Here is a 60,948-nt window from a genome sequence, read left to right on the forward strand (position 1 = left end):
AAACTCCCTGTGCTTTCTCCTCTCCTGCGCTGCTGGAGTCTCCTGCCTGTTCAGCGCAGCCAGAGCCTTCCTCCTCTACTGCGCTGCTGGAGTCTCCTGCCTGTTCAGCGCAGCCAGAGCTGCCAGTCTGCATGGAGCAGCCAGAGCTGCCAGTCTGCATGGAGCAGCCAGAGCTGCCAGTCTGCATGGAGCAGCCAGAGCTGCCAGTTTGCATGGAGCAGCCAGAGCTGCCAGTCTGCATGGAGCAAGCCAGAGCTGCCAGTCTGCATGGAGCAGCCAGAGCTGCCAGTCTGCATGAAGCAGCCAGAGCTGTCAGTCTGCATGAAGCAGCCAGAGCTGCCAGTCTGCATGGAGCAGCCATAGCTGTCAGTCTACATGGAGCAGCCAGAGCTGTCAGTCTACATGGAGCAGCCAGAGCTGCCAGTCTGCATGAAGCAGCCAGAGGTGTCAGTCTGCATGAAGCAGCCAGAGTGGTCAGTCTGCATGGAGCAGCCAGAGCTGTCAGTCTGCAAGGAGCTGTCAGTCTGCAAGGAGCTGTCAGTCTACATGGAGCAGCCAGAGCTGCCAGTCTGCACGGAGCTGCCAGTCTGCACGGAGCTGCCAGTCTGCACGGAGCTGCCAGTCTGCACGGAGCTGCCAGTCTGCAAGGAGTTGTCAGTCTGCAAGGAGCTGTCAGTCTGCATGGAGCAGCCAGAGCTGTCAGTCTGCATGAAGCAGCCAGAGCTGCCAGTCTGCAAGGAGCTGCCAGTCTGCAAGGAGCTGCCAGTCTGCAAGGAGCTGCCAGTCTGCAAGGAGCTGTCAGTCTGCAAGGAGCTGTCAGTCTGCAAGGAGCTGCCAGTCTGCACGGAGCCGCCAGAGCTGCCAGTCTGTAAGAAGCCGCCAGAGCTGTCAGCCTACATGGAGCAGCCAGAGCCGCCAGTCAGCGTGGAGCAGCCAGAGCAGCCAGTCAGCATGGAGCAGCCAGATCTTTCAGTCTGCCAGGATCCGCCAGTCAGCCAGACTCTTCCAGATCTGCCAGTCAGCCAGGATCCGCCAGTCAGCCAGACTCTTCTAGATCCGCCAGTCAACCAGACTCTTCCAGATCCGCCAGTCAACCAGACTCTTCCAGATCCGCCAGTCAACCAGACTCTTCCAGATCTGCCAGTCAACCAGACTCTTCCAGATCTGCCAGTCAACCAGACTCTTCCAGATCTGCCAGTCAACCAGACTCTTCCAGATCTGCCAGTCAACCGGACTCTTCCAGATCTGCCAGTCAACCGGACTCTTCCAGATCTGCCAGTCAACCGGACTCTTCCAGATCCGCCAGTCAACCGGACTCTTCCAGATCCGCCAGTCAACCGGACTCTTCCAGATCCGCCAGTCAACCGGACTCTTCCAGATCCGCCAGTCAACCGGACTCTTCCAGATCCGCCAGTCAACCGGACTCTTCCAGATCCGCCAGTCAACCGGACTCTTCCAGATCTGCCAGTCAGCCGGGATCTGCCAAATCTGCCAGTCGGCCAGGATCCGCCAGTCGGCCAGGATCCGCCAGTCGGCCAGGATCCGCCAGTCGGCCAGGATCCCCCAGTCAGCCAGGATCTACCAGATCTGCCAGTCAGCCGGGATCTGCCAGTCAGCCGGGATCTGCCAGTCAGCCAGGATCTGCCGAAACCACCAGCCAGCCAGGATCTGGTAGATCCATCAACCTGCCTGAGCTTCCTCTCACTCCTGAGCTTCCTCTCACTCCTGAGCTTCCCCTCACTCCCGAGCTTCCCCTCACTCCCGAGCTTCCCCTCACTCCCGAGCTTCCCCTCACTCCCGAGCTTCCCCTCACTCCCGAGCTTCCCCTCACTCCCGAGCTTCCCCTCAGTCCCGAGCTTCCCCTCAGTCCCGATCTGCTCCTCAGTCCAGTGGGGTTTTGGGTGAGGACTACTAGGCCATGGTTGGCGGCGAGGGTGGAATATCCAAGGACGCGAGGAGAGAGGACTAAGACATTGAGTGAGTGGGGTCCACGTCCCGCGTCGGAGCCGCCACCATGGACAGACGCCCACCCGGACCCTCCCTAGTGTTTTGAGGTGCGTTCGGGAGTCCGCACCTTAGGGGGGTTCTGTCACGCCCTAGTCAAAATATTTTGTGTTTATCTTAATTTATTTGGTCAGGCCAGGGTGTGGCATGGGTTTTTGTATGTGGTGTGTATGTATTGGGATTGTAGCTTAGTGGGGTGTTCTAGTTAGGTCTATGGCTGTCTGAAGTGGTTCTCAATCAGAGGCAGGTGTTTATCGTTGTCTCTGATTGGGAACCATATTTAGGCAGCCATATTCTTTGGTTGTTTCGTGGGTGATTGTCCTTAGTGTCCTTGTTCCTGTCTATGTGTTAGTGTACACAAGTATAGGCTGTTTCGGTTTTCGTTACTTTTATTGTTTTTTTGTAGTGTTTGTATTTAGATTCATGTTACGTTTGTTTATTAAAACATGGATCACACGCTGCATTTTGGTCCGACTCTCCTTCACACCTAGAAAACCGTTACATTCAGTAGCAAACAACGTCAATCATATGAATGTTTGAAGCCCTGGCAATTCCTTTCAGGTGCAAACATGGGAAACAGATGAATGAAAAACACTTCATCTGATTCTGATGTTCCATTGGGGCTTCAGTCAATTCTTATTCTCATCTGTCTAACACTGCATCTGAATCTCCTGTCTTCATAGGATATAAAGGCAATCCCTAGACACACTGAGAATGTATCTACACTAACGATACCGTCATAAAGACAACAACATCATAAGAAGGAATCCAGTCTGCTAGTCCCACATCTATCCCTTGTGTTTTACTAACTGAAACCATATCAACCACCTAAGCTTTCATAGATTAGCTTTCATATTTATCCACACAGGAAATCAAGTCAGCGACCAGATTCATACTGTACTGTAAAGCTTTGCATAGGAATCCATTTCCCGTCCGGTTTAAATGACATTTGAAATGAAACTATTAACTGTAAGGATGTATGAGTGTGGTATTTCAACTAAACGGAAACAACTGTTCTCTATAAACTCTTATGGGACTTGGCATAGTTCAGCACCTGTCACAGACAGCTCTCGTTAGGCTATATCCAAGCTCTTGGAATCAATGTTTACATTCCTGTGGGAACTCATATGAACTTTGTAACCGTATAGCTTCTGTCCCTCTCCTCGCCCCTACCTGGACTCGAACCAGGGACCCTCTGAACACATAGACAACAGCCACCCTCGAAGCATCGTTAACCATCACGCCACAAAAGCCCTTGCAGAGCAAGAGGAAAAACTACTTCAAGGTCTCAGAGCTAGTGAAGTCACCGATTAAAACGCTATTAGCGTGCACCACTGCTAACTAGCTACCCATTTCACATCGGTTACATTCACTCCCTATAGCTCTCTCTCTCTCTATTTCTCCTCACTCCCTATAGCTCTCTCTCTCTCTATTTCTCTTCCTCACTCCTTATAGCTTTCTCTCTCTCTCTCTCTCTCTCTCTCTCTCTCTCTCTCTCTCTCTCTCTCTCTCTCTTCCTCACTCCCTATAGCTCTCTCTCTCTCTCTATTTCTCTTCCTCACTCCCTATAGCTCTCTCTCTCTCTCTCTCTTTGTCTCTCTCTCTCTCTTTGTCTCTCTCTCTCTCTTTGTCACTCTCTCTCTCTCTGTCTCTCTCTCTCTTCCTCACTCCCTATAGCTCTCTCTCCCCCTCTTTTTCTCTTCCTCACTCCCTATCTCTCTCTCTTTTTCTCTTCCTCACTCCGTGCGCCCTCTCTCTCTCTCTCTCTCTCTCTATTTCTCTTCCTCACTCCCTACAGCGCTCTCGCTCTCTATTTCTCTTCCTCACTCCCTATAGCTCTCTCTCTCTCTCTCTCTCCCTCTCTCTCTCTCTATTTCTCTTCCTCACTCCCTATAGCGCTCTCTCTCTCTCTCTCTCTATTTCTCTCTCTATTTCTCTTCCTCACTCCCTATAGCTCTCTCTCTCTCTCTCTCTCTCTCTCTATTTCTCTTCCTCACTCCCTATAGCGCTCTCTCTCTCGCTCTCTATTTCTCTTCCTCACTCCCTATAGCGCTCTCTCTCTCGCTCTCTATTTCTCTTCCTCACTCCCTATAGCTCTCTCTCCTTTTATCTTCTTCACTCCGTATAGAGAGAGAGAGAGTGAGCTATAGGGAGTGAGGAAGAGAAGTAGAGAGAGAGAGAGAGAGAGCTATTTCTCTTCCTCACTCCCTACAGCGCTCTCTCTCTCTCTATTTCTCTTCCTCGCTCCCTATAGCGCTCTCTCTCTCTATTTCTCTTCCTCACTCCCTATAGCTCTCTCTCTCTCTATTTCTCTTCCTCACTCCCTATAGCTCTCTCTCTCTCTCTCCCCCTCTTTTTCTCTTCCTCATTCCTTATAGCTCTCTCTCTCTTTCCCTCGCTCTCTATTTCTCTTCCTCACTCCCTATAGCTCTCTCTCGCTCTCTCTCTCTCTCTCGCTTTCCTTTTCTCTTCTTCACTCCCTATAGCTCTCTCTCTCTCTCTCTCTCTCTCTCTTTCCCTCTCGCTCTCTATTTCTCTTCCTCACTCCCTATAGCTCTCTCTCTCTCTTTCCCTCTCGCTCTCTATTTCTCTTCCTCACTCCCTATAGCTCTCTCTCTCCCTCTCGCTCTCTCTCTCTTTTTCTCTTCCTCACTCCCTATAGCGCTCTCTCTCTCTCTTTTTCTCTTCCTCACTCCCTATAGCTCTCTCTCTCTATTTCTCTTCCTCACTCCCTATAGCGCTCTCTCTCTCTCTTTCTCTTCCTCACTCCCTATAGCTCTCTCTCTCTATTTCTCTTCCTCACTCCCTATAGCGCTCTCTTTCTCTATTTCTCTTCCTCACTCCCTATAGCTCTCTCTCTCTATTTCTCTTCCTCACTCCCTATAGCGCTCTCTCTCTCTCTCTCTCTCTCTCTTTCTCTTCCTCACTCCCTATAGCTCTCTCTCTCTATTTCTCTTCCTCACTCCCTATAGCGCTCTCTCTCTCCCTCTGTCTATTTATGCCTTTCTCTATCATGTTTCCATTTTCCACCAGGTCTTTCACACTGTGACACAGGGTGTTGTGGCCCCCTTAAACAAAGGTGGCCCAGGGCCGTTTATAGGGATGAGGGAGAGAAGGAACAAAGGGGCATTACACCCCACTCCAGCGGCCACAAGAAATGCCACCAACAGCCTGTCCCCAATGCTACACGCAGCCTCATTGCCTACAGGTTAGAGCATGACTTAGAAACCCTTTATCCAGGGCAAAATCCCTTTCCAACCCAAACTTGAAAACTGTGTAGCTCATGCAATGTCCAATACACCATTTCATTTCTATGTTTCTATGCCCATACATGCTGCTTCTGAAACAACAGATAGTGGCTTTCTCTTTTGTTTCCCTGTGATACATTATCAATGGCATTTTAAATAATAACGACTTCTTAGTCAGATTTTAGCCACAATGACATCATATGACAAAGTGCACCCTATAGAATTCAAAACAATCCACCAAGGCTGCCGTCTAGTTCTACTCCTGAAATGTGTTTTATCGTCACCCAAATTGACCCATCTTTTCCTTGTCATAGCGATCCCCATGGATCATAGACTCTCTGTCAAAATGCTGGCACTCAGTGTGTCTTTAAAGCCTGCTGTGCACTGGTAGCATTTCTTTCTTGGCTAAAGCTGTCTTTTAAGCTGTCAATCTGACATTTCACTCAGCTCTCTCTATGGCAGTAACCTTTTAACTGAGCCCTTGGCACTAAGACAGAAGGTACTTCTCTGTAGTCCTTTTGGATACCGAGAGAAATTCTATTATCGCTCCACTCTGTACTGTAGGCCCACCTTCAATATACCCAACTCTGTGTGCCCCATTGTTGAGGGAAAAGGGGCACATAGTCCTTCTGTATCACAATATCAAGATCTGACAAGAGTACTGTATTCAGGGTTTCCCCTTTATGCATTTATCCGCAGCACACAAATTGTGGCTGCCACTGCAAAAAAACAAAAATATATATTAATAATAATAATATTTTGTTTCGGAATGGTAAAATGTGTTCAGTGTAAACTTACATAAAAAGAATGTGAGCTGGCGCACACCCAGAGTAATAGTTTGTGTGGAGGTGCTGACTAACGGCCAATAAACTATAAAATATCAAAATAAAGAAAGTCGCACACTCCATGTGTAATCTCCCAGCAATTTAATGGGTATTTACCAACGTTTTGGCACCACTGTGCCTTCCTCAGGGTCACTGTGCCTTCCTCAGGGTCACTGTGCCTTCCTCAGGGTCACTGTGCCTTCCTCAGGGTCACTGTGCCTTCCCCAGGGTCACTGTGCCTTCCTCAGGGTCACTGTGCCTTCCTCAGGGTCACTGTGCCTTCCTCAGGGTCACTGTGCCTTCCTCAGGGTCACTGTGCCTTCCTCAGGGTCACTGTGCCTTCCTCAGGGTCACTGTGCCTTCCTCAGGGTAATGTCATGATTTTGATAGTTTTCAGTGTAAACTTAAACAACTAAAACCAGATATAAAGTACGTAGAAAGAAAATGGCATGGTATGGGGCCTCGATGGATTTTGTTATAATGTTTGAATCACTCAGATAGCATAAGAACACAGCGTAAGTGTCACGGATCGCTCCGTAACAGTCATTACGCACACCTGGTGCCACGATCATTTAATGATGGATCGGACCAAGGCGCAGCGTGCATAGAGTTCCACATGTTTAATAAAGAAACTCACCAACAAAAACAATAAACAGCAAACGAGACGTAACGACTGGAGCGCTCACAGGCACTACACGAAAACAAGATCCCACAAACTAAGGTGGGGAAAAAGGCTGCCTAAGTATGATCCCCAATCAGAGACAATGATAGACACCTGCCTCTGATTGGGAACCATACCCGGCCAACAAAAAAAATGAAAAACTAGAATGCCCACCCAAATCACACCCCGACCATTACCAAATAGAGAAATAAAAAGTCTCTCTAAGGTCAGGGCGTGACACCTGGTCCCTATTCCCATTGATTAGTTACTGTATACGTATGCCCTTTGTTCACCATTGTCCTGTTGATTATTGTTGCTATGTCCATTGGTCGTGTGAGAACCTGTGCTATGTTGTTTTGGCTTTCGTGTCACGTATATCATGCAGATGATTAGGGGTCTCGTCCCATGTGATAATCATTGTGTGATTGTGTATTTATTCGAGGTACTCCTCGCTTTTTTGTTTGGGTTTCAACTAGAGGTCGACCGAATATGATTTTTCAACACCGATACCGATTATTGGAGGACCAAAAAAAAGTTGATACCGATTAACCGTAAGATTTTTATATATATTTGTAATAATGACAATTACAACAGTACTGAATGAACACTTATTTTAACTTAATATAATACATCAATAAAATCAATTTAGTCTCAAATAAATAATGAAACATGTTCAATTTGTTTAAATAATGCAAAAACAAAGTGTTGGAGAAGAAAGTAAAAGTGCAATATGTGCCATGTAATAAAGCTAACATTTTAAGTTCCTTGCTCAGAACATATGAAAGCTGGTGGTTCCTTTTAACACTAGTCTTCAATATTCCCAGGTAAGAAGTTTTAGGTTGTAGTTATTATAGGACTATTTCTCTGTATACCATTTGTATGTCATATACCTTTGACTATTGGATGTTCTAATAGGTATTTTAGTATTGCCAGCCTAATCTCGGGAGTTGATAAGCTTGAAGTCATAAACAGCGCAATGCGAAGAGCTGCTGGCAAATGCAGGAAAGTGCTGTTTGAATGAATGCTTACGAGCCTGCTGCTGCCTACCACCGCTCAGTCAGACTGCTCTATCAAATCATAGACTTAATTATAATATAATAACACACAGAAATACGAGCCATAGGTCATTAATATGGTCATATCCGGAAACAATCATTTAGAAAACAAAATGTTTATTCTTTCAGTGAAATATGGAACCATTCGTATTTTATCTAACGGATGGCATCTGTAAGTCTAAATATTGCTGTTACATTGCACAACCTTTAATGTTATGTCATAATTATGTACAATTCTGGCAAATTAATTACGGTCTTTGTTAGGAAGAAATGGTCACAGTTCACAGTTCGCAACGAGCCAGGCGGCCCAAACTGCTGCATATACCTTGACTCTGCTTGCACAGAATGCAAGAGAAGGGACACAATTTCCCTAGTTAAAATAAATTAATGTAAGCAGGCAATATTAACTAAATATGCAGGTTTAAAAAAATATATACTTGTGTATTGATTTTAAGAAAGGCATTGATGTTTATGGTTAGGTACACATTGGTGCAACGACAGTGCTTTTTTCGCGAATGTGCTTATTAAATCACCCGTTTGGAGTAGGCTGTGATTCAATGATAAATTTACAGGCACCGCATTGATTATGTGCAACGCAGGACAAGCTAGATAAACTAGTAATATCATCACCCATGTGTAGTTAACTAGTGATTATGGTAAGATTGATTGTTTTTTACAAGATATGTTTAATTCTAGCTACCAACTTACCTTGGCTACTTGCTGCACTCGCATAACAGGTAGTCAGCCTGCCACGCAGTCTCCTCGTGGAGTACAATGTAATCGGCCATATTCAGTGTCCAAAAATGCCGAGTACTGTCATGGATCCCTCCGGAACTGTCATTACGCACACCTGGTCCCTATTCCCATTGATTAGTAATTGTATGAGTGTGGCCTTTGTTCACCATTGTCCTGTTGATTATTGTTGCTATGTCCATTGGTCGTGTGAGAACCTGTGCTATGTTGTTTATGGTGCAGATGATTATGGGTCTCGTCCCATGTGATAATCAATGTACGATTGTGTATTTATTGGAGGTACTCTTCGCTATTTTGTTTGGGTTTCAACCCTGTGTTTTGTTACGTGTTTGTTTGGTCTTCGTCCCTGTGCCTTTACAAGGCACGCTGTCATTTGGAATAGAAAACCCCTATTACACATTGCATTACATTGCATTGCAGGAAACTAGCTTTAAAACTGTAAAATGTTCTCTCCGCTGCATAGCAAAACAGGTAGAATTAGCAGGGAATTAGCTTTAAAACCGTGCAATTGGCCGCGCTCACTACCCCCCCATGCTAACTTTACCACCTCTGCTGAAAAAAATCCTAGGGGAAACACTGGTATTAGACCATGCTCAACCAACAGCAGACATGATAATTACCGAAAATAAACTCATATAATCACAAAGATTTAACAACAATAGTGACCATTTAGTCCTTAAGACTAAAGGCTCATTGTGCAATCCTTCAACAGATTAAAACAACTGGACAACACCCACTATCATACAGTATAAGGAATTCTGAACAGAACGGCACAGAGTTCCCTACAGTGTCAGCGTCGGGAGTCTTGTTTCCTTGCCCTGGTTTTCCTACCTTGATAAAGTGGGATGGTCTGTGCTGAGCAGCTAGGGTTTGGGTGGGTTACCGGGGCTTTTGGAACAAGTCCAGGATGCAGGGGAAAGAGGGGGGTGGGGCTATGGAAGGACAGATGGGATCCTGCTGTGCCTCCCAAAACTACTCCAAAGCTCCCTGAAATTATGCCTAGAGGAGAGCAATTACTTGCTCAGGAATACCCTCCAAAATTGCCCAAAGTGTACTCTAAACTATCCCTCAGTTCCCCAATGTGCTTCATGCGCCCAAAATGTTCCCACTGTGCCCCCTCGGTGTGCCCCATGCACCTTGACGGAACTCTGTGAATTCCAGAACTTCAACACAGCTAGGTTCTCTGCTGAGGTTCTCTGTCCCAAAAGAGGCTGTCTCCCAATGTTCCATTTTCCCTGATCTGTCTGGTATCAACTGCAATTTCTGCATCTCTAACTAGCCAGCACTTATTATAAGAGCTGTGGGGCCAAAACGTGATAACTATCTTACATCTTATCTTACATCCATCATAACATTTTGGTGTCCCATATGTCTCGAATACACAAAGTAGAAAACATGTGTCTCCAGCAAGGATTATTTACTATCCATAGGAGAGAAAAACATGCAGTCACACATACAAAGTTGCTTTGGAAAATCCATCTCTTTTCAACAGGAGATGAGGGGAAGTAAACCCCATGCTTAATCTGAGGATAGAATTACTTTCAGTAGACCAACTTAAATCAGCAAAGTAGAAACTATAACAAAGTGTACTCCCCGCCTCTGTTTCGGTAAAAAGCTGAGGGATAGGGCTAGAGAAATGTAGGCCTCACCACTCTTCGTAGTAGAAGCTATGGATGGCTACCATCCATGATATCACATGCATTGTTTTCACTATGTCTTTAGTGGTTGTTGACATTTACTTTGTTTACCAACATTGGAGTAAAACAAGCTTATATTTTGAGTTCTGATGGGATATGACAGTTTAACTAAGTTCATGACTCATTTATAGCCTATGTTATAATCTTCCAGAATCAATGGGTAGGCTATATTTCATCAATGAATGAATCCAAAAATGGATGTAGCAACTGCTGATTGCCCCTTTAAAATATAGATCATTCCTTTTACGTTTTACCCTTCTTTGTTTTACCTCATAGGTGTTCAACTTCAAGTCTTCAACACGAATGAGAGCTCAGGATTCAACTTTATCTTCCAGTCACAATGCACAGAAATGAATGAGAATCCTCACTTACCCTGCATAGCGGTTGTTGTAGAGGTACGCACCAACGGGACATAGCACGTTACTGAGGATAATCACACAGCCCAGTAAAACTAAGGCTTGAACTGCGCATCTAAAGTTAACTGCCATCCCGAGCAAATATTAATAATGACAGAGGTTAGCCCCACTTTTCGCCCTCCAATTTGATTTATCTGCAGACTGTAGATCAACTTCGTATAAGAATATAAACGGGGACAAAAATTAGGACGGGGCCCCAGTCAACAGGTTTGATTATGAAGTCTCATGTGTCGTTGGTGCGTTCAGCGCGTTGTTCCGTTGACGCTCCTCTGACAATTGCACAAAAGGGCTGCGAAGGTGCGAAAGTCGGTCAACTGGCACCGGGGAGTCATTTAGCCACCTCGGTGAAGCCCTGGTGTGAATTGAAGGATTTCCCGTTCTTTTTAAAATGTGCAGGATCTGTCACGTGACCCGGTGTGTGTGTCAAGGAGGTCGGTAAATGGATCCCTATCCCGTTTGGATACGAATAGTGCTATGTTGTATCCTTGGGACGTCTATACACTGAACCCCCCTAACCTTAACCTTAACACCTAGCTTAACCCTAACCCTAACCTTGACCCTTACTACCTAACCCTAACATTAACCGATACCTTAACCATTTGAAATGTCAACTTCAATGGGGTAGGGACTTCCCGATTATCCCAAATAGCGTGTTACCGAAGCGAGTTATTTAAATCAATAGCATCGTTTAGTTACACTGTGAACAGGACCAAATGCTTCTTGCAAAATAGGCTTTGCCTGACGGTGCTCTATCGGAGAAGAAACGTCAGTTTGGCCAGAGCAGTGTGGATGGGCATGCCTGACAATGAACTAACTCGAACAAAAAAATAACTATTGGGGTCTTTAAATACATTTTGGAGAATAGATATTATTCCATTTATAAAAAAAATATTATTATTAAATTACCTGGTATGATGGTGCATTGATATAATAATAGCCATTATTTTTTGCATTTATGCACAAAGTCGACCTTTAAATTAACGTTCCACTGTTTCCATATGTCTATGAAATATGATCTATAATTCTGGTGCCTTCAGAATGTATTCATGCCCCTTGACTTATTCCACATTTTCTTGTGTTATAGGCTGAACTCAAAATGGATTCAATGTTTTTTTTTCTGACCCATCTACACACAATAAAACATAATGAAGTGAAAACAGATGCTTCTACAAGGTATTGACTCCGAGGTGGGAATACTTATGTAAATGAGATATTTCTGTATTTTATTTTCAATACATTTGTTAAAATGTCTAAAAACATATTTTCACTTTGTCATTATGGCGTATTGTGTGTAGATGGGTGAGAAATGGTATTTATTTAATCAGGTTGCAACACAACAACATGTGGACTAAATCAAGGGGTATGAATACATTCTGAAGGCACTGTGGTTACAATATGAGTGAAATAGTTTCCTTCCAAAAAATGTTTATCAAGTATTTTAAAAAGCAGCTTTTCTGTGTTGGTATGGTGTGGGCGTATACTGGTCATAAAACATATTCATGCAATGACATCATCCTCTACGAGGAAATAGCAAGCATTTTTGAAATGGTCTGTTTGAGATAGAAGCTTGAGGTGGTTATGCATTGGCCACAGATAAGAGTATAGGATAAGTCATCAACATTATTTGGGTATCAGTTAACAGAATATTAACTGTTAAAAGTGAGATGTTTCCAGGGCAGTTACTTTAAAACAAATAATGTTTCTCTCTGCCCCATGGCAAAATTTGTAAAATTGCAGGAAATTAGCTTTAAAACTGCAACATTTTATCTCAGACTCATGACAAAATGTATAGAATAGCATTATAAAACCACACATTTTCTCTCTGCACCATGGCAAAATGTGTTGAAATGCAGGAAGTTTGTTTATTCCTAAAATAAATATTTCCACTTATCCTTTCACTTATACTGTGTTTTCAAAATCCCCCTCTATATACCCCTCAAAATAAACCTCAAGAGAGGGATAATAAGTCATGTCAAACTGTGTAGAACTGCAGGAAATGATTTTAAAACTATATATATATATAGTATATCTACAGTACTAGTCAAAAGTTTGGGCACACCTACTCATTCAAGGGTTGCTCTTTATTTGTACTATTTTCTACATTGTAGAACAATAGTTACGACATCAACACTATGAAATAACACATATGGAATCGTGCAGTAACCAAAAAAGTGTTAAACAAACCAAAATATATTTTAGATTCTTCAAAATAGCCACCGTTTGCCTTGACGACAGCTTTTTTGCACGGTCTTGGCATTCTCTCAACCAGTTTCACCTGGAATGCTTTTCCAACAGTCTTGAAGGAGATCCCACATATTCTAAGCACTTGTTGGCTGCTTTTCCTTCACTCTGCGGTCCAAGTTATCCCAAACCATCTCAGTTGGGTTAAGGTCGGGTGATTGTGGAGGCCAGGTCATCTGATGCAGTGCTCCATCACTATCCTTATTTGTCAAATAGCCCTTACACAGCCTGGAGTTGTGTTGGGTCATTGTCCTATTGAAAAACAAACAATAGTCCCACTAAGCACGAACCAGATGTCTGCAGTATCACTGCAGAATGCTGTGGTAGCCATGCTGACTAAGTGTGCCTTGAATTTTAAATAAATCCCTGACATCGTCACCAGCAAAGCACCCCCACATCATTACACCTCCTCCTCCATGCTTCACGGTGGGAACCACACATGTGGAGATCATCCGTTCACCTACTCTGCGTCTCACAAAGACACGGCGGTTGGAACGAAAATCTTAAATTTGGACTCATCAGTCCAAAGGACAGATTTTCACCAGTCTAATGTCCATTGCTGGTGTTTCTTGGCCCAAGCAAGTCTCTTCTTATTATTGGTGTCATTTAGTAGTGGTTTATTTGCAGCAATTCAACCATGAAGTCCTGATTCACGCATTCTCTACTGAACAGATGATGTTGAGATGTATCTGTTACTTGAACTCTTTGAATCATTTATTTGGGCTGCAATCGGAGGTGCACTTAACTCTAACAGACTTATCCTTTGCAGTAGAGGTAACTCTGGGTCTTCCTTTCCTGTGGCAGTCCTCATGAGAGCCAGTTTCATCTTAGCGCTTGATGGTTTTTGTGACTGCAAGTTCTTGAAACGTTCCAGATTGACTGACCTTCATGCCTTAAAGTAATGATGGACTATTGTTTCTCTTTGCTTATTTGAGCTGTTCTTGCCATAATATGGACTTGGTCTTTTACCAAATAGGGCAATCTTCTGTATACCACCCATACCTTGTCACAACACAAGTGATTGACTCAAACACATTAAGAAGGAAAGAAATTCCACAAATTAACTTTTATCAAGGCACACCTGTTTATTGAAATGCATTCCAGGTGACTACCTCATGAAGCTGGTTGAGAGAATGCCAAGCGTGTGCAAAGCTGTCATCAAAGCAAACAGTGGCTACGTTGAAGAAACTGAAATATAAAATATATTTTGATTTGGTTAACACTTTATTGGTTACTACATGATTCCATATGTGCTATTTCATAAGTTTGATGTTTTCACTATTATTCTACAATGTGGAAAATAGTAAAAATAAAGAAAAACCCTTGAATGAGTAGGTGTGTCCAAATTTTTGAATGGCACTGTATATAGATCAGGGGGAGGACCCCCGTCTACTGTTCTTCCCCCTCCCAATATTGACACCCCAATTTCACCCTTAGAATGTTTATCCATACAGTAGCCAATTAAAAAAATATATAAGTTGTTTATCAGTTTTAGTAAGCAACTATTTTGACAGCATAGCCTTACGCATATTTATAAAGCACAGCTAAAGTGATAACCTTCATATGTCCTTTCTGTAGGCCTACTCTGTAAAACACTTTTTTAAATTAAAAAATGAATCCACTCAGTGTTTGCTGAGCTCCTGCACACTGAAATATTTATATTTTTTAACCTTTATTTAACTAGGCAAGTCAGTTAAGAACAAATTATTATTTACAATGACGGCCTACCCCAGCCAAAACCTATCAATGCTGGGCCAGTTGTGCGCCACCCTATGGGACTCCCAATCACGGCAAGTTGTGATACAGCCTGGAATCGAGCCAGGGTCTGTGATGGCGCCTCTAGCACTGAGATGCAGTGCCTTAGACCGCTACGCCCCTTAGGAGCCCTAATTAAGACTGTTAAGTCTATATATTAATATACCCTAATTAAGACCGGAAATCATTGACCCTACAAGGGTGTTCAAATACTATTTGAGAAGGTTTCATACACAAATTTCCTAGGTGGCAAAGGACGGGCTGGATAATGTAATTTATAGTAACAAACACCAACCTCACAACCCATGTAACCAGAAACTGTTCACACCCCTCTTGTTGCCAGAGAGAAAAAATTGCAGCTTTAAAGCTAATTTTCTGCAGTTCTACACGCTATAAACATGTCTCAATGGAAACAGAGCTCTGTGGGGTTTCAATCCTTGACTGGACTGGAATAATGTAATTGTCCCCAGCCCTGAGTTCAATAGAGGTCTGTGCCATTTAATCAGTCCATCAGTCAGTCAATGTGTGCCCCAGACTATGGGGGAATGAGTGAAGCCAGACCCTATGTTAGAACTGGGACGAGAACAGAATATCTCCCCAAATGTTCAGATAGAGATAGAAATACTAGATTGTTGTGAAATAACTTACAGTGAAAGTATTCTGACCATTTGACTTTTTCCACATTTTGTTACGTTACAGCCTTGTTCTAAAATTGATTAAATCGTTTTTTTGCTCATCACACTATACACAATACCCCATAACGACAAAACGAAAACATATTTATTTTAGAAAATTTTGCAAATGTATTACAAATAAAAAAATGGAAATATCACATTTACATAAAATGTGGAAAAAGTCAAGGAGTGTGAATACTTTACGAATGCATAGTAGCTACCCAGCTATCCATCAAATCGCCAGACCCATTGAAGATGATACAGTTCTGTCTGGCCTGATGATTGGGGCATCCATCCCAGCCTACTGCTACTGCGTTGGCATGTTTCCACCAGGAATCCCTATGTAGGCTTTAGGTGGCTCTCCCAGTTATTCCAGGCATCGCGTGCCTTCGTTTGATCCTATACTTATCATCCAGCACTGTGATTAAAGGTCTAAATCAACCGCCTGGCTTTTCCCTTTGTGATTTGCATGGCAGCAGCACATTTCTCACATGCTTCCCTCTTATGTAAACACTGCTCCACCTGTTTTACACCTGATTACTGTACAACACTTTATTCCCCCCAAACAGATACAGACAGGAATGCTCTGGTTCCTGCCCAGACAGTGAGCTGAAGGAAAGAAGCTTTGTACATGTAATAGAAAACGGTATGGGTTCTCTACATTGGTAGAAGGCATCGTTCTACTACCTTAATATTGATAATATTGTTCCTAGGCCGTCATTGAAAATAAGAATTTGTTCTTAACTGACTTGCCTAGTTAAATAAAGGTAAAATTAAAATTTAAAATAATTATCGTGGCAAAAGTTGGTATCTATATATTCATTTTAGTGTAAAGTAACTTCCCCTTTGGAGAACTTCTTCCCATGCAGCAATTACAATTGGATATAACTGAAATATATCTCCAGAAAAAGTGATTCCACAAGACACCGTTTGGAGATGATGCCTGGTGTGCTTGTTGTGAAATGTAATGGTTTTTCAATCAATCATTCTGTGAGTACCACTGCTCACCGAGTTGACTACAAATCATACCACAAAAAAAGAATGAGGTCAGAATCTGATAGTTGAGTGTGAACATCCATTATCTCTCAGGTGCTGAATAATAAAATACTATTAGAGTGACTGACAGCTATGCTCACTGTAAAATAAAACATTGATTTTTAGGGTGCATGAATGAGTGTGGGTGCTGGGCGTTCTTCCTCCTGAAGATATAATGTGATCATGGAATCATAATTGGAACTCAGCCCGTCTGACACCAATGTGTAGCATGCTCTGCATTTGGTCTGCTTTGGCACATTCCACCGGCCTATTTGAACAAAATCTGTCTGCCACATTCAAAGAGGAAAACACGTTCATGAGAAACAGAAGAGTCATTTTTGCTTGTCAGAAGCATTGAATCAAAATGTGAACTGGTCAGTTTGGACAGGTATAAAAGGCAGAGTGGTATGTGTTTTAGCCGACGTCCATTGAAAACACATCATTGAAATCCTCCTACATTTGTGATCTTCACAGGTACATTTAGTAGAGCAATATGGTCAATGCAAAGGGCCGTTAACATACCCCATAGTCAGTTTACAAAATAACATAATACCCCAGCGGAAGTGTTTTTGAGAACCTTGACAGCCACACATACAGTAGCATATTCATAAGACTATTAGTGTGTATATATCATGTTCTGGGTTGTGGGACGACACAAATATGTTGCATATATGAAGACTGTGTTGCTTGCTTGGCGGACTGGCAGTAAAACGGAGCCGTGACTTGTTGGTCAGTCAAAGACTCTTGAGATGTAGAGGGAGGACACTGCTACCTCTCTGGGAGTCGCTGTGGTTTCCATGTTGTTTTTCAAGCACAGGAACGCATTGCTCCGGTGTACAGTTGAGCTCTTCCTGTGGTTTGTGGGATATGTGGAGGATCCACTCACTCTGGCTCTCACAGAGCCAGGTTCTATACAACCTGGTACGGATAAAATGTCACTGCTGGCACTGGGGGCCAGTAAATTAGAGTGTTTTCTCTCTCAGGCGGACAGTGTGTTGTGAGTGGAAACTAGGGTGTGAATGAGTTCTTTAATATGTCTCTTTTGGCCTGGGGCTGTGGGCATGCGCTGAGGGGGCCTCTGGTCAGACTGACTCTGCTATGCTCTGGGGGTGACTGCAGTTCTTTATGTCCAAACCCCCTGTTGCTCTGCTGGGTCAGAGATTAAGTCTGAGCTGGACTGTGAGTACACATCTACAACCTTTGACCTTTTGGGGGGAGGGTTTGGTGAGTGAGTGAGTGAGTGAGTGAGTGAGTGAGTGAGTGAGTGAGTGAGTGAGTGTAAGGATTGATTGTGCGAAAGATCCGCCATGGTCATTGTTGAAGGAGGAAGGGTAGAAGCAATTCATCCCTAAATGTGATGAAATTCAGCAATGACGTTACTCAGGGTTTCATGGGGATTGACAGGGCTTGCTTTAGTTGCGCTAGCTAGGGGCCTGAATTCTGAAGCCCTTTTGAGGTCCTGAAATATTCTCTCAACATTAGGGACATCAGAGTTGATTGGAAACACACTAGACTAGATCCAGAGATTCACTCAGTGGTTAGAGAAGTTGTTTCACCCTGATCCTGGATATAGAGATGTAGGGGGTACATAACACAACAGCTTGGGGAAAGGAGAGAGGGAGAGAGAGAGAGGGGTTTGACAGGAAAAGAGGTGTTAGCATAAAGACATCTGCCATCCCCTGCCTTCCATCTCCACACACAATGAAGCTCTCTGGTAATAGAAACCAGTGAGTCTGTCACTGGTATTAAAAATATGAAAGGGCAGCATAAAAGACCATAGTTTATTTTTTTCAAGTGTCAGATGAACTCAAAAGGACTCAAACCTTCATGGTTGCCCTTCATGGCTGTTACCCACAGTCACTTATTGTGTGGGATTCTGAAACGTAGTATGAGTTTAGCGAGTGGGATGAGAGAGGGAGGAGAGTAACAGCTGAGGTCTGTCTACTCAGACATTGTGATGATGAACACAAAGATAGATGGTTGAGGTTAGCTCACCCAGGGTTGGTGTGATGTTGTCAAGAGCAACATGTTTGGACATTCACCCACCATTCTGAGAATGATTCATCCTGCAATGGTAGCTACATCACACAACACTAAACACAGATATAGGAACTTAGCACAGATATTGTATTACACTGAAGGTGGAGGTGGGACACAAAGCCATCTCTGTATTTCCATAAGAGGGCTGTACTTCCATCATTGAGTGAAAAAAATGTGGTGTTGCTATCCTTTCAAAGCTACTTTGATGCATCTCAAGGATAACATATCCTCAACCTTTCAAAGGTGTCACAGTGGGTAATATTCCTTTAACATCCCATATGTGGGTCCTGATCTGAAGCTGTGACTAGTCTGATAAATGGGTATCGGATTATGAATTTGAGACCCATCTAAATGATGCGAGATGGAGGTCTGTTGTGCTTGGCACAAACCTAATTTATATGTGTGAATGGTATAAGGGGGATAGGCTGCTCACACTTACTGGTCTGAGGCCAAACCACACAACCAACAACATTGGACACTTTATGGAACACAATGCCTTCACTATCTCATCCTGGAATATCCAAGAACTGAGGTCATCTTCCTTTGGCATAAAGATCAGGAACCTGGACTCCATCAAAGAAATCAGAAATACAGACATTGTCATCCTACAAGAAACCTGGTATAGAGGAGACGGACCCACTGGTTGCCCTCTAGGTTACAGAGAGTTGGTAGTCCCATCCACCAAACTACCAGATGTGAAACAGGGAAGGGACTCAGGGGGTATGCTAATTTGGTATAGAGCAGACCGAACTCACTCCATTAAATTCCTCAAAACAGGAACATTTTACATTTGGCTAGAAATTCAAAAGGAAATGATCTTAACAGAGAAAATTGTCCTCCTGTGTGCTACCTATATCCCCCCACTAGAACCTCCATACTTTCATGAAGACAGCTTCTCCATCCTGGATGGGGAAATCAATCATTTCCAGGCCCAGGGATATGTGCTAGTCTGTGGCGACCTAAATGCCAGAACTGGACAAGAACCTGACACCCTCAGCACACAGGTGGACAAACGTCTGCCTGGAGGTGACAGCATTCCCTCCCCCATATGCCCCCCTAGGCACAACTATGACAACATAACCAACAGAAACGGGTCACAACTCCTGCAGCTCTGTCACATGCTGGGTATGTACATAGTCAATGGTAGGCTTCGAAGGGACTCCTATGGTAGGTACACCTATAGCTCATCTCTTGCTATACTGAAACTCTTTAACATCATCCTTAGCTCTGGCATCTTCCCCAATATTTGGAACCAAGAACTGATCACCCCAACCCACAAAAGTGGAGACAAATTTGACCCCAATAACTACTGTGGGATATGCGTCAACAGCAACCTTGGGAAGATCCTCTGCATTATCATTCTTAGCAGACTTGTACATTTCCTCAGTGAAAACAATGTATTGAGCAAATGTCAAATTGTCTTTTTACCAAATTATCATACGACAGACCATGTATTCACTCTTCACACCCTAATTGACAAACAAACAGACCAAAACAAAGGCAAAGTCTTCTCATGCTTTGTTGATTTCAAAAAAGCCTTCAACTCAATTTGGAATGAGGGTCTGCTATACAAATTGAGGGAAAGTGGTGTTGGAGGAACAACATACGACATTATAAAATCCATGTACACAAACAACAAGTGTGCAGTTAAAATAGGCAAAAAACACACATGTTTCTTCCCAAGTGCCATGGGGAGAGACAGAGATGCAGCTTAAGCCCCACCCTCTTCAACATATATATCAACGAATTGCCGAGGGCACTAGAACAGTCTGCAGCACCCAGCCTCACCCTACTAGAATCTGAAGTCAAATGTCTACTGTTTTCTGATGATCTGGTGCTTCTGTCACCAACCAAGGAGGGCGGCCTACAGCAGCACCTAGATCATCTGCACAGATTCTGCCAGATCTGGGCCCTGACAGTAAATCTCAGTAAGACCAAAATTATGGTGTTCCAAAAAAGGTCCAGTCGCCAGGACCACAAATACAAATTCCATCTAGACACCGTTGCCCTAGAGCACACAAAAAAACATAAACATCAGCACCACGGGTAACTTCCACAAAGCTGTGAACGATCTGAGAGACAAGGCAAGAAGGGCATTCTATGCCATCAACAGGAACATAAAATTTGACATACCAATTAGGATCTGGCTAAAAATACTTCAATCAGTTATAGAACCCATTGCCCTTTAAGGTTGTGAGGTCTGGGGTCCGCTCACCAACCAAGAATTCACAAAATGGGACAAACACCAAATTGAGACTCTGCATGCAGAATTCTGCAGAGATATCCTCCGTGTACAACGTAGAACACCAAATAATGCATGCAGGGTAGAATTACGCTGATACCCGCTAATTATCAAAATCCAGAAAAGAGCCGTTAAATTATACAGCCACCTAAAAGGAAGCGATTTCCAAACCTTCCATAACAAAGCCATCATCTACAGAGAGATGAACCTGGAGGAGAGTCCCCTAAGCAAGCTGGTCCTTGGGCTCTGTTCACAAACACAAACAGACACCACAGAGCCCCAGAACAGCAACACAATTAGACCCAACCAAATCATTAGAAAACAAAAAGATAATTACTTGACACATTGAAAAGAATTAACAAAAAAACAGAGCAAACTAGAATGCTATTTGGCCCTAAACAGAGAGTACACAGTGGCAGAATACCTGACCACTGTGACTGACCCAAACTTAAGGAAAGCTTTGACTATGTACAGACTCAGTGAGCATAGCCTTGCTATTGAGGAAGGCCTCCGTAGGCAGACATGGCTCTCAAGGGAAGACAGGCTATGTGCGCACTGCCCACAAAATGAGGTGGAAACGGAGCTATATTAGAGAGACATATTTCCCTCAGATTACACAGATCCACAAAGAATTCGAAAACAAATCCGATTTTGATAAACTCCCATATCTACTGGGTGAAATTCCACAGTGTTCCATCACAGCAGCAAGATTTATGACCTGTTGCCACAAGAAAAGGGCAACCAGTGAAGAACAAACACCATTGTAAATACAACCCATATTTATGCTTATTTATTTTCCCATTTGTACTTCAACCATGTGTACATCATTACAACACTGTATATATACATAATATGACATTTGTAATGTCTTTATTATTTTGGAACTTCTGTGAGTGCAATGTTAACTGTTAATTTTGATTGTTTATTTAACTTTTGTATATTATCTACCTCACTTGCTTTGGCAATGTTAACATATGTTTCCCATGCCAATAAAGCCCCTTGAATTGAAGTGAATTGAATTGATAGGCATCTTATCTTCAATGGCACTACTGGCACTTTTGGGAAGTCGCCAGCAGCATCAACACACGATTAATACTTTATGATAACTAGAGTAAAAAGTCATAGGAGAGGAACTGCCTGGATTCTGAAATTGACCTGCATTCGCATTAGTTCTACTCTCTCTCCCTCTCCCTCTCCCTCCCTCCCTCCCTCTCTCTCCCTCCCTCTCCCTCCCCCTCTCCCTCTCCAATGTTGTCTCCATAGACAACATTGGCAGTAGAATGCCCTTACTGAACAGCTCAGTGACTTTCAACGTGGCACCATCATAGGATGCCACCTTCCCAACAAGTCAGTTCGTCAAATTTCTGCGCAGCTAGAGCTGCCCTGGTCAACTGTAAGTGCTGCTATTGTGAAGTGGAAATGTCTAGAAGAAATAATAGCTCAGCCGCGAAGTGATTAGGCCACACAAGCTCACAGAACGGGACCGCCGATTGTTGAAGCGACTAGCACGTAAAAACCGTCTGCCCGCAGTTGCAACTCTCACTAACCGAGTTCCAAACTGCCTCTGGAAGCAACGTCAGCACAATAACTGTTTGTCAGGAGCTTCATGAAATGCGTTTCCATGGCCGAGCAGCCACACACAAGCCTAAGATCACCATGTGCAATGCCAAGCGATGGCTGGACTGGTGTAAAGCTCGCTGCCATTGGACTCTGGTGCAGTGGAAACGTGTTCTCTGGAGTGATGAATAACTCTTCACCATCTGGCAGTCCGGCGGAAGAATCTGGGTTTGGAGGATGCCAGGAGAACGCTACCTGCTCGAATGCAGAGTGCCAACTATAAAGTTTGTTGGAGGAGGAATAATGGTCTGGGGCTGTTTTTCATGGTTCAGGTCCCTTCGTTCCGGTGAAGGGAAATCTTAATGCTACAGTGTACAATAACATTCTAGACGATTCTGTGTTTCCAACTTTGTGGCAACAGTTTCAGCGTGACAATGCCCCCATGCACAAATCAAACACCTTCGGGATGAATTGGACCGTTGGACTGCGAGCCAGGCCTAATCGCCCAACATCAGAGCCCGACCTCACTCATGTTCTTGAATGGATGCAAGTCCCCGCAGCAATGTTCCAACATCTGGTGGAAAGCCTTCCCAGAAGAGTGGAGGCTGTTATAGCAGCAATGTTCCAACATCTGGTGGAAAGCCTTCCCAGAAGAGTGGAGGCTGTTATAGCAGCAATGTTCCCAGAAAGCCTTCCCAGAGTGGAGGCTGTTATAGCAGCAATGTTCCAACATCTGGTGGAAAGCCTTCCCAGAAGAGTGGAGGCTGTTATAGCAGCAATGTTCCAACATCTAGTGGAAAGCCTTCCCAGAAGAGTGGAGGCTGTTATAGCAGCAATGTTCCAACATCTAGTGGAAAGCCTTCCCAGAAGAGTGGAGGCTGTTATAGCAGCAATGTTCCAACATCTAGTGGAAAGCCTTCCCAGAAGAGTGGAGGCTGTTATAGCAGCAATGTTCCAACATCTAGTGGAAAGCCTTCCCAGAAGAGTGGAGGCTGTTATAGCAGCAATGTTCCAACATCTGGTGGAAAGCCTTCCCAGAAGAGTGGAGGCTGTTATAGCAGCAATGTTCCAACATCTGGTGGAAAGCCTTCCCAGAAGAGTGGAGGCTGTTATAGCAGCAATGTTCCAACATCTAGTGGAAAGCCTTCCCAGAAGAGTGGAGGCTGTTATAGCAGCAATGTTCCAATCATCTGGCTGGAAAGCATCTTCCCAGAAGAGTGGAGGCTGTTATAGCAGCAATGTTCCAACATCTAGTGGAAAGCCTTCCCAGAAGAGTGGAGGCTGTTATAGCAGCAATGTTCCAACATCTAGTGGAAAGCCTTCCCAGAAGAGTGGAGGCTGTTATAGCAGCAATGTTCCAACATGGAAAGTTCCAGAAGAGTGGAGGCTGTTATCAATGTTCCAACATCTAGTGGAAAGCCTTCCCAGAAGAGTGGAGGCTGTTATAGCAGCAATGTTCCAACATCTGGTGGAAAGCCTTCCCAGAAGAGTGGAGGCTGTTATAGCAGCAATGTTCCAACATCTGGTGGAAAGCCTTCCCAGAAGAGTGGAGGCTGTTATAGCAGCAATGTTCCAACATCTAGTGGAAAGCCTTCCCAGAAGAGTGGAGGCTGTTATAGCAGCAATGTTCCAACAATGTTCCCAGAAGAGTGGAGGCATCAATGTTCCAACATCTGGTGGAAAGCCTTCCCAGAAGAGTGGAGGCTGTTATAGCAGCAATGTTCCACATCTGGTGGAAAGCCTTCCCAGAAGAGTGGAGGCTGTTATAGCAGCAATGTTCCAACATCTATGGAAAGCCTTCCCAGAAGAGTGGAGGCTGTTATAGCAGCAATGTTCCAACATCTGGTGGAAAGCCTTCCCAGAAGAGTGGAGGCTGTTATAGCAGCAATGTTCCAACATCTGGTGGAAAGCCTTCCCAGAAGAGTGGAGGCTGTTATAGCAGCAATGTTCCAACATCTGGTGGAAAGCCTTCCCAGAAGAGTGGAGGCTGTTATAGCAGCAATGTTCCAACATCTGGTGGAAAGCCTTCCCAGAAGAGTGGAGGCTGTTATAGCAGCAATGTTCCAACATCTGGTGGAAAGCCTTCCCAGAAGAGTGGAGGCTGTTATAGCAGCAATGTTCCAACATCTGGTGGAAAGCCTTCCCAGAAGAGTGGAGGCTGTTATAGCAGCAATGTTCCAACATCTGGTGGAAAGCCTTCCCAGAAGAGTGGAGGCTGTTATAGCAGCAATGTTCCAACATCTGGTGGAAAGCCTTCCCAGAAGAGTGGAGGCTGTTATAGCAGCAATGTTCCAACATCTGGTGGAAAGCCTTCCTAGAAGAGTGGAGGCTGTTATATCAGCAATGTTCCAACATCTAGTGGAAAGCCTTCCCAGAAGAGTGGAGGCTGTTATAGCAGCAATGTTCCAACATCTGGTGGAAAGCCTTCCCAGAAGAGTGGAGGCTGTTATAGCAGCAATGTTCCAACATCTGGTGGAAAGCCTTCCCAGAAGAGTGGAGGCTGTTATAGCAGCAATGTTCCAACATCTAGTGGAAAGCCTTCCCAGAAGAGTGGAGGCTGTTATAGCAGCAATGTTCCAACATCTAGTGGAAAGCCTTCCCAGAAGAGTGGAGGCTGTTATAGCAGCAATGTTCCAACATCTGGTGGAAAGCCTTCCCAGAAGAGTGGAGGCTGTTATAGCAGCAATGTTCCAACATCTGGTGGAAAGCCTTCCCAGAAGAGTGGAGGCTGTTATAGCAGAAAAGGGGGGACCAAATATTGGAATGAGATGTTCGACAAGCAGTTGTCCACATACTTTTGGTCATGTCGTGTATGTCAGTACAAGCCTGAGTTAGATATTAGATATCACATAAAGGCCCTTCCCTGAAGAAAGGTCATTTTGTTGTTATGGCTCAAGCCCTGATACTGACCACTGCCGTATGGGTCACCTAGTCAGTGACCATATCATTGTCATTGCAAAAACTTAAATCACACTCTTGTGTCTTGTGAGTTATTTTTGCCAGATCACGATGAAAAGGCACTATTACAGTTTTTTCCAACTGCTTACACACAACATCTTTTCATGTCACACGATTTTTGAAACCTCTCACTCAACGTGCAAAACTACACACCAAATATCCAAAACCATAAGCTATTTCTCAGCCTTTGACTCAGTTGTCAATTGCATAAAACACTTTTTTCAAAACACTACACACAATTATCTACCTAAAACACAAAAATTGAACAGGAAGTGACTTGCTTTCCTTTTCCAAACACAACCAATCAAAATGCTACACTTATTCACCAGGTCACACACACACTCCTCACATGTGCAAACACTAATAGCTTAACTGATCACTAACCAATCACTGCTTTACTGTAGTATAGGCCTATACATAGGTCAAAGGTCAGATTACCTGTTTTGAACAATGGATGCCAACAATGGACAGAGAGCAAGAGGAGTAGGAGGGAGAGGAAGAGGATGAGGGCAAAGAAGAGAAGGAAGGAGAGCCATCTCTGATGAGATTAGGGCAAAACTTGTTGATCATGTGATCAACCCCGGTTTGACCATGAGAGAGGCTGGACTGAGAGTCCAGCCCAACTTGAGTCGATTTACAGTGGCGTCCATAATTCGAACCTTCAGAAATGAGAACAGGTATGCAACTATCTAATGACTATTTTAGCATTACAGCAATGTACTGTAAAATACGTACGACTGCATAGTATTGCATAAACATTTGTAACTCTAAGCCATCAATTTACTGCACTGCATTGAATGAATGAGGTTTTTTTTTTGTACATTGTTTACAGTTCCTATGCTGAACACATACTGTGTTCTTTACTGTATTCTAAAGAATATACTTTTGGTTTACATATGTTTATGGTTTTGTTGTATGCTACTGTATACAACAGTAATGTTTGGCCTAATAAATATTTTCTGTTTCTACATTGCATTGGTGTTTACAGTGTACTTGTTACCCCTCTCAGCAGATTACTTTCACTGTAGAACATTGTATTGAAATGTAGATATAAGCCTATGAAAGACCAAAGAGCTTTAGATTTACAACAACAGTGTTAACAAAGCAGTGTTTGCCATTTGATGCAAATGCTTCATTCTGACATGTGTTTATGGCATTTTGAATGCAATGTTACATTGTGAAGGAGATGTGAGGCATTTTGCATTTTGTGTGTGCAGTTTTGGGAAATGTGTGTAGAGTTTTGAAAAAAAGGAGACCGTTTTGAAAACTTGTGTAAGCAGTTGGAAAAAACTGTAATGATTAAAATAGCAGTTGCCTCCTCTAGTGGTAAAACAGAGAAAGTACAATCTTTGAACGTTGTACATTGGGCAAATGTTGTGCTTAGATGATTAAAAAAGCTTACACACAGAAGAGTTGAACTGGTATTTACATTATTTCTAATACTATGAATAATGAATGAAAGCAATCCAACCATGAAAAGTAATGTTTCCAACACAGTGTTCTGTGGTCAGTTCCAAGAAGACACGTGAACTGCAGTTTGTGGCTTTCATGATTGAGTGAGTGATTGATTTATAACAATGTAATAATAACAATGTAACTACAGTAACTGTTATTATTTATAATACCGCTAGAGGGTAGTAGTGTACATCAAGGTTTATTCTACATCGCCCCTCTCGATAACAACTTCCGCGTCAACTACATTTTCACTGTTGTTGTGACTAGCTGTGCTTTTGAAGACATGCTTCAGAAGACCGACGTGATACTAGAAATGTAGCTAGATTTTGCCTTGATATAACAGTCAGTTGGATTCATAAAGGACTTGGATCACGAAATACATCTGGAAACGCAGAAGATAAAGGTAAAGTGGCACTGATCTGGCTCTCATCATAAACTTTCGATTTCGCCTTGCTAGCCAGTCATACATTAGCTAGAGCATAATTACAAATAGACTTGCCAGCCAGCTCAATGTGCCACTTCAATTTCAGAACATGCACTACTACAGCTAGCTAACTGTAAAGTTTACAGCTATCTAGTGTCACGTGTCATTTTGAGATAAAAGTTGAAACTTCAATGTACTTACATTTAACATTTGAGCCATTTAGCAGAAGTTGTTATCCAGACAGAACTACTTATATTAGAAACGTTACCTTGGCGAGCGCTCTACCATTTGAGCTACCTTGGAGATATCCATGTTCACAGTAGACAGAGTAGCGAGACGGTACACCCAGATACATAAGAAATGACGGTAGGCCTACCTACTGCACATCAGTCAACAGTCCCATCCCTGAGTTGACCTACTGTCATTTTATATCTCTATCCCCCCAGTGTGTGCATGATGAGTACCCAGCCTGTCCCTTTCGAGGAGGTGCGGAGGAGAGCTGAGTCCCTCCTGTCCTATTCAGGCTCTGCCCAGGCATTGAAGACTGATGTCCAGTTCATGGCCAATGTTCCCCTGTCCCTGTCTGATAAGTTTCACCACATCACAGCACAGACCATGGTGACACAGAACATAGCAGGGCAGAGCAGGGAGGAGGTGAGGTTTTATATTCAGTCCAATCCAGTTGCCCCCTAAATGTATTTTTGTCTGTACGCCTTGCACCTTCAGATATTCTTGTTAACCCCTCTGCCCTCCTGATCCCCTCTCCCCCACCTCTCCTCCCTCCCCCACCTCTCCTCCCTCCATCAGGTCCTAGAGTCTGTTGGACGGTTGTTTAAAGCCTTGAGCATCCTGGAAAAGTATGGCTGTAACCTGACCAGCCCCAGCAGGCCCAGGTACTGGCGCAGCGTCAAGCACAACAACCCAGTCTTCAGGGCTACCGTGGACGCCATCAAGGTAAAGGAGGGAGACAGGCCTCTTTAAACCCAATTATTTTCTTTTTTTTCTCACCTGTATTTAACCAGGTAGGCCAGTTGAGAACAGGTTCTCATTTACAACGGCGACCCGGCCAAGATAAAGCGAAGCAGTGTGACAAAAACAACACAAAGTTACACATGGAACAAACAAACGTACAGTCAATAACACAATAGAAAAGTCTATATACAGTGTGTGCAAATTAAGTAAGATTAGGGAGGTAAGGCAATAAATAGGCTGTAGTGGCGAAATAATTACAATTTCGCTAATAAACACTGGAGTGATAGATGTGCAGAAAATTAATGTGCAAGTAGAGAAATTGTGGTGCAAAGGAGCAAAATAAAACAAAATAAATAACAATATGGGGATGAGGTAGTTGGGTGGGCTATTTACAGATGGGCTATGTACAGGTGCAATGATCTGTAAGCTGCTCTGATAGCTGATGCTTAAAGTTAGTGAGGGAGATATGAGTCTCCAGCTTCAGTAATTTTTGAAATTGGTTCCAGTCATTGGCAACAGAGAACTGTAAGGAAAGGCAGCCAAAGGAGGAATTGGCTTTGGGGGTGACCAGTGAAATATACCTGCTGGAGCACGTGCTACGGATGGGTGCTGCTATGGTGACCAGTGAGCTGAGATAAGGCGGGGCTTTACCTAGCAAAGACTTATAGATGACCTGGAGCCAGTGGGTTTGGCGACGAATATGAAGCGAGGGCCAGCCAACGAGAGCTTACAGGTCGCAGTGGTGGGTAGTATATGGGGCTTTGGTGATGAAACGGATGGCACTGTGATAGACTGCATCCAATTTGCTGAGTAGTGTTGGAGGCTATTTTATAAATGCCATCACCAAAGTCAAGGATCGGTAGGATGGTCAGTTTTACAAGGGTATGTTTGGCAGCATGAGTGAAGGATGCTTTGTTGCGAAATAGGAAGCCGATTCTAGATTTAATTTTGGATAGGAGATGCTTAAAATGAGTCTGGAAGGAGAGTTTACAGTCTAACCAGACACCTAGGTATTTGTAGTTGTCCACATATTGTAAGTCAGAACCGTCCAGTGTAGTGATTCTGGACGGGCGAAAAGGTGCGGGCAGTGATCGGTTGAAGAGCATGCATTTAGTTTTACTTGTATTTAAGAGCAGTTGGAGGCAACGGAAGGAGAGTTGTATGGCATTGAAGCTCGTCTGGAGGTTAGTTAACACAGTTCCTAAGTTCCTATCAGGAACTTACTGCCCTTTTCTTATTATTACAGGATCATTATTGACTTCCTTGTGCATAGGACAGATTAGGGTCTATTGTTTTCACTACAAATAGTCAGATTGTTCAAATAGGGAGTGGATCAATGAGCAATGTTTAAAGTGCCTTATGGGTCATAGACAAAGACATAGACCTAGAGCAGTGGGTTGTAATGGTTTTCTTGAGCTGAAGGAGGCGGACCCAAACGCAGCGTGGTTTCTATTCATTGGTCTTTAATAAAGACAACTATACATGAACAGACTAACAAAACAAGAAATGTGAACACCTAAAACAGCCCTATCTGGTGCAAACACAGAGACAGGAACAATCACCCACAAACACAGTGAAACCCAGGCTACCTAAGTATGATTCTCAATCAGAGACAACTAATGACACCTGCCTCTGATTGAGAACCATACTAGGCCGAAACATAGAAATACCCAAATCATAGAAAAACAAACATATACTGCCCACCTCAACTCACACCCTGACCATACTAAATAATGACAAAACAAAGGAAATAAAGGTCAGAACGTGACAGCACCCCCCCAAAGGTGCGGACTCCGGCCGGAAAACCTTAACCTATAGGGGAGGGTCTGGGTGGGCGTCTGTCCGCGGTGGCAGCTCTGGCGCAGGACGCGGACCCAGCTTCACCATCGTCTTAGTCCGCCTTCTTGTCCGCTTCCGTGGCCTCCTAACCACGGTGTCCCTACTAAATGACCCCACTGGACTGAGGGGCAGCTCGGGACAGAGGGGCGGAAGCTCTGGACAGAGGGGCGGAAGCTCTGGGCTGAGGGGCGGAAGCTCTGGGCTGAGGGGCGGAAGCTCTGGGCTGAGGGGCTCTGGCGCCTCTGGGCTGAGGGGCTCTGGCGCCTCTGGGTTGAGGGGCTCTTGCGCCTTTGGGCTGAGGTGCTCTGGCGCCTCTGGGCTGAGGGTTTCTGGCGCCTCTGGGCTGAGGGGCTCCGGCGCCTCTGGGCTGAGGGGCTCTTGCGGCCCCTGGCTGACTGGCGGCCCCTGGCTGACTTTGGCTGACTGGCGGCCCCTGGCTGACTGGCGGCACTGGCGGCCCCTTGCTGACTGGCGGCACTGGTGGCCCCTGGCTGACTGGCGGCACTGGTGGCCCCTGGCTGACTGGCGGCACCGGTGGCCCCTGGCTGACTGGCGGCACCGGTGGCCCCTGGCTGACTGGCGGCGCTGGCGGCCCCTGGCTGACTAGCGGCTCCTTGCAGACTGGCGGCTCCTTGCAGACTGGCGGCACTGGCGGCTCCTTGCAGACTGGCGGCGCTGGGCAGACTGGCGGCACTGGGCAGACTGGCGGCACTGGTGGCCCCTGGCTGACTGGCGGCACTGGTGGCCCCTGGCTGACTGGCGGCACTGGTGGCCCCTGGCTGACTGGCGGCGCTGGCGGCCCCTGGCTGACTGGCGGCTCCTTGCAGACTGGCGGCTCCTTGCAGACTGGCGGCTCCTTGCAGACTGGCGGCACTGGCGGCTCCTTGCAGACTGGCGGCGCTGGGCAGACTGGCGGCACTGGGCAGACTGGCGGCACTGGCGGTGCTGAGCAGACGGGAAGCTCAGATGGCGCTGGGCAGACTGGCGACTCTGATGGCGCTGGGCAGACGGGAAGCTCCGGCAACGCTGGAGAGGAAAGCTCTGGCAGCGTTGGACTGAGGAGCTCTGGCGCCTTTGGAATGAGGGGCTCTGGCGCCTCTGGAATGAGGGGCGGGATCTCTGGCAGCGCCGAACAGGTGGGAGACTCCGGCTGCGCTGGAGAGGAGGAAGGCTCTAGCAGCGCCGGAGAGGCGGGAGATTCCGGCAGCGCTGGACAGGCGAGGCGCACTGTAGGCCTGATGCGTGGTGCTGGCACTGGTGGTACTGGGCCGAGGACACGCCCAGGAAGCCTGGTGCGGGGAGCTGCCACCGGAGGGCTGGTGCGTGGACGTGGTACCGGATTAGACCGGACCGTGCAGGCGCACTGGAGCTCTTGAGCACCGAGCCTGCCCAACCTTACCCGGTTGAATGGTCCCGATCGCCCTGCCAGTGCGGCGAGGTGGAGTAGCCCGCACTGGGCTATGCAGGCAAACTGGGGACACCGTGCGCAAGGCTGGTGCCTGTAAGCCGGCCCAAGGAGACGCACTGGAGACCAGATGCATAGAGCCGGCTTCATGGCACTTGGCTCGATGCCCACTCTAGTCCGGCCGATACGCGGAGCTGGAATGTACCGCACCGGGCTATGCACCCGCACTGGGGACACCGTGTGCTCCACCGCATAACACGGTGCCTGCCCGGTCTCTCTCGCCCTCCGCTAAGCACAGGAAGTTAGCTCAGGTCTCCTACCTGGCTTCGCCACACCTCCTGTGTGCCCCCCTCCAATACATTTTTGGGGTTGCCTCTCGTGCTTCCTGGCCAGCCGTGTTCCCTCATATCGCCGGCTCCTCTCTCCGGCTGCCTCTTCTCTCCTAGCTGCCTCCACCTGTTCCCATGGAAGGCGATCCCTTCCCGCCAGGATCTCCTCCCAGGTGTAGCAACCCTTGCCGTCCAATACATCGTCCCAAGTCCATTCCTCTTTGTGCCGCTGTTGCCCGTTACCACGCCGCTTGGTCCTGTTGTGGTGGGTGATTCTGTAACGGTTTTCTTGAGTTGAAGGAGAGGCGGACCAAAACGCGGCGTGGTTTCTATTCATGGTTCTTTAATAAAGACAACTATACATGAACAGACTGACAAAACAAGAAACATGAAAACCTAAAACAGCCCTATCTGGTGCAAACACAGAGACAGGAACAATCACCCACAAACACATTGAAACCCAGGCTACCTAAGTATGATTCTCAATCAGAGACAACTAATGACACCTGCCTCTGATTGAGAACCATACTAGGCCGAAAGAAATAGAAATACCCAAATCATATAAAAACAAACATAGACTGCCTACCCCAACTCACGCCCTGACTATACTAAATAATGACAAAACAAAGGAAATAAAGGTCAGAACGTGACAGTTGACTTTTTTACTCATTTGAGTCAACGGTGGTTTATTCTACTGTCTGCTATCTTTTCTACAGGGTGGCAGGTCAGTCCTGTTTCTCTACGGTTACACCAATCAACAGCCAGACGGCCTCAGCTTCCCCGACGATGTCACAGATCCAGACGTTGGGAAGGTTGCTGCAGTGACCATTGAGGTCATGACCCTGCGCATGGAACTGGACATGCTTATCAAGGTGAACGTTCATATGAGAGTCTAAGAGTGTTATTATCTAATTAAAATGTTTAAATTGTTCTAATTCTCAATTTGAGGATAACCACAAAGATGAGTCTCCATGTTTGATCTCTTGCTAACTCTTATGTGTTACTGTGTTGTTGTTGTCTGTCAGGGTACACATGCTCACCCAGAAATCTACAGCAATATAATCCCATCCCTTAGTCTCCCGAAGACAAATCAGGTCTGTGTAACAACGTACAGTCTAGTGGTTAATCGGTTTGTCTGTTTCTACTTCTACCTGTTTCTATGATTACTGTTGTAATTAGGTCTATTCTGCTCTCTTCAGGAGAAACCAGAGCTGATGTCTGATGCAGTGGTCATCCCACCAGGAGAGGAGCATGGGGACAGGGGGAAAGACCTTCAGCCGCTATCTCCTCCACCCAAACCGGCTGCTAGTCCTGGACTAAGACACGCCCCGACCACTCCCACAGGTGAGACAGACACCCACTCTCTGTACGAGTTTACCTGTCTGTTACCTGGCAACCTGCCCACTTCCAACCCCACTGGCATATGTCATCTGCCTGTCTGTTGTACTGTCATTGGATGACAAAGTTATTGCGTATTGCTTATTGCGCTTCTCTCCCTCTCTCCCTCTCTCTCTCTCTCTCTCTCTCTCTCTCTCTCTCTCTCTCTCTCTCTCTCTCTCTCTCTCTCTCTCTCTCTCTCTCTCTCTCTCTCTCTCTCTCTCTCTCTCTCTCTCTCTCTCTCTCTCTCTCTCTCTCTCTCTCTCTCTCTCTCTCTCTCTCTCTCTCTCTCTCTCTCTCTCTCTCTCACTCTCTCTCAGAAGGGGGGTGTAATCTGTGCGGTGCCACTCCCTCTCTCCTCTGCCCACCCTGTGGTTCTCTTCCTTTCTGTCAGTCATGTGACCTCATCTACCACCGCCACCCGTCCAGAGCCAATCACAGGAGAGATAGAATACAGGGTAAGATATGGGTCATAGCTTTGACCATTTCAGCTCAAATCTCACTTTTAATCCAATATTTATTTAAATATTCTTACCCATGAATATGTAAACTAACACTTATCATCTTTAAACCCCCCCTTAGAGACCTGTACCATCTGTGGTATGTCCCAAGTCTACGCCCCTTGCTCCACCTGTTCTCAGAGGCTGTGTCTGGAATGTGACAGACTGTACCATTCTCACCCTGACCGCGGGGGTCACAACAGGACACTGGTTACTCCCGCCAAACTAACAAGAGCTTTTAGGTTAGAAATTAGGATGTGTTATAATCAACTCTACACACACATGCACACATACACACACAAACCTGATCACTCACTTCTTCCACCATATGTCCACCAAACGCGTTTTGCCCTATGTTGTTTTTGCCAGATGTCTAGACCATATTTTCCATACTCGATGCACATCTGCTTCGCAAGGCTGCAGTACAGTTTGCAGCATGGAGAAGATCATTATTGACCTGTTCAACCAAAGCTAATAATTAAAACAGATGAAAGTTATTCTCATATGGACCTAACTGGTTTCATCGGCTGCACACAAGGCCGCATTACAGGAATTCATCTAGTTTGTTTCTAACCTTCTGGCACATTCATCTCGAGCGACATCAATAAATTGAACTGGTTGTTCCCATATAGAGTAGGCTACTGATTTCAAATCACTAGTCCTGCATGATGGCACGCTAAATTACGCACAGAACAGTTCTGTGGATATTCATTTTGCACGTCATTCTGTTGGCTGGTTTCCTGAAAACTATCAGGGCGCACTGCCTTTTATGAACCTCCGTTTGTACCAGTGCACCGTTTTGCAATGCACAAGTTGAAAATATTGAACTCATGTGGTACACAGGACACACCTAGTATCCCAACCTAGCGCAGCACTTGTGTTTCTTCTCTTTTCTAGCCTCTCTCTTTCCTCATGGGAGTGTGCTCAGTGCACTACAGTCAACGAGGTGAAAGCCGCGCTGTGTGTGACCTGTGAACGACCCCGTCTGGCCATCGCTTCCCTTATAGATCTGGAGGACCCGGGGCAGCCGCCACCCAACCCAGGTCACATTCATATACACGTCTCAACTGTTGAGTAGTTTTCATGTGACGTTCATTTGAACAACACATCAGTCACCTGTCCTGTCCTGTTTGAGGTGTTCACGTCACCTGTGCCTCTATATCAGGAATAATAATCACACATTACTAGAAGCTAAGATCAATATAAGGCTGTCTGTTTATCTACCCTCTCTGACCTCTTTCATAGAGTGGCAGTGTAAGAGCTGTACGGTGGTGAACCAAGGCAGCAGTATACTGTGTGAGGTGTGTGAGCGCCCCCGTCTGGCCACCCGTCCCTCTATCACGCCAGTACTCCCCAGTACTCCAGTACTCCCCACGCCAGGACCCACGGCAGACAAGGAAACAAAGGTTACACCCCCCTCCCCAGTGGTTTAAATACTCTCTAGAGTTGGAATGTTCTGTGAGATGTAATCATTCAAGCGTATCTTTTTGGTTTGAATCTTTCACAATCTCTCCCCGTCCCTGCCTCTCTCCCATACTATTTCTCTCTCTCTCTGTAGTGGATGTGTCAGTTCTGCACCTATGTGAACTCTCCTCCTGCAGTGGTTTGTGAGATGTGCAACCTGCCGTGCAAAGATCCTCCAGTCACCAGTCCCAAGTCCCTCCTCCTGCAGTCTCCAGTCAAAGACTTTGTCCCGCCTCCTGTGATGCCCCAGGTCCCTCCGGAGATCTCTTCCAGGGGAAACATCGACATTAAGAGGCAGAACCTGATGAGGGACGAAGGACTGAAGCTTGTCCATCAAATACGAGTAGGTGGCTTTTGAACTGACTCTAAATGTGAATTAAAACCACATTAACTGGTATTATTCTAACTTCTAAATTGATGTTCTTCCTCAGAAGGGAGAGAAGAAGGGAGTGGGCCCTGAGGAGGTTTACGCCGCCCTCTGCGTTTCCAGGGGCAGCAACGTCAACCCCTGTGATTGGCTGAAATCAGAGCTGCCTCACCTACTGGATGAGATCTGTGCCATGGCAGCTTCGGCAGCTTTGCAGAACTTCAAAGCAAGGGTTTCTGGGCCGCAGGATAACACAGATAAGGGGTCGACAGAGCAACAGAGTCCCAGTGTGCTGCTGGGTGAGGGAGTGCAGCTGTCCAGGGTTGAGGCCAAGCAGGCATGGCTGGCAGCAGGAGGCGACACTGAGAGAGCAGTCCGTCAGCTGCTCCGAGACAGACAGGCCAAGGTGAGAACCAGACAGTTCACCTGACCCTAATGGTCACTCAAAACTGATATTGCTAATCACTTTAGATATCCACTCAAATAACCAAGCGTTCACTAGACCCATCTGTGGCCTTGTGGTTAGATTGTCAGCCCTGAGGTTGGAAGGTTGGGAGTTTGATTCCAGGCCGAGTCATACCAAAGACTGTAAAAATGGGACCAGAGGTGACTCTGCTTGACACAGATTGTCTCGTGCTCCTATGAGCCATTCCAACTCGTGCGAGGCTACTTACTGAGCTGGTCTGTGTCACAATTAAGCCTATATGCAAAGTATACTGAAGTTACATTTTTTTGTCAGGTAGCAGAGGCTCTTATCCAAAGAGACTTAGAGGAGCAATTAGGTTTAAATGCCTTGCTCATGGGCACATCAACAAATGTTGAATCTAGTCGCCTCAGGGATTCAAACCAGCGACCATTTAGTTAATGGCCCAGCGATCTTAACCGCTAGGCTACCTGCACCAAACCAACGTTTATTTGTTACGTGCACAGGATACAGCAGGTGTAAACGTCCAGTGAAATGCGTACTTGCAAGCCCCTCAACAATGCAGTAATACTAAGAGATATAGAAGAGCTGTTTCCACTCTGACTGTGTAGATGCGGGAGCTGCGTTCTCTGGGCTTCCGGGAGGCATCGCAGTGTGAAGAGGCTCTGCGTCTGAGTGGAGGAGAGGTGCGGGGGGCTCTGTCCCTGCTGCAGCGGCCCCTCCTGGAGCCCTTCCACCAGCGCATCTGGAGCGACCAGCCAGAGGCCCCCATTGATGCCAAGAACCCTGACAAGCAGGTACTGCAGAGAGTGTGTGTCTGAGAGAGACAGAGAGAGAGCATGCACAAGTCAACTAAACTGCATTTTCCAAGGCCATAGATAACACAAATCATCTGATTGTTGTTCATCATCATCATCATCATCATCATTACCCTCCACTGTCCTCTCAGAGGATGTGCAGGCGCCTGCTGGCGTTGTACGAGCTGCCCAGCTGGGGGCGCTGTGAGCTGGCCCTGTCTCTACTCCAGGAGCCTGATGCCCAGTACTCCCTGGAGGACGTCATCCAGGCCGTCAGAGAGTCCCAGGACAGGGAGTTCCTCCGCCGCCTCCTCAACAACGAGTGCCCCTGCTGCCTCAGCATCTTCCCCCACAGCAAGGTGGGCTGCTGGGGGTTTGGTAGAGTTTGCAGAATGGTGTAGCTACATTGCACTGCGTGTTGTTTTGTCATTCTTTAGTACATTCTTTGACATACTGTAACTTTGACATACTGTAACTTTCACTTTGGTGCCCTCCTCTCTCAGATATAATTTCCTATAAGATGTTAATACCGGTATGTGAGTTATTGGATTAATGCTATATATTCTCTGTACATCTCAGATGCAGTCCCTGACCTCGTGTCAGTGCTCGGTGTGCCACGAGTGTTTCACACAGCACTTCACCATCGCTGTGAGAGACAAACACATCAGAGACATGGTGTGTCCTGTGTGTGCAGGACCAGACATCAACGACCCTGAGCACCTGGACAGCTACTTCTTTACTCTGGACATTCAGGTGAGAAGATGAAGAAGAATCAACTTGATTTGGAATGGAAGATATGGAGATAGAAGTGAGAGATCCAGTTAGCAGTTACCTGTTTTCTTTTTTCAGAAATTCCAATTTGAGCATTTTTGGAAAACGTCTACAATTTTGCGTCCCTTGGAGGGCTATAGGTAGATTGAAATGGGACGATCATGAGCTGCTGCTGGTTGTGTTTCATGTTTATAACATTGTTATTGATGTCGTGTGTTTAGCTGAGAGACTGTCTGGATCGTGAGGTGTACGAGCTCTTCCACAAGAAGCTGATGGAACATGCTCTGATGAAGGACCCCATGTTCCTGTGGTGTTGTCACGTGAGTGGGTTTCTAACCAGCAACATCACATCAACAGTTACGTCTCTACTGTATTCCCCTTTTCATTCAGGGAAAGGGGGATTTCTAGTCAGTTGTCCAACCTGAACGTATTCAACTGGAATGTGTCTTCTGCATCAGAGAGGTGCGGGGGGGGCTGCCTTAATCGACATCCATGTCTTCAGCGCTCAGGGGAACAGGCTGCCTGCCCCCACTCTCACCACTCTCTCCTCTCTCCTCCCTCCTCTTCCCTTCTCAGTGCACCTTTGGCTTTATCTATGATGGAAACCAATTCAAAGTCACCTGCCCCACATGTATGAAGAGCTTTTGTAACCAATGCAAAAAGCCTGTAAGTACAAAAGTTACCTGTTGTTACCTTGCCTACCATGTAGTGTCATTTCATAGCCACGTGTATGTGGGACCCAAATAATGATGCCTGTCTCTCTTTCTCTATCTCTCTCGCTCTCCCTATATCTCTCTCTTTATCTCTCTCTCCCTCTATCTATATCTATCTCTCCCTCCCTCTCTCTCTCTTTCTCTCCCTCCCTCCCTCCCTCTATCTCTGCCTCCCTCTATCCCTCACTCTGTCCCTCCCTCCCTCCCTCTCTCTCTCTATCCCTCCCTCAATCTCTCTCTATCTATCCCTCTCTCTCTATCACCCTCCCTCTCTCTCTATCCCTCCCTCCCTCTATCCCTCTCTCTCTATCCCCCCCTCTATCTCTCCCTCTCTCTATCCCTCTCTCTCTATCCCTCCCTCTCTCTATCCCTCCCTCACTCTTTCTATCCCTCCCTCACTCTCTCTCTCCCTCCCTCTATCCCTCCCTCTCTATCCCTCCCTCCCTCTCTCTATCTCTCCCTCTATCTCTCCCTCTCTCTATCCCTCCCTCTCTCTCTCTATCCCTCCCTCCCTCTCTCTCTCTCTCTATCTCTATCCCCCTCTCCCTCTCTCTCTCTATCCCCATCTCCCTCTCTCTCTCTCTATTCCCTCCCCCCCCTCTATCCCCCTCCCTCTCTCTCTATCCCCTCCCTCTCTCTATCCCTCTCTCTCTATCACCCTCCCTCTCTCTCTATCCCTCTCTATCCTCTATCTATCTCTCTATCCTCTCTCTCCCCTCTCTCTATCCCTCCCTCCTCTCTCTCTCTCTCTATCCCTCCTCTCTCTCTATCCCTCCCTCCTCTTTCTATCCCTCTCTCCTCTCTCTCTCTCTCTCTCTCTCTCTCTCTCTCTCTCTCTCTCTCTCTCTCTCTCTCTCTCTCTCTCTCTCTCTCTCTCTCTCTCTCTCTCTCTCTCTCTCTCTCTCTCTCTCTCTCTCTCTCTCTCTCTCTCTCTCTCTCTCTCTCTCTCTCTCTCTCTCTCTCTCTCTCTCTCTCTCTCTCTCTCTCCCCCCCTCTCTCTGTGTCAGTGGGAAGCTCAGCACCAGGATGTATCCTGTGAGCAGTTCCAGTTGTGGAAGAGAGAGAATGACCCTGACTACCAGAGACAGGGACTGGCCGGGTTCCTGCGGGACAACGGCATCAGTGAGTCAGTCAGCCTAGACATTGTGCAGTTATTGGTCCATATTCACAAAGAGTATGATTGCTGATATACGATCAGATTTCATTTTTTAGATAATTACATTTACATTTAAGTCATTTAGATAATGATAAATACGATTATCTGGACAGATAGGGCCTGATCCTAGATCAGCACTTCTACTTTGAGACTCTTGACTCCTGGCACACAATGCCATCTCATCACCATCATCATAATTGTTGTAACACAATGAATGATGAGGCCCTTCTCATCTCTCTACGTAGCCTGTCCTCACTGCAGGTTCCAGTATGCCTTGACCAAAGGTGGCTGCATGCACTTCAGCTGCTCCCAATGCAGATACCAGTTCTGCAGCGGCTGCAACAATCCCTTCCACACTGTAAGTCACATAAAAGGGACTGCATGGAGTACCATATTTGTCACTAAATGGATTCAGTCAGAGAGAAGGATCTCCCTTTCCCCCAGGGCTTTCTTATCATACATTCCCATCCTCATGTCTGCTTCCTTTTTCACTTTCCCTTCTTCACCCATTTCCCTCCCCCTCCCTCTCTCTCAGACGGCTTGTAAAACTGTCCAGTGTAAGATCACAGGTCTCCATGCTCATCACCCACGAGACTGTCTCTTCTACCTCAGGGACTGGGAACCTGCCAGACTACAGGCCCTGCTGCAGGTACAGAGATGAGGGATGTTCTGGGAACATTACAGGGGGGAATGTCCTGGGAATGTTCTGGGAACGTTACAGGGGGGAATGTCCTGGGAATGTTCTGGGAATGTTACAGGGGGAATGTTCTGGGAACATTACAGAGATAATGTTCTGGGAACGTTACAGAGGGAATGTTCTGGGAATATTTCAGGGGGAATGTCCTGGGAATGTTCTGGGAACGTTACAGGGGGGAATGTCCTGGGAATGTTCTGGGAATGTTACAGGGGGGAATGTCCTGGGAATGTTACAGGGGGTAAACGTTAGAGGGAATGTTCTGGGAACGTTAGATGGAATGTTCTGGGAACGTTAGAGGGAATGTTCTGGGAACGTTAGAGGGAATGTTCTGGGAACGTTAGAGGGAATGTTCTGGGAACGTTAGAGGGAATGTTCTGGGAACGTTAGAGGGAATGTTCTGGGAACGTTAGAGGGAATGTTCTGGGAATGTTACAGAGGGAATGTTCTGGGAATATTTCAGGGGGAATGTTTTGGGAATGTTCTGGTAACGTTAAAGGGTTGTCATTTCAATGTTGTGTTTCTGAGCTGAGTTGTTTGTATTTTGTCCATAGAGGAATGCTGTTGAGTTCAACACAGACCCCCCTAATGGGACACAGACTGGTGAGAGTGACCTCTTGTTTATCCTCTCTTAGATCCCAGATCTGTGAGAACTTTACTCTATTTTTTTCTCTCTTTCTGCCCATACTTTGATTTTCTCTTTCTGTCTGACTCCTTTCTGTGTGACTCAGACGCGTGTGGAGTGATGGAGCAGAAGGACGAGGGGGGTCAGCAGATTGACTCACCCTGTGGAGTCCAAACTCAGCCAGGACAAGCTGGACTCTGCAAGTGAGTCACACACACACACATAGTTGAAAATACCTCATTGTTTGTTTGTGCACTACACCCACACGCACACACACACAAACACACAATTGAATTGTATTTAATTGTAGAGGAGAGTGGGGTAAATTGAGCCATTTTTTACATTCAGGGGGTTCAAGGGAAATACAGAATTCTTTCTAATAAAGATATCTACATATATTTCAGAATGTTGTGTATCCCTGGAAATAATCAGAATTGTCCAAAAAAGCCTCCTGAGGGGTGCAGCCGTCTAAGGCACTACAGTGCTAGCTGCATCACTACAGATCCTGGTTCGATCCCAGGCTGTGTTGCAGCCGGCTGCGACCGGGAGACCCATGAGACGGCGCACAATTGGCCCAGTGTCGTCCAGGTTTGGCTGGCTAGGTTGTCCTTGTCCCATTGCACTCTATCGACTCCTGTGGTGGGCCGGGCACAATGCACACTGACACGGTCGTCAGGTGTACGGTGTTTCCTCCGACACATTGGTGTGGCTGGCTTCCGGGTTAAGTGAGCATTGTGTCAAGAAGCAGTGCGGCTTGGCGGGGTCGTCTTTCGGAAGACACACGGCTCTCGACCTTCGCCTCTCCCAAGTTCGTACGGGAGTTGCAGCGATGGGACAAGACTGTAACTACCAATTGGGGAGAAATAGTGGTAAAAAAAATAAATAAAATGATTTGTCCAAAAAAAGTTGCCTCTTGGCACAACTTACCCCAGGTCTTGTTAAGTCGCCTACAAACGTCTATACTGAATGAAATATCACCACTACCTTTTCAAAACCATGTATCTTCATTTCCCAAACACAATTCAACACAATCACAATCGCTTTTTTGTCTTTTAATAATTTGAATCATCTTTTAACAGGTTTAACACCTAACAAACACTTTGCCTTGCATTATTCCTTGGAAGAAAACGTCAACTTGCCGTTGGTTCAACCATTGGCTCAATTTACCCCGTGGCAAACATTTTGACGATATAATCCCACACAGCTACAAGGATGCATTTTCATGCTAGGTTTAGGACCCAATACTGAAGCTCATAGAGACACAACTGATGTATAGAACCATCTTAAAATGACCTACTTTGGTTTAGATACAAGCATCATGAAACCTCTAACACAATAAACTAATTTGACTTGGTGAAAATCAATTTTTTGGACCTCCCTTGCGGTCCACTTTTTCCATGTGATTTCTTCCTTCACAGACTCCATGAAATGATGACCTCTTCCTAAATATTTGGCCAAATTATATATTTTGTGTATGGTTTCTTAGAAATAAGGGTGGCTCAACTTACCCCACTCTCCCCTATTGAAGATATGTCATGAAATGATATTTATGCAGTAAGGCCTGAGGAGGTGTGGTATATGGCCAATATACCACGGCTAAGGGCTGTTCTTATGCATGACGCAATGCGGAGTGCCTGGATACAGCCCTTAGCTGTGGTATATTGGCCATATGCCACGAACCCCTGAGGTGCCTTATTGCTATTATAAACTGGTTACCAATGTAATTGGAGCAGTAAAATGTAATGTTTTGTCATACCAGTGGTATACGGTCTGATATATCACGGCTGTCAGTCAAACAGCTTTCAGGGCTCGAACCACCCAGGCTATAATCAATTTTAAACCACCTTTTCTGGCTGTTAGGCTGTTCTCACTCTGTCTGTCTCTGTGTGTTCCATTGTAGTAAACACTACAGAGAGTATCTGGTTAGTCTCATCAACGGACACACCCTGGACCCCGCTATTCTCTACGACCAACAAGAGGTGACAGTTGCCTGCAAGAGGTACCAGGTGGAGGAGCAACAAGGGGAGGGGGAGGACGACAGGGTGTACAAGGCTCGACTGCTGAAGGTCAGTCATCACTCAGTTAGGCTTGTGTCCTCACTGGAAGTTTGCACTAAATCGTTTCTATGTTCATTTTGATGTAGTGTTTTTGTTGTGGTTCAGATTGTGTGAAAGTGTAATTGACTCTTTCTTTACAGAAACTGATGGAAGTTCCACTTGGAGAAAAGGTTCCTCGGATGAGATGAATCGGATGACATGAAAATTGATTTTAAAGAATTTATTATCCATTTTAAGGAAAGTACAGGTATCCTATTTGCAAACAGCATGGGGTTTCAAACCTCCCACCACATAGCATTACCAACCTAGCTGTTATATTACATCTCATTGAAGTTTAACATGCTTTGTTTGTTATATGGTTCGTTAGATTTCTGAAATAATTTTGTTCACAATTACACATCTACAGGTAGTAAGTATCTCAATTTCCTCTCTGTACAAGGACAAAGCTGCAAAGGAAGACTTACAAGAAATACATGATCTCTTTCTGGTTTATTTGGATTAAATATATGAGTTTAAAATACAGCACTAAACAACTTTAGAACTCATAAGGGGAAGGTGTCTGTCATCTTCAAAATGGCAGTCAATATTGTGAGATCAATAGCACATAGTATACAGAGTGTAACATTAGGGTATACCATGCAATAAAGTATTTTATTCATTTAAAAATTACTTTTGTGACCGTTCTCAATTTAGTCTCATCAGTTGCAGGATATGCTCTGAGAAAATATCCAATATTTGAGTGAAATGTCGCCCCCCAGTTGTCTAAACAGTAACCTGCTGTAGTTCTCTAAAGTCACGTGATTTCGGGGAAAGGGAGCGCCTGCCTCTGCTCTGCGGGAGGCAGGCGAACAGCCGCTGGATTTTCCAGTCAATAGTACAGTACTATGCGCTCATAATCCGCTCTATTGAAGAATCCGAGGAAACGCAACCTAAGGTAAATGAAACTAATTCACCTTCATCACACTCTTTCTAAATATGTGGAAAAGTGGTATGCAAAAGAGTTACACTTCATTAGCAATTTGTTTATTTATTAGTTTGATATATTTAGATGGGGACTTCAGTAGTTGATTTGATTATAGTATTGGCTCTAAGCATAATAGTTGCTTACATTCATAAATAAAACATATAAATATTGTTATTTCAGCTGTTTGAAGCTGATGTAAAAAGCCGAAAGTAAAAAGAGCAAAAAAACGCAACTGGAAGCAGAAATGGCTCTCATAGAACGGATCTACCGCTTCTCATATATGCATTCAATGAGAACCTAGCCTTTACTACTGCGCCTTTAAGTAGCTATTTGTGCAAACATACATAGCAGTTTGCCAGTGTGAATGTCCTCAGCTGAACTACACACACACACGTCACGCATACATAATCAGTCATGTACTCACAATATTCGTTATCTTGCTAGCACTGCTCTTACAAACAAACTCAATATAATACAGTATCAGCCTATGTAGGCAGCAGGAGGTTGGTGGCACCTTAATTGGGGAAGACGGGCTCGTGGTAATGGCTGGAATGATATCAAACACATGGGTTAATACCATTCCATTAGCTCTGTTCCAGCCATTATTATGAGCCGTCCTCCCCTCAGCAGCCTCCACTGAGGTAGGCCTAATACTATGTGTATAGTTTGTATGACACAATTATATATATTTTTTTGCCAGACTAGATGGAAATAAAGTTATACTGTTTTCACAGCTATGGCATCTGGGAGAATTCGCTCAACCCGCAGACTACGCTCCTGGATGGTAGACCAGGTGAGTGTTTGAGGATGATTTGTTCAATAGTTCCTTTTGAGCAAATTAATGTGTGTGCACTAACAGCTGTTTGCAGTGGATGTGTCTGAGCTGGTACACCATAGTGACCTGTATATTTGAGTCATTTAACTGATGCTCTTATCCAGAGAAATTAGGGTTAACTGCCTTTCTCAAAGGCCCATCCATTGATTTTTATACCTAGTCGGCTCAGGGATTCAAACCAGTGACCTTTCAGTTATAGGGCCAACATTCTTAACCACTAGGCTATCTGCCACCACAGTTAGTGTACTGTCTGTCTGGGACATGGGTTGAGTGAGTGTTGTCCTGGTCTCACCCCCACCGTGTCTTGTGCAGGTCAGCAGTGGGAAGTACCCTGGCCTGATATGGGACGATGACGCCAAGACCATGTTTCGTATCCCCTGGAAACACGCCGGGAAACAGGACTTCCGCAGTGAAGAGGATGGTGCCATCTTCAAGGTCCTGACACTTTATCAGTACTATCCCTAGTTCGTTAAGTCGTCATTTTACAGAAGCCCCTTGTTATTTATTATCTATTAAAACATACAGTAGGCATTATTTCCTGAGCTGTGAGTCTTAAATGCCTCATCCATAGGCATGGGCGGTGTTTAAGGGGAAGTTGTCCGATGGGGGTCGTGTGGACCCTGCCTCCTGGAAGACCCGGCTGCGCTGTGCTCTCAATAAGAGCCCGGAGTTCAAAGAGGTCCCCGAGAGGTCCCAGCTAGACATCTCCGAACCATACAAAGTTTACTGCCTTGTACCGATGAATGAACAAGGTTAGAGACACACAAACACACACTGTGAGTTAGTTATGCAATTTTTATTTCTACCCCTCTTTTACGATGTTCCAGCCATTATCTTTTGATCTTGTGTAGGAATCTACAGTATAACCACATCCTCATATCCACTATCTGGGAATAGACCAGGTGTAGCAATATACATTCTTTGGGTTTGAGGAAGTTACACTCGAGGTTGAGAAGATTTAGATTTTTAATACTGGCCAACTCCATGACCACATGCATGCAGCACTCTACAGTTGTGGCCAAAAGTTGAGAATGACACAAATATCAATTTTCACAAAGTCTGCTGCCTCAGTCTGTATGATGGCAATTTGCATATACTCCAGAATGTTATGAAGAGTGATCAGATGAATTGCAATTAATTGCAAAGTCTCTCTTTGCCATGCAAATGAACTGAGTCCCAAAAAACATTTCCACTGCATTTCAGCCCTGCCACAAAATGACCAGCTGACATTATGTCAGTGATTCTCTCGTTAACACGGGTGTGAGTGTTGACAAGGACAAGGCTGGAGATCACTCTGTTACTCTGTCAACCATGGTTACCTGCAAGGAAACACATGCAGTCATTATTGCTTTGTACAAAAAGGCCTTCACAGGCAAGGATATTGCTGCCAGTAAGATTGTACCTAAATCAACCATTTATCGGATCATCAAGAACTTCAAGGAGAGCGGTTCAATTGTTGTGAAGAAGGATTCAGGGCACCCAAGAAAGTCCAGCAAGCGCCAGGACGTCTCCTAAAGTTGATTCAGCTGCAGGATCGGGGCACCACCAGTACAGAGCTTGCTCAGGAATGGCAGCAGGCAGGTGTGAGTGCATCTGCACGCACAGTGAGGTGAAGACTTTTGGAGGATGGCTTGGTGTCAAGAAGGGCAGCAAAGAAGCCACTTCTCTCCAGGAAAAACATCAGGGACAGACTGATATTCTGCAAAAGTTAAAGGGATTGGACTGCTGACGACTGGGGTAAAGTCATTTTCTCTGATGAATCCCCTTTCCGATTGTTTGGGGCATCCGGAAAAAAGTTTGTCCGGAGAAGACAAGGTGAGCGCTACCATCAGTCCTGTGTCATGCCAACAGTAAAGCATCCTGAGACCATTCATGTGTGGGGTTGCTTCTCAGCCAAGGGAGTGGGCTCACTCACAATTTTGCCTAAGAACACAGCCATGAATAACATTTACATTTAAGTCATTTAGCAGACGCTCTTATCCAGAGCGACTTACAAATTGGTGCATTCACCTTATGACATCCAGTGGAACAGCCACTTTACAATAGTGCATCTAATAAAAAACACATTCTCCGAGAGCAACTTCTCCCAACCATCCAGGAACAGTTTGGTGACAAACAATGTCTTTTCCAGCATGATGGAGCACCTTGCAATAAGGCAAAAGTGATAACTCAGTGGTTCGGGAAACAAAACATCGATATTTTGGGTCCATGACCAGGAAACTCCCCAGACCTTAATCCCATTGAGAACTTGTGGTCAATCCTCAAGAGGCGGGTGGACAAACAAAACCCACAAATCCTGACAAACTCCAAGCATTGATTATGCAAGAATGGGCTGCCATCAGTCAGGATGTGGCCCAGAAGTTAATTGACAGCATGCCAGGGAGGATTGCAGAGGTCTTGAAAAAGAAGGGTCAAAACTGCAGATATTGACTCTTTGCATCAACTTGATATAATTGTCAATAAAAGCCTTTGACGCTTATGAAATGCTTATAATTATACTTCAGTATTCCATAGTAACATCTGACAAAAATATCTAAAGACACTGAGGCAGCAGACTGTGAAAATTAATATTTGTGTCATTCTCAAAACTTTTGGCCACGACTGTACTCTACTATAGTTCCCTCAGTCAGTCCAAAGGGACATACAGTCATACAGGGGTCAGCGGTGCAAATTTGATCAGAGCAGCAATAACTCCACATAGTTTGTAGCTGTTGAGACAACTTCAAAGCAGGCTAAATTGCAGTAAACAAATTGCTAACATATGGTGCCTTTTCTCTTCACAGTGTTGGGGAATGTTAAAATAAAGGGCCGAGCCAGAGCAGGAGGGAGGAAGAGAAGGAGCAGCGATTCAGATAGCGAGGAGGTGGAGGAGGAGGTTGTGGTCAAACAGATGAAAGAGGAGATCATCACCGCCCCAATCACCATGGTAGGTCTGGCATTTTAAAGACAGAAACAAGTTCTAGAAACATTTGGGATGTATCTCTATTGTTTATGTCAATTTGTGTGTGTTTTTATCAGTCTGTTCAGGAGATTGATGAAAGTGTTCTTACCATCCAACAAGACCAGTTCGATCAGCCCTTGGTCATCCTGAAGAGCGATGGGAGTAAGTCTTATGTCTTACTAAATCAATGTCATGTCTGTCAAACACTGAATCTCTGTGTTAATTTATGTTGGATCTCTCAGCCACTGTTTCTCCACTCTTGGGAGTTCTCCAATAGCATGTGGTTGATTGACATGCTGTTGATATTCTGTTGTCTTCCTCTAGCGGTCGATGAGCTCCAGGTGAACGTCACGATTGAGACCGTCCCTCCCCCTGGAGGTAATGCTATGCAGAAAGGAAGTCAAATCAGCTTCTCAATCACATGGGGGCCGATTCTGACCTGAGTTAAGTGCACGTAAATGGAATGCATTTCCATTTTTATGCACTTTTCTCTCTACTCGTATTTTGACCTTAAACTTAAGCATGAGAATAGCATGCTATTCACCTGCTATTTCTCAGGAGTGGTGATTGAATAAATGTAGGTGTGTATAAAAAAATGTTGCCCCAATTTCGTGTTATCTAATTGTCCCATCGCTGTAACTCCCGTACGTACTCTGGAGAGGCAAAGGTCGAGAGCTGTGCGTCCTCTGAAACACAACCCAACCAAGTCGCACTGCTTCTTGACACAATGCCCGCTTAACCCGGAAGCCAGCCGCACCAAAGTGACGGAGGAAACACCATACACCTGGCGACCGTGCCAGTGTGTTACTGCACCCGGCCCGCCACAGGAGTGGTGATGGGACATGGACATCCCTGCCAGCCAAACCCTCCCCTAACCCAGACGACACTGGGCCAATTGTGTGCCGCCCCATTGGTCTCCCGGTCGCGGCCGGCTGCGACAGAACCTGGACTCTAACCAGGATCTCTAGTGGCAGAGCGATGCAGTGTCTTAGACCACTGAGCCACTAAGGAGGCCTGATACGCCTTGTTCTGACCTCGACTTAATTCCCTCATAATTCCACCACCTTTAGGAGCGAGGAAACCATGAATAACATCTAGTGAACCTACTGGTATCAAGTGGAAAAACATCTACTTTATTTTTTCAGATAGAAATAACACCATTCTTCATGTATTTTAATTTACAACTTTATAAAAGCTAGGTAAATGAGTAATCCGTTTGGACAAGAGAATTGTAAATATAAATGACTTGTTTTAGATATACTGTAGTTTCCTAACCCTAAATAATCTACAAGATCTACCAATTTTTACTGAAACGGAGACAAATAAGCATATATCTAGATGGCTTTCTTTCATTGATCCCTAATATTCTGAACGTGTTCTCTCAAAATATTCTAGTGAGTCTGTCAACAAAATTCTAACTAAAAAGGTACACCGTATTTAAAGGGATGGCTTAAGTTAAATGTACTGGAGACCCTATTTAATTTAAACTCCATGAAATAATCTGTTGGCCAGCAAGTGGGAGGGTTTTGAGCTGTTGAATTACATTTATTAAGAACGCGCCCGCCTGCAAAGCCTGTTACGCACCTTCGTGAGGCAAGTCTGAATAGCAACTATTGAGAAGTGCGTAATTTCCTAAACTGGAATCGGGCCCATACTACATGAACTATTCCTGCTCGGTCTCTCATTCACTCTCATCCCTTCTCTCTCTCTCTCTCCCACTCCAGCACGGGACTCGTTCCATGTCTTAGTGAAATACATAGGACAGGAGGTGCTTAAACGTGAGGTCATAGGCAGCGATGTCCGAATCGCCTACCTGCCCTCATCACCTGTTCCACCCACCCTGATGATGGGTGGGTTCCCACGCATCCCCCTCCCAGAGTCCCCCTCCTCCCTGAACTCCAGCCCTGGCATCGGGCCTCAGCTCCAGGCCCTCTCCACACTGTTGCCCTTCATGGAGAAAGGGGTGATCCTGACCTCCACGGGGGCAGGGATCTATGCTAAGCGCTACTGCCAGGGCCGGGTGTTCTGGACAGGGCCACATTCAACCGCGACGGGACCCCACAAGATGAACCGTGCTGTGGAGCCCGTGCTGCTCTTTGACAGAGAGGCTTTCAAAATGGGTGAGTGACATGGTGCTGCTCACTCTCTCTTGGTGAGGATAACCCACTTCTTTGTTGGCCCCTTATTGGATATCTCAGCAGTCCGTGTGTATTTACTGACTGCGTGTTTCCTTAGAGCTGGACCACTTCCGCAGTTACGGGGGAGACCCTCCTCAGTGTGGCATCACCTTGTGTTTCGGAGAGGAGTTCAGTGCCACAGAGGACCCATCCAGCAAACTCATCATCACACAGGTACAGCTGAAAGCTTTTCCTCACTTACTCATAAATAACTGTAACACCTGTTCAAATGTAAACAAAAGGTGCAGTAAATGCAGACCTTAGAACAGGGCTTCCCAACTGGCGGCCCCCCAAATTGTCTGTTGGACATAAAACACTGTAAAAACACCAGCAAATCAGCTCCAACTGATTTTAATTTGGGACGTCTGTTCCCAAAATATTCCCACACATAATAAAAGAGATATGTGATCGTATACAAATGTAAGCAAGGTTTGAAATGATTGGATCTAGTTGATGATCCCTGCCTTAAACTAAGGTTTATGTAAGTACAGGATAACTACACGTTTCACTGTCAATTAAAGAGGGACTGAACCAAGCACCCCCTCTTCTCCAGATAACCCTACCCTGGGCTCAGCAGCAGGTCAAAGAAGCTGAAGACTTCCGGGAGTCAATGACCTACCTCCGTGACATAGCCAGCCAATCAGGAGATGTCACCATCAACCTGGTACCAGTGCTTTACCCCTGAGCATCTGATCACAGGACATCTCGTATAAATTAAGAGTGAAAACAATATTGAAGCACTATCTGATCTGATACCAAGGGCTCAATTCAATCCGTGTCGCGGAAATTCAGCGCAATTTAAAGGCAATGTTCCTGTGTTTGCGGAGACTGCATTCACGGTTAAACGCTGCATAAGTCGGCTCAGTCGGAAATGAGTTTTACATTTCAATCGCACTGAACATCCATGATATGGATTTAACGGAGTCCCAAGCCTCAGACATGAACCACTAGACTGAATAGCACTACATGGAATGGAGACATCACTTTGGTTTAGCCTTCAGGATTGCCCTTTACCAACCCAATCACCTGGTGTTATACTATTGGTCCAAATGATATCCAACTCACTTTGGCTGTGTTTACATAGGCAGCCCAATTCTGATATTTTTCTACTGACCAATCAGATCAGCTATGAAAAAGAGATGATGTGAAAAGAGGTGTGATTGGTCAAAAGACCAATTAGTGGAAAAACATATCACAATTGGGCCTTTTTATAGGGAGTCAGAGACTTTTACTCCTTATTGCTGTCTTTATGAATGCTGACTGTGGTACTGCTTGAGATACCTTTCAGGATCCTCCTCATGTTGTTTACATAGCCTGTGATAGCGTAACTGTTGACAAAGCTGTTGTAAGTAGTGTATGAGATTCTCCCAAAACAGGCTCAGAAAGCCATAGTAGGGCCAAAGTTCAGTTATTTGATCATCACCATGTCAACTGTTCGATGCAGGAAACCAAACTTGTCTGTCTGCGGTTTTGGTTTCTGAAAGTGGTAATGCTTGTTCAGCACATTTATATTGAAAAAAAAACAATATTCGTATACTTTATCTCTTCGTCATATAGAAATGAATCCAGGGGGGGGGCTCCTTTCTCTTATGAACCGATGTTTATATGAACACAATATCACATGAATACTTTAAATAGTTTGTAGATGTAGTTTAATGAGTTGATAAGCTTACACACTCTGAAAGCAGTGGGTCAGGATGTACGTAATGTTGTGATGCCATTGAACTATGAGCACGGCTTTGTTAATGGTTGTAAGTGGGTTAACAACATGGCTGCTGGGTTTGACACAAGGCACACTCTGGACTGAGAATGTTGTTAGGTGGAAGACTGCACAGATCTGTCAATATTTCAGTTATTTATGCATGTCTTGTGTTGTCAGTGTTCTGCCTGATCGTATTAAATCTATTTCATATTTAGAAAATATTGTGGATGATGTGCTTATTTGGCTGTTAGATGGTAATAATAAAAATAAGATTCTTAACTAAATATGTGTAGTTTCATCAGGTTTAAGACATACTGTATATAATTCCAACTATTTAAATTTGAAAGATGTTACTCAAAAGTTATCTACAAGCTTATTTCAAACATTACCATTGGCTGGTGAGGCAAGCTCTGCTATTTTGGCATTGAGTTTCTGATTTGTCCAGTCCCTAGTGATGTCGTCCAAATGGCTGTCAAAATCAACTAATAACGAGTGATCTCCAGAGTCCAGCAGCTGACTGGCTATGTCCCGAGTCTCCTCCCACTGCCGCAGCATTATCCTGGGGAAAGAAAAGGAATCTTTAATGAATGTATACTTCAAATAAATGTATATTTTTCTAACAAATAATTGTATTTGTCACATGCTTCGTAAACAGCAGGTGTAGACTAACAGTGAAATGAAATGTCTCCCAACAATGCAGTGAGACAAAAGATAATTAATAGAAAAATAATTACACGAGGAATAAATAGACAATAAGTAACGATAACTTGACTATATACACATTGTACCAGTACCGAGTCAATTTCCCCGGGGTACTTGTTAACTGAGGAAGATATGTGTATTTATAGGTAGGGATAAAGTGACTAGGTAACAGGATAGATAAACAGTAAAAGCAGCATATGTGATGAATCGAGACAAAAAGGGTCAATGCCGATAGTTAGTTAACAAATAGCTACCCGGGCTAATTATTTATCAGTCTTATGTCTTGGGGGTAGAAGCTGTTCAGGGTCCTGTTGGTTCCAGACTTGGTGCGTTGGTACCGCTTGCCGTGTGGTAGCAGAGAGAAAAGTCTATGACTTGGATGGCTGGAGTCTTTGACCATTTTTAGGGCCTTCCTCTGACACCACCTGGTATAGAGTTCCTGGGTGGCAGGGAGCTCGGCCCCAGTGAAGTACCGGATCATACGCACTACCCTCTGTAGAGCCTTGTGGTCGGATGCCAAGCAGTTGCCATAAACAAGTGGTGGTGCAGCAAGTCAATATGCTTTCAATGGTGCAGCTGTAGAACCTTTTGCAGATCTTTTCATCCTCCTGAGGGGGAAGAGGCGTTGTCGTTGCCCTCTTCATGACTGTTTTGGTGTGTGTGGACCATGATAATTCCTTAGTGATGTGGACACAGAGGAACTTGAAGGCCTACCACCGTCGTGTCCTCTGCAAACTTATTGATTGTGTTGGAGACGTTTGCTGCCACACAGACCAAGCACGCTCCCCTGTGGCGGATGTGTTGTTACCTACCCTCACTACCCGAGGGCGTCCCGTTAGGAAGTCCAGGATCCAGTTGCAGAGGGAGGTGTTTAATCCCAGGGTCCTTTGTTTAGTGATGAGCTTGGAGGGCTCTATGGTGTTGAACACTGAGCTGTATTCAGTGAACAGCATTCTCACGTAGGTGTTCCTTTTGTCCAGGTGAGAGGGGGCAGTGTGGGGTGCAATAGAGATTGGATCTGTTGGGGCGGTATGCGAATTGGAGTGGGTCCAGGGTGTCTGGGATGATGGTGTTGATGTGAGCCATGACCAGATTTTCAAAGCATTTCATCTCTACAGATGGGAGTCCAACGATGGTTACCTTCGCTTCCTTGGGCACAGGGACTATGGTGGTCTGCTTGAAACATGTAGGTATTACAGACTGGGTCAGGGAGAGGTTGAAAATGTCAGTGAAGACACTTGCCAGCTGGTCAGCACATGCTCTGAGGACGCATCCTGGTAATTCATCTGGTCCTGCGGCCTTGTGAATGTAAACTTGTTTAAAGTTCTTTCTCACATCGGCTACGGAGAGCGTGATCACAGTCGTCCGGAATAGCTGGTGCTCTCATGCATGGTCCAGTGTTGCTAGCCTCGAAGCGAGCATAGAAAGTATTTAGCTCATCTGGTAGGCTCATGACACGGGACAGCTCGCGGCTGGGTTTCTCTTTGTAATCCATGATAGTTTGCAAGCCCTGCCACATCTGACGAGCATTAGAGCCGGTGTAGTAGGATTCGATCTTGGTCCTGTATTGACCCTTTGCCTGTTTGATGGTTCCTCAGAGGGCGTAGCAGGATTTATAAACGTCCGGATTAGTCTCCCGCACCTTGAAAGCGGCAGCTCTAGCCTTTAGGTCAGTGAGGATGTTGCCTGTAGTAATCCATGGCTTCTGGTTGGGATATGTACGTACGGTAATTGTGGGGACGACATCGTTGATGCACTTATTAATGAAGCCGGTGACTGATCTAGTGAACTCCTCAGTGCCATTGGATGAATCCCGGAACAGTCTAACTGAACATCCGCTTCATCGGACCACATCGGACCACTTATTGAGCAAGTCACTGGTGCTTCCTGTTTGAGTCTTTGCTTGTAAGCAAGAATCAGGAGGATAGAGTTATAGTCAGATTTGCCAAATGGAGGACAAGGGAGAGCTTTGTATGCATCTCTGTGTGTGGAGTAAAGGTGATCTAGAGGTTTTTTATGCCTCTAGTTGCACAGGTGACATGCTGGTAGAAATTAGCTAAAACGGATTTAAGTTTTCCTGCATCAGCCACTTGGAGCACCGCCTCTGGGTGAGTATTTTCTTATTTACTTCTGGCCCTATACAGCTCGTTGAGGGCGGTCTTAGTGCCAGCATTAGTTTTGTGGTGCTAAATAGATGGCTACGATTAATATAGATAAACTCTCTTGGTAAAATGTATGGTCTACAGCTTATCATGAGGTATTCTAACTCAAGCGAGCAGACTTCCTTAATATTAGAGATTGCGCACGAGCTGTTGTTAAGAAACACACACCCCCTCTCCCAAGCTTCCTCTTCAATAGAATGTAGTCCTACACAGCTGCTACAGCCACAGCTACTGTGAATGTACTTGATAGAGGTGTGCTATCAACAGAAAAGCAAATGGTAATTAACTATCTTGAAAGAAGGATAGCAGAGATGTCCAGATCTTACGTGTGTTTGTCTTTGAGGGTCCAGCGGGTATCTTTTCGCTCATACATCACGATGGGAGGCACCCTGTAGTCAGGAGACATCTTTCCACCATCAATCTGACAAGCCACACAGGTCACAGTTAGAGAGAAGGGGATGCAGACACACATCAGAAAGATTTACCAAAAAGCTGCTGCATTGTGAGCTTGGACACACACACACACACAATAAGGAATTACAGACAATAAAACCACAGTGGATGCCTACCATTAACAAAACTGCATTGTTACACTGCTCTGCGATCTTGTCTGCAATCTTCAACGCACATGGCGTAGGGCTGCCCAGCGAAGGGGAGAGAGAAGGAGCGGTTATTGTTTAACACAGGTGATTAGCATGTGATAAGCAGGCTAACAGGCCGCTGAAACCACATGATAGAGAAATTAACATCTACAGAGTCAATAGTGAAGCTGAACCACAGTGGGACACACACCTGCTGTCTGACACACAGGCATTGGCTTGGTAGTAACCTACAATCCTCTGCTGTGTCTGTGCACACCATACATCCACCTGAAGCAAAGAAGGTATGATACATTACAGCACATAAATACATGACAAGCCAAAAGACTGATCCACACTGTACATGCACCACTGCCAGGTAAGAACGAGTAGTTAGGCTACTTTTGTTTGATCATTTCTGACATACTGTATGTTGGACAGCAAAGACCACAGGTTATTAGGTGGTTACCTGTGTGAGAGCCAGCTGGGTGATGGGAGCCAATGGTAGGTGAGTGTGAAGCAAGGGAACGCAGTCTGTCACACACACAGCGCCACCTGCTGGGCTGGATGACAACAACAGCCCATTGACACTGCACCGTGGAAACAGACAGGCGTGCAGGTACATCTTCACATAGGCGAGACAGGACAACTCAACCTCCCCCATGACTGTAGACAGAAAAGGATACACAGATCTGAGAACATGCAGCAAAACACCAGGCCAAAAACACTAGTCAGGGCTTGATTTGAGCAAATTGATGACAGAAGATGTAATGACATGAATGCTGACAGAATAAATAAGATTTAGTAATAAATCCTTGCATTACAAACTCGCTGGATGACACAATAAGGACCCTTTTCAACTGCACTAATACATCCAACCAATAGTTAGAGCCAGGGAGGGATGCCCAAGCAGTTCGATCAAAAGCCACACAGCAAACCATTGTTTTGGACATTGATTGACTAGCTAGCTTGTCGCCCCCTTGTTAAAGAAGTAGAAAGGATAAGCCGGGTCAAAGACAGCAGGAGAAATGGAAGTGAGTGAGGGTGAAGTATCAGAGGGGGTAGGTGTGGTGAAGTTCTCGGAGCCGGAGCCTTGCACTGAGGGTCAGGATAAAGATGAGTCCGTGACAGTAGGAGTGACATTTTTTTTTTAAGTGGACCATTGCCTTTTGGCTGATCCATTTGTGGTTTCAGAGACGGTGAAAACAGTTGGGTGCTGTGGAATCAGAGAGGGTAATGGAATCAGCGAGGGTAATCAGAAGTGGTCTGGTGATAACTGTGTTTCTGCTGGTCGGAGGGAGCAGGAGCTCCGCGTTAAACTTTTCGAGAAAAGGGTGCCAGTGAAAGGCGTGATTACTGGGTAGCGGTAAATGTTAAAGTTGACCAACTGAAGAGGAAGATTCCCTTGTTCTTTTGAGTTTTGATGTTGAGTCTTTGCCGACAAAGTGATTAGGATATGCAAGTTATCCTGTACAATCTTTTGTGCCGAAATACATTACGTTGTTATTAGTGTCAAGCTTATGGGCTTTTGGCAGCAGTGTGTAGGAGGGAGGTTCCTAGGAAGTGACAAGTGTACCTAAGGGCATGAGACAAAGGAATGTGTAGCATTGGGGAAAGTAGTGGTCTGTGTTAATTGTATAATTGTAGGGGTGCCCATGGGGCTGGGAATCAGAAGTGTCCAGTGCAAGAGAGGCAGGTTGAGGTTCTGGTGACAGCTACAGAGGTATTTGGGTGTATGAGACTTGACATCAGAAGAGTTACAGGGTAGGGTGTGTTGAGTGGTGGTATCCCATCCTTTCAGGCTGTTGGCCTGAGGTAGGACTAGATAGATTTAAATAGTGGGGTAATGGTGGTGGGTTTTAGTGAGTGCAGGGTTAGATGGTAGGGTATTTAAATAGTGGAGTAATGGTGGTGGGTTTTAGTGAGTGCAGGGTTAGATGGTAGGGTATTTGTTGATTTTTTTTCTCCAAACACAGTATGAGAAATATACTCCAGTCTAGTAGGTGGCAGTAATGCAACATTTATTGGAAGCCAACCTCCGTTATACGTCATTGAAGAAGTACCACCACAGAGTAGTGATGGGCATTCCGCCTCTTTTCATTTAGCCGGCTTATTCGGCTCAGCTCACCAAAAGGAGACTGCTTTTTTGGCTCCCAAACGGCTCTTTAAAAAAATATATGTTTTGTATTTTTTAAATTCAAACAGTTTGTGATAGTTTGACTATGATTGGTGTTAAAACAATTCTAATTAAATTATTAAATGAAGTCGTACACTACCTTAACCACAATGTATTTAAAAATGCATTGGTTTGTTATGAAAAACAATGCTATTAAACATTTGCATTTAAAGTATAACTTTTTTAATGTATATTAAAAAGTGCATATAAATGTAACAATTCAAAACTAATACAATCTGAACAACATAATAGAATATTGCACCATATCAAAGAAAAATAAATATCAAGGTGCAAAACTGCAACATCCCACATAAAACATTAAACTCTTTTCTCTCTTCTTTATTGCCATGTTATAACCAGCAGCACACAGCAATGCTGAACATATTTTGCTTTTATGAGAAATTTGCATTCAGAAATGCAAGCTGCCTCACTTTCAGGGGGCTGATGCGGTTTCTTCTCTCAGTAATTATTTGTCCCGTTTTTGAGAAGAGCCTCTGAGGGAACAGATGTGGCCATTATGCAGTCTCCCTTTCATGACTTTAGCAAGTCGTGGGTAGACTTGGAGGGGCTCCTTCATTATGGCATCTGCTGAGGGATTCCTTCCTGCTGCATCCCCAGTTGCGCTCTCGTCGAACAACACCCAAACAGCAGACGTTTGTGGCACTACTGCTGGTGCTTCTGCTCCATCTGATCCCTCTTCTTCCTAGTGCCCTGGTGCCTGAGCCAGCTGACTGATGGGGCTGTCCCTCCCTACTGCTGAGGTTATTCTTTAAAGAGCCTCATCAATCGCTCTGGAATCACTGAAGGCTAACTTAAACCTGGGTTCAAGTGCAGCGGTTTCTGTCCATCAACTCTCACATGTCCTGTGGTTACATTTTCTTCTCTCTGGCGGCTGGCTGTGATTCGCTGCAGACCCTGACACAAGAGTATCATTTTTGAGGCTATCACATAGCTGAAGAGAACAGTAACTTATTAGTTCATGTTTTGTCTACTGATACTACATTCTCATCTACTGCTCATATACATATATAATACTGGATTAAATAATGATGTAGTAATAACTGCTTACTGTACCTCTCTCCACTGTGACCTCCACCACCTCCCATTCCTCTTGGGTCTGAGCATCAACAGGTGCATTGACAATGGCCAGGGTAGAGATGATGACATCCTTTGCCTCAAGAAACCACTTCAACATATAAAATGTTGAATTCCACATCGTAGAGCAGTCTTGTTTAGGCCTCAGCTCAGGCATCCCCATCTGGGCAGCTACTGTGCTCCTGTGGAAGTATTCCACAGCTGCTTTCGCTTTGTCCACAGTGGGCTTCATCACCTTCAGAGCATCTCTTACAAATCAGGTTTATTGTGTGGATAAGACATGGATGATGGGTCCATTTAAACATTTTCATGGCTTCGGTTATGTTAGCTTCATAGTCGCTAACACAACAGACCACTTTTCCATCTACTTGCCATTCTCTGGCCACTCTCAACAGTTCCTCTGCGAAGTTCTCTGAAGTGTGTCTGTCGCTGAACTAAAAGCAGTCCAGAAGACAGCTAGACACTGAAATCTTCAATGAAGTGACATGTAATCGACATGTAAACAGTGGTTATCCTTGATGTCCAGCAGTAAGGCAAACTGCTGTAGCTTTTTGTACTCTTTCCTGCACTGAAGCCTGTGTACATTTAAATTGTGTACATTGGATTTAGGCTATTGCTATAATTTCTAAAAACCTGTCCATCATCGTAAATTCCTGGAAATCGTTGGCAATCATTTTTGCCAATGCAATATCAATTTGGCCTTGTTTTGCTAGACATAGACTTTGGCATATACTGGTCCATAGAAGACTGCGTTGCTGTGGGTCGCAGAGTAGGCCAACTTGACTGAGTGGATACATCTCCACGTGTGGCGGTGCTGGCTCCACCACTATCACTAGCAGGCCCGCTAGTTTCTCGCAGCTCCGCTACAGCTAGCTTCACAGTTGGGTGCACAGTTCGCATATGCCGGTGTAGGTTGTGCGTAGAACCGGCCTTATATGAGATTTTGTTTTGGAAAATTCTACACAGTGCTCTAACATTGTCTACTATATTAAAAACGCATCCAAATGCTGTGTTTTCGACTAATTTTTTCACTTCCCCTCTGTCCTCCGCTGCTAAGTGTGTGACTGTGATTTGGCTCGGCCCTCCCTCGCGCATCTTTGGATCATTGGTTGACACTGCGTGTCTGATTGACAGGAAAGACAGGTGAGGCTGTTAGTCTGAGCAGACAGAACGAATGTATGCGCTTGAGCATTTAGGCCTATATTATTTTTTCGTTTTGGAATTAGTTAATTCCATTCATTTAAATATTTTGATTATTCATATCTTAATTTTGTATTTATTTTTAGAAATAGATTCGGCTCTTCTGATATGCGAGCCGGCTCCCAACGTTCACCTACAAGAGCCGGTTCTAAACTCGTTCGCGAACTAGTGATGCCAATTTAGCAATTTTGTTGCTAGATTTAGCAACTTTTCAGACTACCCTGGTAACTTTTTTTTTTTTTTCAAACAGCACCTAGCAACAAATTTAGCTAAATTTAAAAATGTATTTGGAACTTTTAGCAACTTCTGAAAAGTGACTCAAACGCTAAAATGCACGCATTTTCCATCTAAATGACACAAAAACGTTTCTCTGTCACAACACACGTGCCTGGCTGCAAACGTGCATTGTGAGTGACGTCAGCAGCAGCAATTGCAGCATCAATTGCACATGCAGCAGCAATTTCAGCAAATTGCAAATCATTTTTGGCCGAATAGAAGTCAGTCGACGAGCCAAACCCAATGAATATAGTTGGTGACGAATGTTTGATCTTGAACAGAACTTACAACATCAATTAACATGTCTCAATCAAAATTGTACGGTCAGAAGTACAGAAAAGAGTGGGAGTCTGTACCTGAACAAATGTCAAATCATATTTTTGGCCGAGATGGCCGGTCAATTTGAGTAACGTCATTTAGCAACTTTTAGCAACAAATCAACCTGCCTCTAGCAACTGAAACTGAAAACGTGTTGGCAACACTGCTACCAACCCAGAGGGGCAAGGTCGCGAGGCTAAACAGACCGGGCAAAGGTTTGAGAAGTGAAAAATGATCCCTTAGTTAATTTTCTCGAAATCTGAGCGCACAATCTAGATTCGAGACAATATATTAAATAGTTGAACATGTTAATACTGCAACCTCGTGAAAGTGACGAAATTACATTTGAATTTAGTAAAAAAACGACTTATCGGAATGGCTTTGATTCGACGGCCTGCACTCACACGCATGAGCTTAACGAGCCAACGTCGCCATGACATCGCCCACAAGTGTGATCGGGAATTTCTATTGGAGAAGCAGTTCTAGCCCATCTTCATACTCTTCGGTTTCAGCCAGTCTTGGTTAGTACTCAGCAAGCTAGCTTGCCAACATCAATGGTCAAAAGGCCTGCCTACGTAGCTAGTTATGGCCAGTAGCAGTTCAAATAGATCTGGGAAAGTATATACTAGCTAACGTTATATAGATATTGGAGAAAAAACAAACATTTTATGATAGCTAGCTAGTATAGCTAACAGTTGGCTACCTAGCTAACGACTTACCGTCAAAGGATATTATTTCTTGGGATGAGATTTCAGAAGACCAGTAAAGCAAGCGTCCGGATTCAAACTCAACTGTCTAATATTGCATATTAATAAAGAAAACAAAATATTGAATACATGGATAATTTACAAACATGTGCACTGTGGAGCAGAAGCTACATCGATTGAGCAAATTTCCTGTTTAGTGCCCGCCCACCTACAGTATCTGCATTTGGGATTGGTTGCAATAGTGACTGTCAAAGCCTACTGGCGTCTCTATTATGCCAATCATTTGTTACTAGACCCCATTCGTTCAAGCAGTGAGGCGTCTCCTCCTTGTGGACATTGTTTGACATACTTTGTAACCCCATAATGCATTTTTACATGGTTTTTAAAAATGTACAAAATAGTAAATTGTAGTACAGCCTGCTCCCACATCTGTTTGTGCCGTCTTGTGAACTCATATAGACAACTGTAGAGCCTCTAGCCCTGCTCATTATTTTTTTTATTTATTTTACCTTTATTTAACTAGGCAAGTCAGTTAAGAACACATTCTTATTTTCAATGACGGCCTAGGAACAGTGAGTTAACTGCC

At 45.0% G+C, this 60,948-nt stretch overlaps 4 protein-coding genes across 8 annotated transcripts in view; 2 read left to right on the plus strand and 2 right to left on the minus strand.

The window, feature by feature from the left end:
• The window catches only part of LOC118373164 (carboxypeptidase A6-like), a 47,750-nt gene extending 36,657 nt beyond the window's left edge, over positions 1-11,093 (minus strand). The window contains exon 1 of one of the 2 annotated variants that reach the window (XM_052483731.1): positions 10,615-11,093. In XM_052483731.1, coding sequence (XP_052339691.1) covers positions 10,615-10,730 — 116 coding nt within the window. In that variant the 5' untranslated portion in view covers positions 10,731-11,093. The remainder of the gene's footprint in view (positions 1-10,614) is intronic. The other variant, XM_052483730.1, reaches the window with a different exon arrangement.
• A 15,745-nt stretch (positions 11,094-26,838) lies between these two features.
• LOC118373172 (E3 ubiquitin-protein ligase RNF31-like) lies at positions 26,839-43,198 on the plus strand. Of its 2 annotated transcripts, none has more exons than XM_052483732.1 (24): positions 26,839-27,018; positions 27,486-27,693; positions 27,847-27,993; positions 32,301-32,456; positions 32,610-32,678; positions 32,784-32,928; positions 33,282-33,419; positions 33,544-33,703; positions 34,359-34,504; positions 34,707-34,867; positions 35,020-35,268; positions 35,357-35,698; positions 36,328-36,513; positions 36,666-36,872; positions 37,093-37,266; positions 37,506-37,604; positions 37,861-37,950; positions 39,005-39,119; positions 39,399-39,511; positions 39,689-39,802; positions 40,402-40,450; positions 40,579-40,675; positions 42,373-42,538; positions 42,670-43,198. In XM_052483732.1, exons 2-24 carry the CDS (start codon positions 27,493-27,495, stop codon positions 42,715-42,717), a joined length of 3,372 nt encoding a protein of 1,123 aa, XP_052339692.1. In that variant the 5' UTR covers positions 26,839-27,018; positions 27,486-27,492; the 3' UTR covers positions 42,718-43,198. The 2 variants fall into 2 exon arrangements, with proteins under 2 accessions (XP_052339692.1, XP_052339693.1); XM_052483733.1 differs by having other exon boundaries at positions 33,285-33,419.
• Positions 43,199-43,327: 129 nt separating this feature from the next.
• Positions 43,328-51,367, plus strand: irf9 (interferon regulatory factor 9). 2 transcript variants are annotated; one of them, XM_035759241.2, is made up of 10 exons: positions 43,328-43,463; positions 44,228-44,286; positions 44,641-44,763; positions 44,900-45,080; positions 47,112-47,254; positions 47,347-47,431; positions 47,594-47,647; positions 48,994-49,389; positions 49,505-49,620; positions 50,000-51,367. In XM_035759241.2, the coding sequence occupies exons 2-10, from the start codon at positions 44,230-44,232 to the stop codon at positions 50,129-50,131; spliced, it is 1,287 nt and encodes a 428-aa protein (XP_035615134.1). In that variant the 5' UTR covers positions 43,328-43,463; positions 44,228-44,229; the 3' UTR covers positions 50,132-51,367. The 2 variants fall into 2 exon arrangements, with proteins under 2 accessions (XP_035615134.1, XP_052339697.1); XM_052483737.1 differs by lacking the exon at positions 43,328-43,463 and adding an exon at positions 43,504-44,134.
• emc9 (ER membrane protein complex subunit 9) lies at positions 51,082-60,606 on the minus strand. 2 transcript variants are annotated; one of them, XM_035759242.2, is made up of 6 exons: positions 60,375-60,606; positions 55,060-55,256; positions 54,805-54,881; positions 54,582-54,651; positions 54,339-54,433; positions 51,082-51,707 (listed from the first exon to the last, which is right to left on the minus strand). In XM_035759242.2, the coding sequence occupies exons 2-6, from the start codon at positions 55,252-55,254 to the stop codon at positions 51,527-51,529; spliced, it is 618 nt and encodes a 205-aa protein (XP_035615135.1). In that variant the 5' UTR covers positions 55,255-55,256; positions 60,375-60,606; the 3' UTR covers positions 51,082-51,526. The 2 variants fall into 2 exon arrangements, with proteins under 2 accessions (XP_035615135.1, XP_052339698.1); XM_052483738.1 differs by lacking the exon at positions 60,375-60,606 and adding an exon at positions 57,841-58,043.
• Between the last annotated feature and the right edge of the window lie 342 nt (positions 60,607-60,948).

Source organism: Oncorhynchus keta, chromosome 28 (genome assembly GCF_023373465.1).
Source record: "Oncorhynchus keta strain PuntledgeMale-10-30-2019 chromosome 28, Oket_V2, whole genome shotgun sequence".
NCBI lineage: Eukaryota > Metazoa > Chordata > Actinopteri > Salmoniformes > Salmonidae > Oncorhynchus > Oncorhynchus keta.

What these genes read in the sequence shown, in the direction of transcription:
- irf9 (XM_035759241.2), top strand. Translation starts at nt 44,230, where the DNA reads ATGGCATCTGGGAGAATTCGCTCAACCCGCAGACTACGCTCCTGGATG. An exon ending in GCTCCTGGATGGTAGACCAG is followed by an intron (nt 44,287 to 44,640) that starts GTGAGTGTTTGA and finishes TGTCTTGTGCAG; the next exon opens with GTCAGCAGTGGGAAGTACCC. An exon ending in GACCGTCCCTCCCCCTGGAG is followed by an intron (nt 47,648 to 48,993) that starts GTAATGCTATGC and finishes CTCCCACTCCAG; the next exon opens with CACGGGACTCGTTCCATGTC.
- emc9 (XM_052483738.1), bottom strand. Translation starts at nt 58,024, where the DNA reads ATGGGGATGCCTGAGCTGAGGCCTAAACAAGACTGCTCTACGATGTGG. An exon ending in CCCAGCTGGCTCTCACACAG is followed by an intron (nt 54,882 to 55,059) that starts GTAACCACCTAA and finishes TCTTTGCTTCAG; the next exon opens with GTGGATGTATGGTGTGCACA. An exon ending in GCCTGTGTGTCAGACAGCAG is followed by an intron (nt 54,652 to 54,804) that starts GTGTGTGTCCCA and finishes TTCGCTGGGCAG; the next exon opens with CCCTACGCCATGTGCGTTGA.
- LOC118373172 (XM_052483732.1), top strand. Translation starts at nt 27,493, where the DNA reads ATGATGAGTACCCAGCCTGTCCCTTTCGAGGAGGTGCGGAGGAGAGCT. An exon ending in AACTGGACATGCTTATCAAG is followed by an intron (nt 32,457 to 32,609) that starts GTGAACGTTCAT and finishes GTTGTCTGTCAG; the next exon opens with GGTACACATGCTCACCCAGA. An exon ending in GTAACCAATGCAAAAAGCCT is followed by an intron (nt 37,951 to 39,004) that starts GTAAGTACAAAA and finishes TCTCTGTGTCAG; the next exon opens with TGGGAAGCTCAGCACCAGGA.